Source organism: Pleurodeles waltl, chromosome 9, assembly GCF_031143425.1.
Source record: "Pleurodeles waltl isolate 20211129_DDA chromosome 9, aPleWal1.hap1.20221129, whole genome shotgun sequence".
Classification (NCBI taxonomy): Eukaryota; Metazoa; Chordata; class Amphibia; order Caudata; family Salamandridae; genus Pleurodeles; species Pleurodeles waltl.
Window position 1 is genome coordinate 758,558,631 of NC_090448.1, and position 72,089 is coordinate 758,630,719.

Sequence of the window (72,089 nt, forward strand, 5' to 3'; positions counted from 1 at the left end):
TCCTCATCACCCTAGCTTGAGTCCACCATTTCAGCAACCTTAGGGTTACAGGCCTGACCTCCTGTAGCTGAGCAACTTTGGGGTTATTTTGCATTTCACTTCGAAGTGTTATGTTCCTTGATGTTGTTCAATTCAGCAAACTTAAAATTCACTAAGTCTCTGCAGCCAAATGCCCTCTCCAACATGAGTGAGGATTTGGGAATTTGATTTGACCATGTCATGCTCCTTCCTGGTTCACTTATCCAGAGAAACTTCCTGAATATGGTGTCTAAGATTAGAGAACAAAGCAGTATCATTTCACATCCCAAATAAGGTAAGAAGCTAGCCAGTCTACCTACATATTGACCTGCAAATATAATCTGATTATAATATTGTCATCAAAATATTGTGGGCCCCATCCACAACTATATTTTGTAGTATATAAAGTAGTGCTACAGACGTATTACTTACTATATTATGCAGTTGACAAACCTAAATGTGTAAATCTGTACCTCTCTACTATCTTTTCTAGGGGAAGATACTAAGATATGAAAGTTTTCCTTTTAGATGTAAATATGGAAGGGACCATTGGAACTTGCTGGAAAAAAATGGCATACTCACTACAAAATTTGAGGGCTTGTAGGGAGGGATTAGGGAGGGATTTAGGGAGAGACATGCATCAACCCACAAAAGATTTAGCTTATTGCTGTTCACAAACTGCACTTCTAAAGTTAAAACAGCTGAAAAGACACAAAACAGTACTAAATATCCTCCAGTTCATAGCTGGATTAAGTCCAGCACCACAGATGGCCAACCACTGATACTGCAACATCCACCCATAGAAGATAATGGAGATAGAAACCTAAACAAAACCCCACAGAAAATAACAGTAAATTAAATGACATTAACTAAACTAATCAAAATATAAAGAAATGTAATTGAATGTTTAAAAAAATATCAAAAAATCTATAATTTATTATTTTATTTTAAAATACTTTATTAACATTTTTAAAAATTAATGTACTACTGTAAGCACCTTTTATAGGACGGCAACCTCTGTCCATCTAGTAATTGGAGCAATTGAGGAATAGCCCATCCCAGATTTTCACTGTGGGTTGCACTAACATTGTCTCTATCTAGAGGTTCAAATGGAGTATTGAAGTAGCCGGCCACTATTACATGGTGAGTGTTCAAGCACTGATGAAGATGGTTTTCCAAGATTCGCAGTGTGCTCGAAGAGACCCCCACCCTTGGTTCCTTGGATGTATACATTATAAACTATTACCCTTAAGCAGGATCTACTAGTCATTTCAATGGCCAGGACGTCTGGCGAGACCATGGGTAATTGAGACACATGACAGTGTAAGGACAGTCTGACCCACGTTACAAGGTCTCCCAAAGCCCTGCTTCTATGACTCGGGATTGCTTGGGGCATAAAAATTCAAGTAGCCAGGTTGATAGATCAGATGAAGAGCCCAGGTTTCCTGGAAGAGACAAATGCTGTGCTTTTCCACAAAGGAGGACCAATAGGGCAGATCCAGTTTGGACCGAAGGCCCACCAAATTTCATAAAACGAGCTGTGACTTTCCAGTGTGGAAATTTGGCGTTGTCTCACCGGAAAATCCAAGAGACTCACTCATGAACGTCAATTTAGCAAAATGCCAGGGGAAGCAGAACTGGTATCATACAGCCTTTGACCTTCATTTTCACTCACACACACAAGCTTACACATACACACATTTACACTTACACACATTCTCTCAAATAAGCACACACTCACCCTCAAGCATGCACACAACATACATTGAAAAGCACTTTTTTTTACTTACCTTTGTTGCCAGGGAAGGCCATATTTCAGCTAATTATTATCCCTTTTTATTACACTAACAGTGAATAATGAGACCATATTCACTGTAAGTGTACTAAAAAAATTGAGAGACAACAGAGAGTGGAGCTCTAACTGATCTACATAAGGACGAAATGTCACAGTGTTCCTGACACTGAGTTTGCCATCTCTGAGGCCAGAGGTCGCAAAGGCAGTGCCAGTGGTCACAAAGAGCAAGCCAGGGTTCACAACTGCGACCCCTAAATGATGTCCATGGACTCACTCCCTATTGTTGGTGTTGGAAAGGGGCCAAAAGATGGACAAGAAGTTGAAAGAGCTAAAGTGCTAGAAATAGTTGCGGTTGAGCTCCCGAAATGTGTCCTTAAAATAGGGGGTGAATCGGGTAACCAGATCATGGCCAGGGCAGGCAAAGACTTGGGCCAATGGTAGCTTGAATTAGATGGTTTTGACAGTCAGCCAAATTCTCTGAGCGATGGAATTCTAGAGTCTATTCTTATGTGGTGGGAAGCATCAGAAGAGTGATTTGGCCTAGTAAATTTAAACTGAATAGAGGAGTACAAATCTTGGCTTCAAGTGCTATCGAGTTACGCGCCAGATCTATATCTCTGAGAGCCAATTGTATCAAGTTGTGGCCCAAATTATAACCTCGTAATCTTTTAGCACTTATAATGTCATCATGAAATACCTAACATGTCAGATCCTGTGGATCACTTTATTTATAAGGGATTCTTCCTCTTCGTTACTGACATGCAAACTCAGCTTTAGAACGTTCACCATCATTATTGCGCCAGAGTGACCATACCTACTATTACTTTTAGGTTCCAAGTATATACAATTGATAGAGCAAGTGCCTCTAGAACTTTGAGAGCTATCAAAATTACACAGGTCGTAAGGTTTGCGTAACCTACATGCTTTAGATGTACCAGAGCTCTGAGTGGCAAAAGGAACAACCCTAGGGGCATAAGCCTATGCACATGGGAAAAGGAACCTTGTGAGAAAATAGGGCCCCAAAGCTTTTTGCACTCATTTCTCACTTGTTGCTGGCATTTTCCTTTCTCTGATGGTGCTCTGGGCACTGCTAAACAGTCCCAGGCCCTGTGATCTGATTAAAATGACTATGCAAGTTAGGCTAATTAAGATTGGCAGTATCAACCTACTTTAAGTCCTTAATATATGGTAGGGTATGTAGGTTTAGGGACCCCAGTATGGGTAGAGCACCCATAGGTGCACTGCTGAGGTGGCCCAGGTCATTTTAAATGTAGGCCTGCCTTACTGGCTGCTTTTAAATTAAAGTTACATGCAAATACGACTTTAGAATTAAAAGTACTTCTAAAGTCTTCAACTACCTTATTTTTACATATATGCCACCCCAAAGGTGTGCCCTAAGTGCTTCCAGGGTTGGGTGCAGTGTAACTATAAGCAGTGACTTTATAAAAGATGTTTAATATGCCCTGGTGAGGTAAAATAGCCACATTTGTTTTCCCTCATTGTAGAGCATAGGCTCCATAGTCTAAAATAGGGAGACTTTATTTTAAATAATAAAGGCTCAAAAGGAGCTAAATATTTCAACAACTTTTCACTGTTGAATTTAATATAACTAGTTCAGCAAAAGAGTTTTAGAACTCTACCTGAAAGCTCCCAACTTCAGCTCTGTAGTGCCCTTCTCTGACTGGTCAGGCTCTGGCAGCCTGGCCAAGCTGCCTTGATGATCTGTGAAGTGGCCTAGGCTGCAAACAAAGGAAGTGCATGCAGGAGGAGATCTGCCTCAGCAGATGGTGAAACAGGATGGGGGGAGAGCATCCAAACTAGTCTTCAAAGGAGGGAAGGGCTTTTGGAGAAGCTCTGGAAACCTCCTCCATTTCCTGCAAATCCAGGAGCCAGATGCCCCACTGATTAGATTATGAGAGGGCTGGAGAGGGATACCTCAAGGGAACTTAGCCACACCAGTGGATAGACTCAGCCAGACCCAACCTCCAAAATTCAGATTCTGCCATTTTGGATTTTTAAAGTATGTTGCTCCCTGGGATTGATTTTTGCCACACTTCCCAGGAAGAGGTAACCCAAGAGGGTGGTGGCCTGCCTGTGATTAGACAGTTGGCCCCCCTGTGTTCCACTCCAAAAGCAAAGATAAATATGGCAGAGCTGCATCAAAACCTCAGATCCCTACAAGGAACAACGACAGAAGAAGAAGGACTGCCCTGATGGGCCCCTGACCTGCACCTGGACACTGCACTCTGAAGGACTGCACCAGCTGCAAACTTGTGCTTCACCACTAAAAAGACTTTGCCTGTCTTCAACTGGTTCAAGAAGGGACTCCCTGTTTGCTACAGGTGAAAAATAGCTAACCAGAGTACCCTGCATCAAAACCTGAAGGAACTGACAAACTGAACAGTGGCTAGTGGTCATTTATGGATTTGAACCAGGTGCATTCTGGGAGTTGGAGTCCTAACCCCTCAAGGAACAACTCAGAGCTTCTGGAAACTTTGGGTGAGTTGTGGACTCCTTAACAGCTGCTAAGACCTTCCGGAAGAAGATCCTGAAGTTTGGAGAAGTTTGGAGAACTTTTGAAAAGTGACTGATCCTGACATTCAGACATTGTGAGTAAAGCCAGCTTACCTCAACCATGACCCAGCGTGACTTGCAGGTTTGTCCCCCTGAAAAGATCTCGAGCCCCAGACTTCCAGGATTTCACCGGGGAGCTCCTGGAAAGGAAATCCGATGACGTTCACTTGAAATCGGCTTGCTGAGGAGGGTCGTCCGAAGTAAGGGAGAAAAAGCTCTGAAAAGGTGACAAAATCCAAACGTAAAAACTTGACCAGGACTTCCCACGCAGCCTATCCGAGGAAGGCTCCAGGGATGTCGGATCCAAATTCAACTTTGGCCCTGATGAAGGTTTCCCTCTTGAAAAATCTTCTAAGTCCGAAGATAGAATTCTTCACCGAGGTCTCCTGCAACACATATCCAAAAAGGGCTCTCGGGTGGTCGGATCGGATTGGTGACTGTCCCGGTGAGAAGAATCTTAAAGTAAAAGACTAAGGCCCTCATTTTGACCCTGGTGGTCTTCTGACCGCAGAACTGCCACCAGGCTGACAGTGCCACATCACCGACCCGGCAGTCCACAGAAGACTGCCGGCGGTATTAGGAGCCGGCTTTCCACCGTGGTTATTGCAGTGGTAGCACCGCAACTGAAGCCATGGCGGAAAGCCTACCAGTGACAGGGAATTTCTTCCCTGTCACCGGTTGACGACTCCCCCCCCCTGCAAGCACTAGAATCCACCCTCCAGCCACAGCGCCACCCCTCTCCTGTCCCCCAACCCCATTCCAGACACAGCTCCCCCCTCCCCGCATACATGAAAACAGACACCCACACGCACCATGCATACACCCATTCACCTATATTTGCATACACGCATTCACTTACACACATCTATAAACACATTCACTCCAACATTCAGATACACATGCAACCATGCATACACACACCCATCCAAACATGCATACTCACATGCAGACAAACACACATTCACCACAACACTTGCATGCACACACACATACACACTTGCATTCACTCACTTCAGCATTCAGACACGCATACACACATTTATGTTCACACGCAGACACCACACATTCATACACGCACACACAACACCCCCCTTATGCCCCCTCCCCTGTCGTACGATGACCTTACCTGGTCTGGGGAGAAGGTCGCCGGCAGGGAATTGGAAGGGGTGCTTCCACTGTCGGCAGCGCCCTGCCAGCCGGACACCGCCAAGCCGTATTATTGCCCACAATATGGCGGGTAGAGTCCTACTGGTGGGGCGGGCCGGTGGGGCAACCGCCAGAGGGTCTCCGCCCGCCAGCATGACTACTGCTGGATTTCTGCCAAAAGCGTGGTGGAGATCTGGCAGTACCTGTGATATGGTGGGCGGAAGACCACCAGCACTGGTAGTCCTCTGGCCCGCGGTTTTGGTGGTCTTCTGTGAAGACCGCCAAAGTCATAATGAGGGTCTAAGTCTGAAGGTAAACTTTTGACCGAGGTCTCCCGTTTGCTGTAGCTGAGCAGAGCTCCATCGCGGTCGGCCTCAAGTTTTGACTTTGGCCCGGTCGAGCGTGACCAGATGACCAAATTGGCACTTTTAGTTTCTATGCCCTAGAATAAAATTATTCTTTAAAAATTCATATCTCTGGTTCACCTTATACAGTTTTAATCGTGTTGGTGTCATTTTAAAGATAAAAATATCATCTATTTTTATAAATTGGTGTTGGATTATTATTGTGTTTTACTTATTTACTGTTTTCTGATTTTTAAATGCTTTATACACCTGTCTCCTAAGTCAAGCCTTGTTGCTCGCTGCCAAGTTACCAAGGGTTGAGCAGCTGGGATTAATTTTTTGAGACCTAACTGGACCTATTGGGGGTTAGTGGCCTATGCTAAGTGTAGGTACTTACCTGCCCTTACCAATAATCCAAACCTCCTACAGGCAAGGAAAGCAGGCTCACTTCAGGGGGACCAGACTGCATGTTGGATACTGCTGTGAGAGGCTTAGCTGGAGAAAATGAAGTCTGTGGGGATTGGCATGGTTTCACTTTAGAAGGGGCAGCTTGTGAGGGATGGGTAGGGGGTATAGGAAGAGAAGACATGCCAGAGGTAGGATGTGGGCCACAAGGGATAGAAGGGAACCTGTGACACATAAGAGGTTTGTTCACTGTGGTGGAAAGGGAGGATATAAGTGATCTTAGAACAGCCACCTCGGCCTTCATGTTGGAGACCAGGGAGGCTAGGGATAGCTCATTCATAGTTACAGGCCCTACCCTAGGAGGCACAGGGATGCAGCTCAGAGTGGGATCCTTGTCAGGAGCTGAATGAAGTGGCTGATCAAATGAAGATACCAACAAAAGGGTTAAAGCGATTGCTGCAAGGAAAGCCATCGACCACAGGGCCCTGAGCTGCAGGTGCACAAGAAACTGGGGCGGGCAGAGAACATAGAGCAGCATCTACGGGGAGGAGCAGTTCACCCCCTGCTGCCTGCACCGATTGAACATACCAGGGAACCTTTTCCTCATGGAGTAAACAATAAATAGGCCAGTAAAACAGCTTGTTGTGGCCAATCACAATAAAATGAGATGAAAGTTTGCAGACAGGCTAAAGTGCTAGTGCAGCACCTATAAAAGATGTCAGGGAAGTGGGACAGACCAGCCTCCAACAGGCATGGACGGGCATGCCCTTTGCCTGGGCTTTCGGCCAGGCACATCCCGCACATGTACCGCACTGCAGGATGTCAAGGCTGCATTTAAGCGTGTCGGCATTAAAGGCCCTGTCCCCCAGATGACACAAGGGGCGCAACCACACCTCCAGGTGCATTGCGAGATAAGGTCTTGGATCTGCAGGGCTCCTTAGGAGCACTAGGGGTCACCCCGCAAAGAAGCACAATGTTGTCTTGCGTTGCAGGATGTCAAGGGTGCATTTGAGCACAAAGGCATCAAAGGGTCTACCCCCAGATGACACACGGGCAGCAACCACACGTCCTGGCACTTTTCAAGATAAAGTCTTGGGTCCTTAGGGGTCCTTAGGAGCACTAGGGTTCAGTCCCCCCACAAAGAAGCACCCTGTTGTCCAGTGCAGTGGTATGGCAAGGGCCCTTTTGAGCATCAGTGGTTAAAGGCCCAGCTCCCAGATGACACAAGGGCAGCAACCACGCCTCCTGGTGCATTGTGAGATAAAGCCTTGGGTGTACAGGGGTCCTTAGGAGCAGTAGGGATCAGTCCCAAATAAGCAAAGAAGCACATTGTTGTCCCAAACTGTGGGATGTCAAGAGTGCTTTTAAGCACATCGGTGTCAGGGGCTCCACCCCCCCAGATAACACACAGGCAGCAACCACATGTCCTAGTGTGTTCTAGATAAAGACTTGGGTCCACTGAGGTCCTTAGGAGCACAAGGGGTCAGTCCTCCTGCAAACAAACACAATGTTGTCCTACGCTGTGGGATGTGAAGGGCGCTTTTGAGCGTGCTGGCGTTAAAGGCTGTGCCCCCCAGATTACACACAGACAGCAACCTTCTGGCATGTTGTGGGATAATGTCTTGGGTCCGCAGGGGCCCTTAGGGGCACTAAGGGTCAGTCCCCCGCAAAGAAGCACAATGTTGCTCCTCTCTGTGGGATGTCAAAGGCACTTTTGAGTGTGTTGGATTTAAAGGCCCACCCTTGCCATGCAAAGCTAATAACCCCAGATATTAAAGCACTTATGACATCATTGATAATATCACTGTAACATTATTCTTCAAAAAATGGGCATAGTGGGGGTGAGAGTTACCTTAGGGCACAAGTTAAAGTTATTTGAAATAACTATAACTATAACTGGTGTATTTCTAAGGTTTTGTATGAGTAAATTCAGAACCTAACTATAATGTCCCTGTAACCTTTGGTTTTTAAGTGAATTTCTATGTTTTTTTATTTCTATTTCCTAACTATAATGTCCTTGTAACCTTTGTTTTTTTCAGTGAATTTCTATGTTTTTTTAACATAAAGTAATTTTCATTACTATACATTAATCCAACCAGTGCCGCACACGGACCTTTGGCCATGCCTAGGGCTGGTTGGCCCCAGTGGCCAACCGTCATAACCACCCACCCTTGCGTTGCACACTGCCTTTGGCGGTGCACAGTGGGGTTGGCTGCAGGGCCTGGCCTGCGGCCAGTCCTGCCAGCCAACCACTCTGACCACCCAACCCTGAGAGAGAGAGGGAGAGAGAGAGGGAGCGAGAGAGAGAAAGAAAGTGAGAGATTGAGAGAGAGAGCAATTTAGGCTTTGATGAATTATATAATTGGAATGAGACATATCCGGCCAAATTGAAAAAAAAAAGTTTTTGTCAATTAAAAAGAGTGAGATCACCTTTCAGTATAGATAGTTATATTTGAAAAGAAACTAAAGCAGTAAATGACCACAGACTCACCTAGACTATAACCCTTAACATTTAGGGCCTGATTACGAGTTTGGCGGTCGGAAAACCGGACCGCCAGACTTGTGGTAAAGAGACTGCTGTGGAGCTGGAGGTCTCCCTACCTGCCCTGTTAGAAGTTTTCCACTGGGCTGACTAGTAGAAAACATAGTTTCCGCCGGTCAGCCCAGTGGAAAGAGTGCAGTGGAATTTGACTCAGCTCCACATGGAGGCAAGTCCAATGCCGTCACACAGGGGGCCTCCCTAGCACAGTCAGAATTTGCACTGTCTGCTGAGCAGACAGTGCGCATTCCGACGGTGCTCAGGAGGGGGGGCCCTGCACTGCCCAGGACAATGTTGTGGGCAGTGCAGGCCCCCCCGTTGGCCCCCAGCACTTGTTCTCTGCCAGCCTTTTCATGGCAGTTGAGCGGCCATGAAAAGTCTGGCAGAGAACATGGCTGATCACAACCAAGACCGCCCTGGCTGATCACAATCAAGACCACCATCAGCCCATCGAGATCAGAGATCCTGGTGGAGGCAATGGTCTTTTGATGGTCCAACCGCCAGACTTGTGAAGTGGAGGTCGGACTGCCGCATCGGTCCGACCGCCACCACGAGTCTGGCAGTCTAGAGGCTGCCAGATGCATAATCTGGCCCTTAGGGTGCATGTTTGAGACCTTAATCTCTAGGCAGAGGTGGCTCCTTACTGTGCAGTGTCTAGACTTAGCTATGACATTCAACCAACAGATTTTGAGGGGGAAAAGACTTTAATGTTCCATCGCTAGGAATGAACAGTGAAAACACTCAAAAATAAACAGACCCAGTGCCAAGCTATATGAGTATTTGAACCTTCAGCCTACTCAGTGACAGCACAAGGCCTTGACCATTAGGCCAGAAGTGACTCTGTTGTTGCTCTTCATCCAAATACAACTATAACATTCGTACCAAACATCTTGGTAGTCTGACTCTTTGAAGTCATTGTGTGGAGAGACCATTGTAATAACAATCTCTCTCTCCCTTCCATCCCAATGCATATAACATGCATACAATACTCATGCTGTCATTCATACATTGATAACATCCATGAGGTAGGAGATGTCTGGGGATGACTGCCACCTCACCTAGTTATGTGCCTCCCACACAAGGTGGATCAGGGTACACTCAATACACACACACCACAATGTATCAGATGTATCGGAACTCAACACCTGCCATTGAACACAAATACATGCACATTGACTCCCCCATTGATGCACACTGACTGCACCTACAGGGCTTAGAGTTCATATTCTGACAGACATGGTCACACTCTAGCCTGTGGCGAGGAAATAAATGTCAAAGTAAGGAGAAAAACTGTGCAAATGAGGTACTTATCTGCTCCTCTGGTGCATCCATAGAGCAGTCAATACAGGGGTAGGACCTCAGACACCAGCCTCTCCTGATCCTCTGGTGAGAAGGCTGGGCCCTATCACCTGCTGGTCCTGGCATGATTGCTCCTAGAGGCAGTACACAGCAGCACAGGCAGTGGAGGTCTTGCTGGCAGCAGTGTCAGGAGTCAAGTGAGAGATTTTGCTGAACATAGTAGTCACGTCCGCCATGTAAACGGTAGACACCGCTGGTGGACACAGCCATTGGCCTACGGCTGCCACTGGCATCAAAGTTGGCCCATGACTGTGTCTGTGGGGTTGCAATCGCCTACCGCCATGATGACTTTTGCCACCTGTCACAGGCGGTTCCCAATATCCTGTGGAGTAGGTCAGGCATCCACCATTTAATTTGTTGTATGGTTCCGACAAATGCATCAAACCTCTGAAATATTTGAGTTTTGCATCATTAACTGTATGTCTTTTCCAATCATGTAGCTTCTACTACCCAGACACCATTGTTGTACATTGCTGGGCATACATGACAATTTGCATTGGGGCACAGCCCCGTCCCTCCGACAAAGGTCATTTTAATGCTTGGGACATCAAGTCACAGTCTAAGAGGAATGCTTTGTTGCACAATTGTTGATGACCATTCACATGATGTGTACATATGTATGTCAAAGCAGGGGGTGACATGACTGCTGTGTGATTATCAGTTGTGATGGGTACTGTGTAACATGTCCAAACCCCAATACATGCCTTGTCACTTTTTAACATTGACACACATTCTGTATGGTGCAAGGGACACATTGAATTAGGGCAATTCTCATGTCTTGTCATACCTAGGTACCCAGGGAGAGGAAGGATCAGACAACCTCCTGTCAATCGTGCACTGTCAGACCTTCAGTCCATAGGAAAACGCCACATCATCCAGATCTAGCATCTCAATTGGCTAACAATTGTGGGCCTATGTCGTCTGTTGGAGCCAGATCTGATGCCTGTCATTCGTTATCCAAATAGTATTCCACCCATTGCACAAGTTATGGTGGTTTTGCACCTCCTGGCTACAGGGTCCTTCCAAAATACAGTGGCCCTATCTGCTAAGATGTCCCAGCCTATATTCAGTCTGGTTTTGAAGGATGTACTCTCAGCAATATTGAAACACCCGGACAGCTACATCCGCTTTCCTCAACGTGAGGATTTGACCCGTGTGAAGGCTGACTTTTATGACTTGGCACACATCTGACATGTGGTGGGAGCATTTGATGGTACACATTTTGCCATGGTCCCACCACATGGCAATGAACATTTATACCACAACAGAAAGAGCTACGATTCCATCAATGTCCAAATGATTTGTGTTCACTATCCAGCTACCTTCACCATGCCATCTTCATGTGGGCATTTCAGAGTCATGACATTGGCTGGTATCTGATGCTGTTCTGACATAAGAAGAAGACATGGATTGGTCAAGGTAGTGTTTGTTACGCAACGGGACGGTAATCCGCCTGCGGCTCCCCATTTACCTGCAGTGTCCAACTCTTGCGCGGTGGTGGGGTTGGGCCACAGATCTTGCCGCGCTCGCAGCGTGCTCTGCCTTTGCGTCGCAGGTAACCCCCGCAACGCATATATAATACTTATCTGTTTTCTTCTCTTTTGGCTGTCTGCACTTTTGGTCATGGGGGCCATGCCTTCTTGGTCCCAGAATGCTTTTCTATTCCAGCATGCACTGCTCTTTCCTTTTACTAGTACCTTTCCAAGATGGTGTTTGTTCTATATTGTCCTATGATACTTTCCCAACTTAATATAGCATTTTTCCTTTTCCTATTTGTTCACTTTGTGTTTTGCTGGTATATAAGGGGCTTGAGTTTCTTTCTTTTTTGCGTTGCAACACTCTGGTTTGGTGAACCTCGCTCCTGTTTGTTCCTGCTGTGCTTGCTTTCTGCTTGGTTTTTCTTGCAGCTTCCTGATGCTCCAGTTCTTGGAGTCCTGAGTTCTACTGTGCCTTTTCAGGTTTTCTGGAGCTCCTTTCTGGAAGTTTTTTTCCCTTTTGGTTTTTCCTCTGGAGCTCCTTCTGGAGGGCACGGACTGCTTGAGCTTTCATCTTGCCAGCAGCACCGTGGCTACCAGAAGGGGTCGTCCTTATCTTGGCCAGACCAGGATGTACAAGATCCGAAGCCATACTCCACCTACATCCGACAGAGGTGGTAAGGGAAAGGCGAATTGTGACAGTGTTGGTCACAGATAGGAGTCCTGTGTCAAGGCAGCTTGGACACTGTGTGGATAGAAATCTGAAGTGCAGGAAACACTGATTTGATATGGTGTGCTAGTCCAGTTGTCACATGTGTGTGATCATATGGCCTTGAGATATGTTTTAAGCAATCTATCCATTTTCCTTTAACATTGTGTTGACAATGACCCTATGTGACCTGTATTTAGCTGTAGTTGTGTTTCTTAATTGCAGGCCATAGTGCCTGTGCCACAACACTGACACAGGTTGTATCATACCCACAGATGCCTTGTCATTGTAATCGGATGAACCCATGATCAGGTACTATTGTACTGCCCTCTGTCTGTGCCATGGCTTATGTAATGTTGGCATTCGGTATGTGATACGGCACGAGCTGATGACAACATCCACTAATCTGTTAGCATATTCTACGAGACAAGGTCTGACAAAGCCCTTTCTTCTGTGGTCTGGGGTGGTACTTTGGCATACCTGGCCTGATTCAATATGGTTCAGACATTCTGACTATGACAGTTCAGACATTTTGAAAGCCTATATGACGTACAGTGCAAAAAATGTTTGATGTGACCAGACACTTGTATCATTGTGTTGCTATCAATTCTCAGCATGACACTACCTGTGACATATCCCTGCAACCATTTCCATCTGGTGTCTTCCTCGTGCACATCACAAGGGCTTACATCTCAACAGTTCAACATGTGGAACAGAAACAAGCAGGCAATATTTTTCTGTTTGGTAAGTTTATTTATCTTATATAATACTGCAATATCTAAGAAGATGAAACATGACAGGATGAAAATTGTGGCAAGGAGAGTGAAACATAAAAATAACGCTCCATATTGTCACTAGAATCATTAAAATAGCTCCTACTTAGGCTATGTTAGAGCACAGCATGTTCAGCTCTAGTTCTGCCCTTCAGGCTCCCCTGGAAAGACATCATCCTTTATACCTGAGCAAGAGGCCTGTAGTCTACATAAGCAGCTACAGCAAAGCACTCAGCAAACAGCATACAGTTGCCGTCATCTGGCTGGAATCTCCCTCTAACGTACATGGGTCAAAGTAGTGTTTTTATAATAAAACAGCTGGTGTTCCAAGAAAGGATTCCCATGTAAGAGTGTGTATGTTTCTGTAAACATTAGAGACAGAGCGTACCATGTTTGCCGGCAATACAGTATATCTTACTGCAGGCTTGAGAAAAGCACAAAGTGAAAGAAATGTCTTGTTTAAGAATGCAGTGCTGGCCTAGGCAAAGAACAGCTAGATAGAGAAAATAAAACAAGACTACAAATGAGGCTATTGTTTCAATAATTAAACAAAGCAGAATAAAATATGTCTAGGTTAAAGTGCACAGCGGCAGGACTAGTTTGCTAAAATAACGTGTATGAAGATATAACTCAAATGGCTACACAACAAGGTTATCCTCCTAGGTGTATAAACTTCCAATGGGAATTCACAAACAAGGATATTGGGACAGATGCACATTGGGCTTGTGTTTTGAGTTTGTGAGACAGAGCCTCCTGGCCTTAGCAGTCATGTCCCTCCCTTTACTTCATGCAGTTGTTATATGTCACCCTTCCAATGAATGCACTACATGTGTGAAATCCCAAATAAGGGTATTTTGGCAAGTGTACACTGGACTGGTGTTTGGAGTGACAGTAAGGGAGACTCCTGTGAGTTGCAGCCATGTAACTCCCTGTGTTACACAAACTATACTGATGGTTGCCTCCCAGGTGAGTACACTTCAGTGATGATTTTGTACACAGGGGTATTTTGGGGGAGGACACAGTTTTGTAGTCTTGATTTGGGGGAGCAGTGCCTGCTGTGAGTTGCAATCCTGTCACTCTCACTGCTTCACAATACCTGACCGATGCCAACTACTCCAGTGAGTTCACAACATATGTTCTTTGACATACTGTTGTCTTCAGGGAAGGGGACACTGTTCTGGTGTTTGTAGTGACAGTGGCTGTGCCTCCAGGCCTTATAAGTCTTTCAGTGCTTGTACTACCAACACACTATACAGATTTCAACCTCTCAGGTGAGTACCCTTCAATGGTGAGTCAAGGGATGAGGGTCATTGGAGCAGAGGACACTGTGTTGGCTGAGTGGAGAGACAGTGACAGTGCCTCCTGGCCTTATACGTCCTGTCAGTGCTTGTACTCCCCACACACTATACATATATCAACCTCTCAGGTGAGTACCCTTCAATGGTGAGTACCCTTCAATGCTGAGTTCAGGGACAAGGGTCATTCGAGCAGAGGATGCTGTGGTGGCTGAGTGGACTGACGGTAGTAGTGCCTCCTGGCCTTAGCAGTCCTTTCAGTGCTTGCACTGCCCACACACTATACAGATATAAACCTCTCAGGTGAGTACCCTTCAATGGTGAGAACAGTGACAAGGGTCATTTGGGCAGAGGACACTGCGGTGGCTAAGTGAAGCGGCAGTAGCAGTGCCTCCTAGCCATAGCAGTCCTGCCAGTGCTTGTACTACCCACAAGCTATACAAATGTCATCCTCTCAGGTAGGTACATTTCACTAGGGATTTGCCAAATAAGGAAAATTTGAGTATGATATGGTGTTCTGTTTTTTGTAACTGTAGAACAGTGCCTGCTTGGAATTGCAGAGCTGTTAATCCCTGTACTAAACACAATGTGCACAGCTATTGTTCCCCCAGGTGATTCTAGTTCACATGTGAGATGCCAGACAGTGGTCTATGGACAGGTGGACACTGGGCTGGTGAGTAGGGTGACAGTGAAGGTGGTTAAATGTGAGCAGTGAGCACGCCTGACAATACATTTTTGTGATATTATAGTGTTATGACTTATCCGACTCTACTCCTCCAGGTATTCCTGTCAAGCCCTCAGGATGCAGGATGGCCAAGTCCTTCTCCTCCCAGAATGTGAGTTGTAAAGGAAGAGCAGGTGCCAGTATTCTAGACATGCAGCTGGTGCCTAGATACCATGGAATGGACCTTCCCCCTGAGGTCATTCCACCTCTTCCTGATGTTGTTCCTTGTGCGCATGGTGGGGCCTACAGAATTCACTCTGTTGACTATCCTTTGCCACATTTCCATTTTCCTAGCAATAGTAGTGTGTTGGATCTGAGCTCCAAATACATGTGGCGGTACTCTTCTGATTTTTTCCACATGACCCTTAACTTATCGTCAGTGAAACAGGGATTTTTCTGGGGTCACATGGTGGTGCTAAGGGAATGGATTGAAATTCATAGGTGATGGTGAGTTTGTGAAGTTGGGAAGTGCAAATGTATTTGCTTGGAAAAATTTGTGAAAGGTGTGATATGTGATGTGGGAAAAATTGTAGCGGTGCCTATTCTTATTTTTTCTTTTCTCTATTGTGCACTCTGGCTACAGTGTGTTGCATTGTAGATGGAAAGGATTGTGGTGTGTGAAGGGGTAAGTTTTATGGTGTAATTTGCTGGTGTGTCCAGTGTGGCAATGTGTTTCTAAGAAAGGGGAAGGCATATTCTGTTAAACTATTTCACAGATTTCTCCACCCATGGGAAGCAACAACGCAGCTGGTGTAAGTAACAAGTTTAGTGCAATCTTTGGCATATATACACACACACACACACAAACATGCTGACACACACACAATATCAAAACTTCAAAATAAATTAATTTAGTTTACTATTTTATCTTTTGAGGTTCTATTTTAAATTCCTTCCTGCATTATGTTCTACTGGAGGGTGTTGCATTATCATTGGTTGGCCATGTGTGGTGCTGGACTTAATACGGCTCCTTTTTGGCAGCAGTAATTTACACTCATGAATTTGTCTCATGAATTTGACTCCGCCCCATGAGTCAGCAACTGGAGACCAAAGAGCCTTTTGAGTACCTTTACACTCATAAATGGCCAACAGTCAAAAGTAATAAACGTAATCAAATGTCTAATAATACACTTACAAATGTAACTTACTCACAGTTTTAAGGAACCTTTCTGAATAACCTTGTGTTACTACAAAAATACTGTGGATTAATACATTGAAGGTAAGTACATAATATATTAACTGTTTGTATTATTATATCAAAGATTACATTATTATTTAACATATTTAATTATTGTGTTTTACTATATAGTTTCATATTTTTATTATTCATATAGGTTATTGTAATGTTATCATTTTTAAAATACTATTGTTTACAATTGTTTGGGTTGTTTAGTTTATTGGAGGATTGTTACTTAAAGGCATTTTTAAATATGTACTACATCGTTATTCATCCTTTTACCTATTAATTCTATCTCAATGATTGTAATTGATTAATTTGTTGATTGTTTTATACATTTTGATTGGTATTTATTTTTTTAATTGTTTATTACATTTTGCCGTTATCTGTTAAATTTTATGTTCTGGTTGAGGGTTTATTGGGGCATTGAAAGAATTTATGTTATTAATATATATGTTATTTTTAAAAATGTTTACATTGCTATTCATATGTTTAAATGATTTGTAGTTTGTTGAGTTGTGTATTAAACTTAACATTTGGGATTGTGTTGTTCATACGGTGATTGATGGGTAAATAAAATAGAAACTGACATAAATTGATTAATTTATGAATTATGCTATTTTACAAATTGACAATGAATCAATAGTAAATATTTTTAACTGGGAAATATTATTTCATACAATTAGGACAACATAATGTTTTTATTAGATTTCCTTATTTCGTGAGTATGTTTTGCATCAATGTATTTTGTATTCATTTCATTTTTAGATTTGCTAAATTTTAAAAGGAAAACATTTCTTGTTTTAATTAAATAGAGATGTTTTAATGTCTTTGTGTTTTATGGTAGGTCTGATGTATACTGTTTATTTTTTGGATTTTGTTTCATAATTTTATTCAATATGTTTTATTAATTTATATAATTAAAACATGAAATTACCTTTTTTATTAATTGGATATTTTATTTGTTCTTTTTTAAATATTTTAAAGGGGAAAATATATTATGTGGGTGTAGTGAATATGACACCCCATATATATGCTCCTAGACAGTGATGCTTTGATTAGGGATAGCATGGAAAATCTAACCTCCAATGTATGTACTTTCCCCAGTGTGTGTTAGACTGGAGTTAGAATAGTAAATCCGACCCCCAACCCCCAAGTAAGCACTTCCTGGGATTATTTTATTTGTTTACAGTGATTAATTATATATGTTTATTTTGTTTTTATTACATAATACAAATTAATATGATCTTTTTAAAATTATAATTATCTCCTCCATGTATTTTAATTTATAATTTATTTTTTAAATATATTTATATCATTCTTTGAAGTTAGTTTAAAGTTTAGTGTATTTTTGTTCTTTTAAATTCATGTTATTTTGCTTTTATATTGATATATTTTTATAATTTTATAAAGATATATATAATTATATGTAACGATAAGTCGCTCCCCTGCCATGCACAGTTTTTTCTTCAAATATTTGACTTCTAATATTTCAGTGATATTTTTATTGATGTTATAAAAGTTGTCATGAGTGCTGTAATATCTGAGGTAATTAGCAGTGCATGGAGAGGGCTCAAGTTATAGTTACCTTAGGCCGACAGTTATAGTTACCTGGAAATAACTCTAACCATAACTGCTGAATTTCTCTGGTTTTGTGTGAGTACATTCTGAACCTAACTATAAGGTCCCGGTAACTTTTATATTTTTTCTGTGAATTTTCTATTTTATTTTAACGTAAAGTAATTTTCATTACTGTACGCTAATCCAACTATTGCGGCCAGGCCCTGCGGCCAACCACCTGTCACCACTCAACCCTGCGCTGCGCACAGCCTTTGGCTGTGCGCCGTGGGGATTGGCCACATGGCCTGTCTCTCTGGTGTGAGAATAGGTGGAAGACGGTGTGTCTTGGTATGAGAGTGGCTGTGGGAGTGTCTGTCTGTGTGTGAGTGGGTGTGAAGGTCTATATGGGTGTGAGAGCTTCAGTGAAAGTGTCTGATTGCGCTCTAAAGGATTAAAGATGCATTCACCTCCACGAAGGACATCAGATCATTTTTCAATGTACAACTGCGGCATAAACACATGTGCTTTGCCTTTGCCAATCCCAGAATTAACGATCATTTGTCCTTTCGAGAAGTGGAGCTGCAACTGTGACACCTGGTATGTTTATATTTGTAAGTACTTCATTCTGAAATTTAATTTCTGTGAAATGAGCACCATGGCCAGAACGGAAGACATTGTCACCAACTCGTTAAATTTTTTTTTTGCAAAAGTGCTATTTTGCCCTGGTGCGGCTAAGGGGTCAGGGTGTCCCTACCCAGGCCCCTTTTCTTTTTGTGACAGCCAATCAGAGCTCTGCAGATCTCTGCGCAAGCTCTTATTATTTTCAAAGTGGTCGGGGATCACCGGCACACTTTTTCTGGAACATTTCGTCAAGATTCATCAAACGGTGCCAAAGATATAAGCAAGTCAAAAAATGCTTTTTCTGTGGAAACATGGTCCTCACTATAAATACCTACTGATTGGCTGCCAATAGTTTAACCAGTAAGTGTTGGCAGCCATTTTGAGACTCCACTTCAGCAGAGCCTCAAAAACAAAACTAAAAAAAGGAAAAAGGGGTACGGTATGTTTACCCTAAGCCCCTAGCCTTGGTCCAGGTGTCTCTCAGGGACCGCTCACAGAGTTTACAGGCATTTTTTAAAAATCCACCATGAAATTCACGAATATTCACAAATATCGACGTGAATTAAAAAAATAAACAAGCGTGGTCTCCCTCGCTTGTTTTTAATAATGCTCCTGGGTGGGCAGGTTGCAGGGGCATTCCATAAATATGAAGGACAGAGTATGCGGGCCCCCCTCTCAAGGCTTTGAAAAGCCCCGGGGACCACCAACTCCCTGGGGCAAACTGAATTTTAAAGCGTGCAGCAGTCTTGCACGACACCCTTAAAGCCCTAGGGACTGCCACCTTCCCAGGGCAAATAGAATATGTAAAGTGTGCATGGGGCCACTCGGTCCCCCGCAGTCCCAGCGACCGCTACCTCCATAGGGCAAAGTGAATGCTAAAGTATGCTGGGGGCTCATGTGCCCCCAGCCCCAGGGACCGCCACCACCCCCAGAGCAATGAACTATTAGGTAAGCGGAGGGGCCCACTCGGCCCCCCCTCAGCCACAGCGACCACCACCTCCCCTGGGCAAAGTGAATGTTAAAATGTGCAGGGGGGCCTTGCATTCCCCCCAGCCCCGAGGGCCACCACTTTCCAGGGGCAATGAACTATTATGTATGCAGGGGCCTGCATGGCTCCCTGCAGCCCCAAGGACTGCCATGTCCCTGGGGGCAAAGTAAATGTTAAAGTGTGTGGGGACCTATACGACCCCCAGCCCCAGGGACTGCCACTTCCCCGGGGCAATGAACTATTATGTATGCAGATGGCCAGTGAGGCCTTCTGCAGTTACGGGGACCGCCACCTCTGCGGGACAGTTACCTGTAATGTATGCGGAGGGCACAAGGCCCCCAACTCCCTGGGGACCGCCACCTCGCCAGACCACCCCCTTCTGGGGTCATTTATGGCCCTGGGGACTGCCACCCACAAGGGCAGGCTCCTGCTACCTGCCAAGGTGCCCACCCTCTGGAGGTAGCTGTTTGCTTGGCGGGAGCTGACAGCTCCCCCCAAAGCAAAAGCAAACTTAACTCTACTTTCAGCAAGCGGGAGCTGTCAAACAGCCCCTGCTTGCTGAAAGCAGAGTTTTCATCTCTTTTCATGCATGCTAACAAGCGTGCAGGGAAAGAGATGAAAACATTGCTCCTGAGTGCAGGAGCAATGCTGGCTCCCGCAGGAGATGGGAGATGGTGGGACTGCGGAAGCGTTGAGGCTCCACCTGCGGTCCTCAAGATGTAAAAAAGATAAAAAATATATTTTCAAGGTGAAACTGCAGATCTTCAGTTCCACCTTGAAAGGTTATCTGATGAAGACACTCAAGGAACAATAACATTGACAAAGTTACAGACAGAAAAGGTCCCTGCAGACTTTACCAAGGCATCTGTAGTATAGAAGATGCACAATACATATACTCAAAGAGGTAGCACTTACTAATTAACCAGTAGAAAGTACTCCAGTTGGGTAGACATTCTGCACAAAATGGTGGCTTCTTCTTGGATACATATGCATGGCAGGATTAATTCTGGCATGATGCTCATTTTACAGAAATCAAACCTCAACAGGAAGAACTAATCATCCTAATTTCTTGTGCGTGGTCAAGGCAAAGCAAGTGTTTTTGTGCTGCATTTCTACTTAGAAAATGTATCTGTAATCATTAATGGAGGTGTTTGCATCCTTACTTTTTTTCAAGCACAATATCTCATGTAGTGACTGTGACGAGTGGGTTCTTTCTTGTCAACTGCTGCTGAGACCCAACTACTGCCGTGCACGACCTCTGTTGCGCACGGCCTTAGCTGTGGGTGAGACAGGATTAGGTGGTAATAGGGGGTTGGCCGCAGAGCCTGGCCACAGGCCGGGCCCTGCAGCCAACCTCTGCTGCGCACGGCCGAAGGCAGTGTGTGGCACAGGGTTGGGTGGTTATAGGGGTTTGGCTGCAAGGCCTGGCCGCAGGGTGGAGGTTGAATTAGCGTACAGTAATTCAAATTACTTTAAATGAAAAACAATATAAAAATTCACTGAAAAAAACAAATGATACTAGGCTACTGGGACGGTATAGTTAGGAAACAGAATTTTAGAAAACAGAGATTCACTTAAAAAAACAAAGGTTACACAGAGGTAATAGTTAGGCTCACATTTTAAACATACAAAACCCTAGAAGTTCACCTGTTAGAGTATTTTCAAGCAACTATAACTTGTGGCCTAAGGTAACTATAACTCTTGCACTCACCATGCACTGCTATTTACCCCAGATATTACAGCACTCATGACATCTCTTATAACATCGTTGATAATTTCCCTGTAACATTTGCTGTGAAATTATTCATAAAAAAACTGTGTATGGCAAGTGCGTGAGTTATAGTTCCTTAGGGCACGAGTTATAGTAACTTGAAATAACTCTAACTATAACAGGTACATTTCTATGGTTTTGTACATTTAAAATGAGAGTCTAAGTATAACATCTCTGTAACCTTTGTTTTTAAGTGAATATATACATATATATTCACTTAAAAAAGTAGAGAGATGTATTTTGTCACTGAAAAATGAAAGGTTAAACTATATAACTATAGCATCACTTTAACTTTCACAGCATTTCTATTTTTTAAAATTTGAAGTAAGATCTAATTACCATACCGAACCTCTGCATGTGGCCAACCCCCTGCCGCAAATGGCCTTCAGCTGGCTGTGCACAGCATGGAGTTAACCAACTGTGGCCAAGCCTCACAAGGGTGGCCCAAACCGTCAGTAGGTGGTCAATCCTCCCCACCTGCGTGGCCGGCGGCCAGGCCGTGCACCCACCCTCCAGGTTGTCCTTAGGGCTTGGCCTGGCTTGTGGCCAGGAGTTGTGGCCAACCCCACAAGTGCAGCCAACTGCCCATAGGCAGATAACACTCAACAGGTCCCTACACCACGTTATCTTTTTTTAAACATTTTTTTGTCTGTCTAGTAGGACTCACATTGAAGTACATGAGGACCATGCTGGCTCCCACAAGAGTCCCACAGGACCGTGACAACATTTTGTTTTTATTTTTGTCTCTAGGGATTCTGCAGCTCCCTGCCACAGCAGCTCTGTGCTAGGGTATCCCGATCCTGCACCCTTATGTTTTTTTAGGACTTTGTGACTGGGTCCCCATCTCTTGTAATGGCGGCAGTGACATTTTTCTTCATGTTGCAGCCAACAAATCACAGCTCTTGGTCCCGCTCTCAGCCCCTGGGTCCAGACAGTAAAAATGCTTTATTTTGCCATTTTTTGTTTTTATTGCTGGACTCCTGTGGGAGTCGCTATTGTTTTCAACTTCAATTTCTCTACAACAAATGAACACATTTACACCAGATCAGATATTTACACCAGATTAGAGATTTCAGTGTAAAGATCTAGCTTTCTGCCAAATATGGTAGAATTCTGTACAATCATATTTTTTTCTACATCATTTAACTCTTCCAATGAATATTGCATGGGGGAAGAAATATTCTCACAGATACATCATGTGCAATGTCAATATTTTTGTTTCTCAATGTTTTGTAGCCAGTATTTGTGTACTTTAAAAGTTTGAAAAGTTGATAAATTGGTCATCAATATTATTTCCTCAATATTTTTATGTCACAATATTTTTGAGGTGGATATTCTGGCATCTAACCACGGGGCTGCCATTCACACAGTCCAACACAGCAATGGCGAAGTTACTTCTGCCACGCAGGGACTTTTTATTTAGCAATTTTGTTTTTCATCTTAACCCTTTCTAAACTTGTACGGCCAATCTGGTGAACAATTGTTAAGAGTTTGTGTATGAAAGACAACTTCTTTTCTCTAACTGGATCAGTCTGCCCCAAATTTATTAAAAGCTGGGAGCACTGAAAAGTGGAGCAAGGAATCACCCACCATGGGCCAAGAAGTCAAGCTGCCCAAGAAGTAAAACACACATTTATACCTAATTTCAAAATGTTCTGGAGCTAGTTGTCGCACAATTTCACCATTCTAATGAGCAGAACCAGGAGGGAGAACATGGGAGGAGGAGAAACCGAGAGCAGGAGTCTTCAAAATTATGCACACATGGAAGGTCTTTAGGAGTTTGGAGGACAACCACCTGGCAAACTCCCGACAAGGAGACTATCACAGTGCTGACGGTCTCCCCACTGGCCCCATTACAACTTTCCCACTGAGATGACTAGCAGAAACCAAGGTTTCCACGGGCCAGCCCAGTGAGAAAGGTGTGGCAGCATTGTTCCCGGCTCATAAATGACGCAGGGTGCACCAGCACCCTTGAAATAATGACTGTCTGCTGTGCACAGTCTGTATTTCAAGGGTGCTTTGCAGGGGGGGCATGGCATGCGTATTGGCATTGGCAGTGCAGGGGCCCCATGTGGCCCATTGCTCTTGTTCTCCAACATTCTTTTCATAAGGCTGGTGGAGACCAAGGTTGTAATCAGCATGGCAACGCTAACTTCAGCCACAACCGCAGGATCACAGATCCTGGCAGAGACGACAATCTTTTGGCGTCCGGCCGCCAACCATTTATTAAACGGTCCGACCATCAAAGCTGTGGCAGTGAGGGGTGCCACCCCAAGTATGGCGGTCTAGTGACTGCCAGACTCATAATTTGGCCCATAGACTGAGTTTCCATAAACAGCAATTTTCATACATCATGCTTTCGGATGCCAAATCTGCTCTTCATCTGGGCTATGAGACAGGAAATTTCTGTTAACATGTTGAGTACCATCAAAACAACATACAGGAGTTAGGGGGTCATTCTGACCCCGGCCGGCGGCGGTAGCCGCCGGCCTGGCTGGGACCGCCAGAAGACCGTACCGCGGTCAAAAGACCGCGGCGGTCATTCTGGGTTTCCCACTGGGCTGGCGGGCGACCGCCAAAAGGCCGCCCGCCAGCCCAGTGGGAAACACCCTTCCACGATGAAGCCGGCTCCGAATGGAGCCGGCGGAGTGGAAGGTGTGCGACGGGTGCAGTAGCACCGGTCGCAAATTTCAGTGTCTGCTGAGCAGACACTGAAATTCAAAGTGGGGCCCTCTTACGGGGGGCCCTGCAGTGCCCATGCCATTGGCATGGGCACTGCAGGGGCCCCCAGGGGCCCCCCGACACCCCTCACCGCCATCCTGTTCCTGGCGGTCGAAACCGCCAGGAACAGGATGGCGGTGAGGGGGTCGGAATCCCCATGGCGGCGCAGCAAGCTGCGGCGCCATGGAGGATTCCCATGGGCAGCGTAAAGTCGGCGGTACACCGCCGACTTTCCGTTTCTGGTCGCGGCTGTACCGCCGCGGTCAGAATGCCCAAAGGAGCACCGCCAGCCTGTTGGCGGTGCTCCCGCGGACCCCGGCCCTGGCGTTTTTTACCGCCAGGGTCGGAATGACCCCCTTAGTCTGCTGTCAGTCTTCCCACCTCTTGGTGGAAAAGGGTTCTCTCCACAGGCAGACCCTTCTGTAGACCCTTCCTTGTTTGTTTTTCCAGCCACATTTGCTGAAAAATTGTGCTCCTACCAAGCCTTTTCTCCAAGTCCTGGGGCTGGTGGTGATTACAGGTTGTGATACTGGTGGTGGTGATATTGTTATATCAGCTCATCGTCCCAAAATACTAGATGCTGATTCCTGCATAGGTTAGCTAAGACTACCTTGGTGTCCTTGACTCCCTATTGGCAGTTGTGGCTGGGGATTCAATGCTTACTTTAAGAGGTGATTACTGGCCCAGGCACAATATAACGCAATCATTAGCACCACAATCATTAGCATAACCAATAAAGAGATGTCTCTATTGTACACAATAGTTATTTTCTTTAATGCATGTTTAGAAACATAAGTTGGATCATTCCAAATCACAACAGTAAAAACCTAAAATGCCTAGCAATAATTCTAAGATAGCAAATACCAGTTGTGATATTGTATGCAAATGGTATAGCCACTGGGTTCAAGACTTCAGGGATTTCATACTGTAATTTATTTTCTAGATCTAGATCCAGTACATATGATGAAACAGTGACAGATGGTGCAAGCCCGTTCACCCTCAAAAGACCAGTGTCCCTGAGTTTAGAGAAGCTTAGTTGACTTAGGGCCTTATCACGAGTTTGGCGGTCCGTCCACCGCCATTGTCGCAGGGCCTGGTCTGACCGCTGTCAAGTTGGTGGCCGGGCCCCCAGAGAATGAGTCATGCTGGCCTATAGTGCACAGACGGCCACGGTTCTGCCGGCAATGCCAGGCAGCACAGACTGACGCGGTCACGAGGCAACTGAAACAGGCCGGCGGAGCCTGTGTTGCCGCCAGACACATTATGAGGTTGCACACCGCCAATATGACCATGGTGGTCCAACCATTATGTCTCAGAAGGCATAAACGGGGAGTATAGATAAAGACACAGACATGCAGGCAGCCTTACACGTCAGGTGCTGCCATGGAGCCCATCACGCACATCCTGTCGCTGCTGCTGCTCCTCGACAGTGCACAAAATCCACGCCATCGTGGATGCAACTGACCATAAGTACATACACCTACCTGTGTCATCAATTGTTACAACAGATCGTTGCACCATCGTCCACATGATATGGGGCTCAAGCTACGAGCACCAAGTACATGTACCCAGTCGGAATCATACACAAAGAAGGACACATTCACTGTCGCAATACGGCCCCTTTGGGCAGATCACTCACACTGTACCGCAACACTACACAGAAACACTCATTTGAGCATCTCAGGCACAGGGACAATGAAGGGTACACCACATTGTCTCACACAACACCAAGAACACATCAACATCACATATACAAATGCAACTCACACACTCACATTCCTCACCGGCAATGGACTGCCGTCACATTCAACACACATATGTATGGATGTGGCATGAAAAACAAACAACACTCCCAGTAAACTGCCCTGCAATGGACACACACATCATAGCACAAAGGAAAGGCAATGGCATGCACAATAGACAGAGAGACAAACAGACAAACCTCAGTATGCAAACAGTACCTGTACAACTGGGATGGGTCCATCAGGAGCACTCAGGGAAGGAGGCTGCTCTGGGACACATATCACTTTACACATGCCTTTTAAACAACATATGAACAGGGAATGTCCCTACACGTATCTCAGGGACAAACAATACTAGACCCAAATGACAGGCCTATCTTCACAATGTGGAAGTGCACGTCAACAAAGCACATACAACTCCAACTGCATGGGGCATATCTCTACAAGTACAAGCTGCAAGGTACACACAACTAAATGGACACATGCACAGTCAATTGCAAACAAAGGTAGCACAACTGAACACACTCCATGTCTGCACAAACAAAACTCAAGCTGACACAAAACAGATTAATATATGATCCATATCAGGGGGACAAATATAACACCATGCACGCTCACATTGGACAACACAAGATTAAATACTTACCAGAACAAACAGCACACAATGCCATGACACTACCATTGCACTTATACCCACATATCCATACAGTCAACATAAACCCTTGTCTTGGGGGACATCAGCACAACATAAAGGTAGAAAACGAATTTGAGGATGAATGTATACCTAAAACACAACAACTCTTTGGGTTTATTTCAAAAAGCAAATTCAATTAGTGCACGGCCATTGGCGAGTCTATACATGAGTCCATTATAGCACAGTATTGTACCCATACTAGACTCCTAACTGCCATGAAACCTCCACAGAAAGGGGCATCAAGTGGGCAGGCAGCTACCTCAGGGAACATCCTGGGGGGAGTCAGATTTGGGAGGGGTGGACTGCTTTTTGGGAGGGGTGGGCTTCTTCTTGGGGGGCGAAAAGGTATGGGTGCTTGCAGGGGAAGGCCGGTGGAGGTTGTGGAGATGGAAGGGAGGGGCTAGGAGGTGGGTGAGGGTCTATGGAGTTTGGGACGGGAATGGAGGGAACAGGGGAAAGTGCAAGGTCGAACATAAACAAGTTATTAGGGACACAGGGCGGTCATCAGAAGTGGGTTGGGATTTGGAGGTCGAGGAAGTGGTTGTCTGCTGTGTTGGTGTAGATGTTGTGGGTGCGTACTTCTGGGGGGTATTCTTGTGTTTGGCAGATGTCTGGTTGGTGAGTGAGTGGGTTTTTGTGTCTTGGTGGAGTGGAAGGTGAAGATGCTGGGAATGGAGTAGTAGATGTGTGTGTGTCTGTCAAGGTGTTGACTGCAGGTATGCTGAATGAGGTGGATGACTGTATGTCTGTTGTGATGTCTGCGGGTAATGTGCTTGTGGTGGATGTTGAGGGTCTGTTGGGGTGGTGTCTGCGGGTATGTTGAATGTGGTGGGTGTTTCAGTGACTGTTGGTGTGGTGCCTGTGAGTATGGTGGATGTTGTGTGTGTAATTCTGGGAATAGTGGGGGTGTCTGGGGAAGTGGTGACTGTTGTTGTGTCTGTAGATGGCTATTGTTTGCTTGCATGTCGCTTGTGATCGTGTGTGCTGCTCTTGTGTGTTGATGTAGATGTGTGTGGATCTGTCTGTGTGCTTTGGGTAGGTAGTGGAAGGGGGTATTTGGATTGGTAAGAGGGAGGTGAAGGGGTCAGAAGGTGTGGGGTGACTGGCTGCCATCAGTGAGGAGGCCAGAGCCTGACAAGATCTCTGTAGGCCAGCCATTTCACCATGAATGCCTTCCAGGAATGCATTTGTCTGTTGAAGCTGAGTTACCAATCCCCGGATGGCATTCACAATGGATGACTGACCTACAGAGATACTTCTCAAGAGGTCAATAGCCTCCTCACTGAGGGCAGCAGGGGTAGCAGGGGCTGGGGCGGAGGTGCCTGTGGCAAAGAAGATGCCCACTCTCTTGGCTGAGTGGGCACAGACAACTGGGTGGGGAGAAACAGGGAGGGTGGCAATAGAACCGGAGGTGACAGACAAAGATGGTACGGGGATGCCTGGATGGGTCTGCCACCACTAGGGAGTGTCCACCTGAGAAAGAATCCAATGATGATAAGGATGTCCCAGTCTCCCCCGTGGCACTCCCCTCACCCTCCAGGCCACTGTGTCCCTCTGTGTCGGTGGTGTCTTGACCCGAGGTCCATTGGCCAGATGCTTCCCTAAAAGACTGTGCCCCATCTCCTTAGCTTGCTGGTGCTGATGCTGCAAATACAAAGAGAAATAGGGTCATCACATGTCCATGATCACACTTGAACAACAGTTGTGATTAGCAACATTACCAAGATATCAAGTAGGCCCAGCAACAAACTCCACATAAGTGGCCCATAAATGTACCATACCATATGTGCTAGACTTGGCATCCTTGGCATCCTTGTCATAGTCTTCCCTAATTTTTTGCCTCTGTTTCCCAGATTGCTGATGTGTGCTGGACTCTTTTTTTTCTATTTGTGTTACTATGGGCACTTTACTACAGCTCTCCAGTGCTAAAGTCCAAGTGCTCCTATGTAACATGTATGTGTAATTGGCTTTCCATGATTGGCAGATTTTATTTACTGGTAATTTCCTAGTAGAATGCACCAGAGGTACCCAGGGTCTGTAAATCAAATGCTATTAGTGGGCCTGCAGCACTGGTTGTGCCACCCACATTAGTAGCTCTGTAAACATGGCTCAGACCTTCCACAGCAGTGTCTGTGTGTGCAGTTTTAAACTGCCAATTCGACTTGGCAAGTGTCCCCTCTTACCAGGCCTAAACCGTCCTTTTATATACATGTAAGGCACCCCTAAGGTAGGCCCTAGGTAGCCCCATGGGCAGGGTGCAGCGTATGTTTAAGGTAGGACATATACTAATGTGTTTTATTTGTCTTGACAGTGGAATATTGCCAAATTCGTTTTTCACTGTTGCAAGGCCTATCTCTCTCATAGGTTAACATGGGGATGGTCTTCAAATATTAATAAAGCGCAGATTCCCTTTGGGAGTAAAAGGACATATGAATTTTGGGGTCTCTGAACTCACAATTTAAAAATACATCTTTTAGTGAAGTTGATTTTGAGATTGTGTGTTTGAAAATGCCACTTTTTGAAAGTAGGCATTTTCTTGCTTAAACCATTCTGTGACTCTGCCTGTTTGTGGATTCCCTGTCTGGGTTAGTTTGACAGCTGGGCTGTATTCACCTCTTTCTAGATAGTGACACAAAGGGAGTTGGGGTGTAGCCTACATAGCTGTGCTAGGAGAGGAGTGGTCACTCCCATCTGAAAGGGCTGTGCCTGCCCTCACACAATGCAGTCTCCAGCCCCCTGGCGTGTTTCTGGGGCCTGGCCTGGGCAAGTCAGGATCTCACAAAAAAAGAGACTTTCCTTTGAAGTAGGCCTACTTTAGAGGCAGGAAGGGGTATAAGAAGAGCACCTAAAACACCTGAAAATTAGATCACTTCTGGAATCAAGAGGAACCTCTGCCAAGAAGAAGAGCTGAAGAGCTGAGGAGAAGTGCTGCCCTGCCTGTGACTGTGCAATGTGGAGCTATCCTGCAGTTGCTGCTTCTGCCTGTGAAAGGGGACAAAGACTAGACTTTGTTGTACATTCCTGCTTGTGAAGAATCCCCAAGGGCTTGAACTGAGCTTGCCTCCTGTTGTTGAAATCTCAGGACCATCAAAGACTTCCCCTGCCAGCACCTGGACTCTCTGCTGAGACTCCTGCCCTGCCAAGTGGTGCCCTATCCAGTTCCTGGGCCCTTGAAAGGTGAAGCTGGCAGATAAAGACTGAAAATCCATGCACAGACCACTGTGCGGGAACATTTTTGTCGCACCTTGTGTGACGCGGCTGATAAACGACACGCCGCGGCTTCGCAGCTGAAATCAACGCTCCACCTGCATTGCGGCTTAAAGATCGATGCAACGCGACTGAAGAAACGACACGCAACACCCGCTAACGGAGGCTGATAACGATGCAAACCCCATGCAGTGCGGTTTTGTGATACCATGCAACTAGATTTTCAATGCAACACCGCTGGGCACGGAAAAACAACACAAAGCCTGCCCTGACCTGAGGTGCCTGTCCGGATCGACGCATCACTCTCTTGCGGCATAGAAGAAAAGATGCACACCGACCCGACCGGAGGAGGACCGACATACTGTCTCGCTTACGAGTGAGAAATCGACACATCGCTGGCCTTTTTCGACATACACTCACCCATGCGTCATTATTTTGACGCGACCCAGGTACTTTTGTGAAATAACAGCATTCTCACTGTTTTCTAAGGATTAAGGGCCACATGTACAAATATTTGGATTTGCGATTTCCCAATTGCGGTTCCATGCAAATCGCAATTAAGGAATCGCAAATCCAAATGTAAAATACTTCACTGAGTTTCTTTTGCGATTCCTGGTGGGTCGCAAATAGACCTGCCTCATTAATATTAATGAGGTAGGTCCCTTTTGCGACCCACCGGGAATCGCAAAACTCACAAAGATGGTGGCCTGCTGGTGCCTGCAGACCATCATGTCTGTGATTGCTTTTGAATAAAGCAATCTTTTTTTTTTAACTCAGCCCGTTTTCCTTAAAGGAAAAAAGGATGCATTTAAAAAGAAAGAAAATGAAATGTTTCAGTTTCATTTTTGAAGAGCAGGCAGAGATCCGTGGGACCACTTCCTGCTCTTCAAAAACGTTTTCGCATGCATTCACATAGGGGAAGGTGTCCCTTGGGGGTAGGGGCCCCTACCCCTTCGCAAATGGATTAGCACCAATTTAAAATTGATGCTAGCTGCGATTTTATTGCGCATTCACGGTAACTAAACAATCATACATACCCATTAGATTTGGTATTAGGAAGGGACACTCTGAACACGCCCCTTCCTAATACCGAATAGCAAAACTCAAATTGCGATTCGGTAACGAGTTACCGAATCTCAGTTTGTGCCTTGTACATCTCAAAAATAATTTTTCTAGTGGCAAACAGGCCGATTCGCATGTGGCCCTTATACTCTTATTCTTTGAAAATTCATAACTTGACTTGTGTATGTTGGAGTTTTGTCATTTTGGTCTTGTTTTGTTTAAATAAACATTCCCTATTTTTCTAAACCTGTGTTATGTCATTTTGTAGTGTTTTCACTGAATTACTGTGTGTGTTGGTACAAATACTTTACACGTTGTTTCAGAAGTTAAGCCTGACTGCCTGCTCGTGCCAAGGTACAAGGGGGTGAGCGGGGGTTAACTGAGTGTGATTCTCCTTTACCCTGACTAGCATGAGGGTCCTTGCTTGGACAGGGGGTAACATGACTGAAAACCAAAGACCCCATTCCTCACAATGTGCATGCATGCCAGGTGAACTGTCAACAGTTGCCCACAGGAAATTCATGATCTCAGACAACTACAATTGCATGGCTGAAGTTGTGCGATCACAATACCCATTCAACAAGTAGGAGACACCATCTCTCTCAAACCTTTGCCTCATGAAGCAGACCTCAGATACCTGTTGGCATACAATGGTAGGCCAATGCCAAACACATTTACACAGATCCCACACAAGGTCATGCACACATCTATTTGTCACATACACAAAGACCCAATTATGAGAAATGATGATACAAAATCGTGACATGTTGATGAGCAAAGTACAATAGCCTGGAGAAGGTGACATGGAAATACCCATGTCACACTGGAAAAATGTCAACAATGCACACTTCACCAATTGATATTTGTCCCAATAGAGTCTTGCAGGTAGTATAAATGTTGCTTAGATAGGCCACACATGTGGCATTGAAATGGACACTGTAAACATCATGTGCAATATGTCAGGAAGAAATGTCCCCAAAATCCTCAACACAATGAATCAGCAAGCCCCAGGTTAATCACCACTGATGTCTGGCATCCCTTATAATGACATAATCAGAGCGCATCAGTAGACACCGTTAGTCCATTGGATGTTGCAGAGGCCCAGAGATTTGCAAGTACTTGTTGAAGGCTCTCAACATGTTGCCCAATTGGAAGCTATATCATTGTCTCTATTATGGTCATGTAAACCCAGATGTCTCTCTGTGGATGAATGCTTGTACCCAAGCACATGTGATTTCAACATAACTGCAGTCACTCCATTATGCTGGCCAGCAGTCAGGGCACAAACCTTACCTATAAGACATGTGCAGTGCCCTTTTCCACGTGATGCCACATCAAGGGCATAGATATCCACATTGTGATTCTAAACTATAGTCCTACCTGTCGTGTCCCTCATTGCTACTGCAGATGTACATGCCAAATGACATGATATGATGGGTGAGGTGTCTATATGCACAACATGAAATGTACACCCATTGTAAATATACTATTCCACAAACTGTTTGACATGCACATATATGTTAGGGACTACAGACATCATCCCATCAACATAGGCAGACCATGCATGAAACAGCAGCTTATAAATGTTTTTCAAAAGAGAAAGGGACACATGCTGACATTTGGGCACAAGGAATGTTTGCAACAGTGATGGCACAATAATCCTGTCACCAAGGTAAAGTATTGACCTATAGCTGCATCCACAGAACATTGTACGCTCTGTCACATGTATGTTGGATATCTTCGCATTACAGACTGCAGTGAGGTAGCAGCATCCATCACACGCTGAGGACAACTAGCTTCTGGGTGGTAGATGCCTATATCCACATTTACCTAGACATATGGCTGAGGGCAGTGATCAATCATCTACTTACCTTTGGCCTGTAACATTTAGGAGTAGTGGTCTGTTGCACAGAAATTACACACACTACAACAAAAAAGAGTCGTTGTTTGATCAATGTACCCAGCCATATGTTGTCCCTGCAGAGCAAGTGGTTTGTGATTCTACCCAGTTGTGCCCTAGGTCCCTGGGTCGTTCTACAAGGCACATCAGTGTGCATCACATGGCATGTCTACACAAACAGCCACTCATCTACTGTGTGACACATGGTTCATCCCTACTTGTCAGAGGGAGAATTTAGAACCTAACTCATTTACTTGACAATGCGGCAGACAGGAACATGCCCTGCACTCACCAACTTGAGGCTGCTCTGCTGCCCTCAAACACCCATCAAGCTCCGGATAGGCCATTGCCAGAATCCGGGCCATTGGGAGGGTCATCTCCAGCTGGACCTTAGCAATCATCCGGGCCCAGCTTCTCAGGCCGTCCCAACTTTTCCTGCAGTGGGCGCTTTGCTGGCTGTGGACCCCTGGGGTCCACACCTTCTTGCCCATAATTCCTTTTTGATGAGCGTTGACCTGCACGGATACAAAAGAGAACTCAAGTGATCAAGATCACAAGTTTCATCACAAATGGCCGAGTCACATACATGTAAGTAACATCAAGCTAGGACTTTCAAATCTGTCAATACTCCCCAAGTGTGACAGATACAATCCAATAAGTACAGGGACATGACTCCAGACATAAATTCTCCATCTGCAGACTAACACACTACCCTGCTCTGGCCCTACAATGACTAAGCAATCTTACTGACATCATGTAGCCCATGCTCTAGCAACCTGACTGTGTTGTGAGCCACTATGAAACACATCACACCTATGTGGCTTCTGAAGGGATAAACTCCTTAGGCATGAACGGACCAAAATAGTCACACTTTTTAAGAATGACTCTATGCATACAGTCCGTACAGGCAACCTCCAGAGTACGAACTCAAACATTACACATGGGTAATGAGAGGACTGTCATGGTGGGTACAGAATGTGTCTTTCCCGTCCACGGTTGGACATGTGCTATGACAAATGAAGACTCATGCCACTTAAGGGGATGGGGGTTCTGTATGTACCTGTTCCACAGAACACTCCTTTGGACATATGTGTCCATCCTATAGAGATGGCATCCAACAAACAAAGGCATACGTCGTACAGTTTCTACTATGTGACGACGCTACTGAGTCACATATCATGGCTTCCCTGAAAACAACACACTGCCTGCACTGTTGGACTGTCATTTATGCAATAAGTCTGTACAGGACACATATGACCTGTGTGAAGTTGACAACAGGACTGTGGAAGTAAGGGGCCTGTCATGAGTTAAAGACTACATTGACAATGATGCTAAGTGCACATATGGACTAGATTAATAACTTACCTCTGTACTCATTCCTAATCTAAAACAAAGGAATGAGGCATTCTGGGCACGATTTGCCACCGGAGCCTCATATTGGCCACATGACAGAATCTGCTAGGTTACAGGGAGTGGGCACAGTGCCACACTTGCATAGACACAGTGTCACTACCCCAGCGTAGACTAGGACCCACACTGGGAGATACATTTGACATGCCCTGGTCTCTGCAGGCTGAGCATACAGAACCTATACGACACTCCATTCTCAGCAATTCCATGCATGACCGTACATTATGTAGCCATCAGCAATTTGGCATGTGGTGTGTGTGGCAACCTGAAGGGCAGAGTGAGTCATGATATGCCTTCCAAACAACAGTTTAGCAAGGGCAGATGTGTTACAAATTCTCTGTGGCACCATATACATTGCTCACATTACTCTCAACTGACTCATACAGCATGCATACTCAGCTCATGCTGTCATGCACATACATGTTGTCAGACATTTACAACAATCTTAAGGAAAGAGATGTCAGCGGATGGCAGTAATGTCTCCTCACCTAGTTATGTGCAGTCAACACAAGGAGGATCTAGGAACCTAAAAAATTAACACAACACAATGTGACTTAACTTTACATATTGCACTGGCCACCAATACCTGCACATTGGACATCCCCTTGATGCCACACAGACTACAACAATAGGCATATGAGTAGTCACAACCAGGCACACATGGCCACATTCTAGCCTGTGAGGAGGGAAAAGTTGGTGAAGTGCAGAGAACACTGCGCACATGAGGTACTTCCCTGCACCTCTGGTGCACCACAGAGCTGTTCATACAGGGGTAGGACCTCATTTACTAGCCTTTCCAGCTCATCTGGAGAGAAGGCAGAGGCCCTATCACCTGCTGGATGTGGCATGATTGCTTGCAGAGGCAGTGCACAGCAGCTCAGGTAGTGGAGGTCTTGCTTGCAGCAACGTCAGGAGCCAAGTGAGTGAATTTGCAGAACATGACGGTCACGTCCACCATGTACGTGGTCATCAACTTTGGCCGACACAGGGGCGTGGCCACGCGAAGGATGATGGCGCACGCTTGATTCTGGAGCTCCGGAGGGGCCTGCAATTTATCCACAAATACCGAACGTAGCCTCGGGGTATCCCGCAATCACAGAGCAGGGGAGCCTGAGGAGACAGAGGGGAGCCACAGAGCCCGTTCCGGATGCTGATGTGCTGATCCGGAAGGAGTCGGAGACTCCGGAACTGGAGGCCGGATCAGCCCTAAAAAAGCTGGGGACTTGCGTGCAGGCGCGTGACCTGCTGAGAACGGGCCCCCTACGCGGGTGAAATCGGAGGTTGTAACGGCTGGCCGAAAACGGCAGCGGAGGACCGGAGAGCTGCTCCGATGCGCAGCTCGAGCTTGAGGTGAGCTGGGGGCGCGCCGTGGCTGGGGACACGGCCCAGACTCGGCGCTGGCGGCGAGGGGAGCCGGCGGACCCTGGGTCGAGGGGCGGCCGGTGCCCATAATACAGATTGGAGCTGGATTACGGAGCCCCTGCGCGCTGCCCCCTTAGCTTTGAAAAGCTCTGGGGAAAAGAAGGAAAAAAAAATAATAGCAGATGACGAGGAGGAATATCAGGAGAGCCCTCCCCAGAAAAATAAAATAATTTAAAATAAAGCAATCAAGACTGCTGAATAAAGTGTAAAGAGGGGGAGGGAGGCGAGGCCCCACCCCCGCCCCCCCCCAAAAAAAAAAAACAGCGACCCGACTGGGGTCCCCCCAAACAAAGTCAAGTGGAACAGAACCCTGCGCTGAGGGAGGGTGAACGCAGGAAATACGGACCTCTGTTGAGCCCTGGTGAACGTGAACGACCGACTGGTGGGGGGAATCCGGGACACCCCAAGAGCCCAAGGGACCTCCTGAGCGCAAGAAGCGACATCTCAGCAGTCCATGAAGGCACAGACCGAGGGACACAACCCAATCCGGGCTGGATCAGGAGGGGAGGACCCGGACAGAAGAGCGAGCATAACAATAGCCGCCCTGGTCCGCGCGGCGCGCCCCCCTGAACACCTAATGTCACCCAAAAATCACCACAAAAGTAAAACCATGGACAGTACAACACCAGCTGAATGCAGGGGAGGGGAGCCACAGGACCCTCCACAACCCACGGTACAGGACACCTTAGACAAGATCTTGGGTGCAATAGAAGATACAAAATCCACGCTACAGCGCAACATCAATCAGGTCGCAGTTGAAGTCGGACTACTGAGGGCAGACCACCACAGATTGGTGGACAGAGTAAAGGAAACAGAGAACACTTTGGCCGAAATTGCACCACAACAAAAAGACCTAAAAGCTGAGGTGACGTACCTTGTGGACAGGGTTGCACGTCTGGAGCAAAGAGCAGAGGATGCAGAAGGAAGAAGCCGCAGGAACAACGTGCGAGTGGTGGGATTGCCGGAGGGGGCTGAGGGTGCAAATATGATGAAATTCCTGGAGGAATGGTTGTGCACAGTCGTGGCGCCAGGCTGCCTGACCCCCTTCTACACTCTGGAGCGAGCGCACCGGGTGCCCTCGAGACCCCGGGCCCCGGGCCGGCCTCCTCGCGTGGTAATAGCCAGACTATTACACTACAGAGACAGAGACATCCTCCTACAAAGAGCCAGAGAAGTGGGCCCCTTTAAGGTGGCGAACGGGGAGGTGACATTGTTTCCGGACTTCACATTGGACGTCCAGACCAAACAAGCTTCATTCCTGGCAGTTAAGAGGGCCTTAAGGGATGAGGGAATCCAATACTCGCTTCTCTTCCCGGCCAAACTGAAAGTGGCAATAGACGGTAAAACTACATTCTTTCAGACCCCCGAGGGGGCGTGGGAATGGCTGGAGGCTCGGGGGGGCCCAGGTGGGACGACATGCGAGTGGGAGCCCGAGTGGGGGTGGAGCCCGTCGAGGCTCGGGAAAACGGCGAAACGGGGGCCGTCTTCGCTTGGCGCCAACCAAGTCACAGAAGGAGATGGGGAAAAAGGAAGCTATAGAGGCAGCTGCTTCTATGAGCAGAGAAGAGTCACCTCTGGAGGGCTCAGGTGGAGAGTCAGATGACACAGTGGTGTCTTCCGTGGGGGGATCGGCCTGCTCGGTGATACTCCTGAGGGTGACCCCGCAGACGGCGGACAAACTTTGATATTGGAGTACATAACGGAACCCCGAGGCGAGGAAGGAATGCGATTACGAGGCCCCTCTGGGTATGGCCCCCCCAACCAGAATCTCGTTTTTCCGACAGACTGGCGAGACCTAGAGTTAAATGTTTGATTGAGTTGCACGGTTGCACAATTTTTTGGGCAGCCCTCCGTTTGAAAGGCGCCCTGGGGAAGGGGAGTTGAGTTACATATTTGTTTGGTTTGGTGGCGCACTATGGGAGGTGGCTTGTCTGGGTTAGTTATCTAGTCACCCAGGGGACGCCGACCATTGGGGCGGGCCGGGAAAGCAATGGTGCGACTGTCCCTCCGTCATGGCAGAGTATAACCTAATGACATGGAATGTGCGAGGGATGGGAACGCCAAACAAGAGACATAAAATACTGTCCTACCTAAAAAGGAGGGGTATTCAAGTGGCGTTGCTACAAGAGACCCATTTGGCAAAAGGCGAAGTGGAAAAGCTAAGGCGCAGATGGAGAGGACAGGTGTTCGCCACGGAATACTCAGCGTTTTCCAGGGGGGTGCTGATCTGGATACGTGCTGGGGTCCCCTTTGAAGTAGAATCCACCAACGTTGATCCCGAGGGCAGGTTTGTGGTTTTTAGAGGGAAGATTACACGGAATACCGATTGTCCTGAGCTGTATATACGCCCCTAATCAGGATCAGGTTCCTTTCCTGACACGGTTATCAGGCCAACTCACGCGGGAGCGGGTGGGAGGTCTCTTGATTGGTGGGGATTTCAATAGTGTACTGGATACAGACCTGGACCGCTCTACCCCACCACTGTCCGGAGCAATGACATGTAAAGTAGCCCAAAGACTAAGGGAATGGCTAGACACATGGGGACTACTAGACATATGGCGTGAGCAGCACCCTGCTGAAAAAGATTATTCATACTATTCAGGACTCCATCGAGTACGCACTAGAATAGACAGAGTGGTCTGCACAGCAACGATAATGCAAGGAATGGTCCTCTCTGAGTATTTGGGACGTACGCTGTCTGATCACAACCCCCTACTAGTGACCTGGAGAATGAAGGAGGATAGGCCCCCCATCCCGATGTGGAGGCTGGCTCCTGGAGCCTTGGAGGACCAGACATATAGAGACGAACTTCGCATGTACCTAGCTGACCATATTAAAATTAATAAAGGATCCACTGATTCTAGATCCATAGAGTGGGAGACTCTTAAAGTAACAACAAGGGGGTATTGTATGGGACAGACAATCGGGGTAAGACGTACACTTGAACGGGAATTGACTAGACTAGAGAAGGAAATGCATGAAGGGGAACGGAGACAGGGAATAGACGAACAGGAAAAGGAGAGGTATGCCCAGGCAAGGAGAGCCCACTCCCAGGCTGAGGAACAACTCCGTTGCCACAGTATGAAAAAATACCTGGCCTCACTACACTCAGAGGAGGGTAGATCAGGTAAAATGCTGGCGTGGCTGGCAAGGCCTGGAGGGGAGGGTGAGCCTATCAGAAGGGTGATAGCCATGGACGGAGAGAGAAGACATAGCCCGGGCGCCATAAATGACGCCTTCAAAGAGTACTATACTCACCTATATAGGAAACCCGGTGAACTGAATGTCCCCGCCCTTGATATATTTTTACAACGACTCCCCCTGCCAACGCTGACAAATGAGGAGCGAGAGGGACTGGGAGCCCCGGTGACAGTAGAGGAGGTGTGTGATGCTATATCGCAACTAGCACCCGGGAAGACCCCAGGGACGGACGGCCTACCCATGGACTTTTACAAGAAGTACGGTACCTTATTGGCCCCCGATTGGTGGAAATGTATACTGAGGCGTTGAGCCGAGGCGAGTTGCCGGCCACGCTGAGAGAAGCACTGGTGATCCCCCTACCCAAAACTAAGTCCAACGAGGTGTTGCTTGCTGACTTTCGCCCTCTGTCAATGCTGAACAACGATTTCAAAATACACAGCAAAGTCATGGCCAACCGTTTGCTCGACTACTTACCCACGCTGATACATGAGGACCAGAACGGGTTTGTCCCGAACCGGAGCACATCCCTCAATCTAAGGCGCCTATTCGCTATCTTACATATGCCCAGGGAAGTGAAACCTGTGGCGGGTGTGTTGCTTGCTCTAGATTTCGAAAAGGCTTTTGACTCGATCAGGTGGGATTACTTGAGAGCAGTGATGAGGCAAATGGGGTTGGGGGAGGGTTGGGTAAAATGGGTGTATCTGCTATATGCATCCCCCATGGCTAGGGTAAGGACAGGCAGGACGGTGTCCGACACCTACCCAATACACAGGGGCACCAGGCAGGGATGCCCACTGTCGCCTCTACTATTCGCCATGGCCATCGAGCCACTGGCGGCCCAGCTGCGAAGAGACGGTGCGGGTAAAGGGATACAATGGGGGCAGGTAGAACATACAGTTTCCCTCTATGCAGATGATATACTTATCTACCTCAAGGATGGAGAGACGGGACTCCCCTGGGCTCTGGAGGCTTTGGAGCATTTCGGGACCCTGTCGGGGCTGCGACTCAATAGAGGCAAAACATATGTCTTCCCTTTGCTGACGAACTGTGACCGCCCCGTCTCGTGCCCGATGGATGTGGGCTGGGCGCCGAGGACCTTTAAGTACCTGGGCATACAGGTGTTCCATGAGATGGGGGACCTACGTGACGGTAATCTTGGAAGGGCGCTCCGATCTCTACGTGCCTCTGTGAGATTCTGGCGTTCCCTGAGGCTAACCATAATGGCGAGAGCCTCACTAACTAAAATGATAATACTGTCCCGCCTACTCTATTACTTTGCAAACTTACCACTACTGATCCCAACGACGTGGTTCCGCGAACTTAATACACTGATCAGGGAACTCATATGGGACGACGGCTGCAGGTGCACGGCACTCTCGACACTCTGTAGACCAACGCACTTGGGGGGTCTGGGAGTCCCTGAGCTCTTCAGAGGGGGGGTGATGAGGTCCTTCACGGAACTAACAGAAGCGGGAGTCCCAATGGGAAAGTTCCTCCAGCATCGGAAACTAATACACACACTTAAAGAACATTGGGGGACGATTAATGCAGAACCCCCCACACACAGAGTGTTACATCTCCTATTGGTATCTGGGCGGGAATGCCATTTAATTGCTAAAATTTATAGGGCCCAAAATGAGGAAGCACTGGATGCACTGCAGCCCCAGAGAGAAAGATGGGAAAGGACGGTGGGCAGGGAATTAACGGACACGGAATGGGGCAGGGCTCTAGCATACCCCCGGACGGTCTCTCGAAACACCCGGTTGAGATACATACAGTACAATTATATTCATAGAACATATCTTACCCCGCACCGACTGACACTAATTTACGGTGGAACCCCAAAGACATGCCCCAGATGTGAGGACGTAAGCGCAGACTTTGATCTCATGGTGTGGAACTGCCCAGAACTCCAGCAGGGATGGGTTGCAGCGCTAGCGGACCTAGCACGAGAATTGGAAATAGAGCTGACTCTATCCCCAACTATATGCTTACTGGGTGTGAAATTGGGTGTCCCACTCGGGAAGGTGAAGGGGCGCTTTCTGGACCTTGTACTGGCTCTTTATAAGAGACGGATCATGCAGGGCTGGAAGTCCCCCGAACTACAAGTGCTTAAAAGCGAGGAAGCGAGGGGCCTGCGCCAAATCCCTATTGCTCCGGCTTGGGAAGAAATATTATTAGAATGGGACAATTGGACAAGAGAAGGAGGGGAGCTAGGGGTAGGACCAGAATAACCAGTGATATGGGACATGAAGCAACAGGGCGAGTTGGAGGTAACGCTAGAGGTGAAAGGGATTGGGAGGAAGGTCGGGGACCACATGGGATGGAAAAGCGAAGGAAACAGGCGAGCGTAACACTGCGCAATAGGGAATAGACAGACCCGTCCCAAGGCACAGTTATCCAAGACCGAGTGGGTAGAGACGAGGGATTTGGGGTGGCACCGGCCCGACCTCTATGGGAAAAAACAAAAAAAACAAAAAAACAAAAAAAAGAGGAAAAAAGAACTCATCCCAGCAATGGAGGGCACCGTCTCACAATAGAGCCACCACGTTAAAATAATAGGGTTTGTTAGTTAAAACTGTTAAATAGACACAAGAGTAAACTAGGTTTCCAGCACACACACGGGAAGAGTGAAAATCTAAGAATCACAAGCGTATCAAGCATACCGGGACTGGTATGCTGCAAGTTACAAATGTGAATTTAATGCAAACCAGTTAATGGCACGAAATGTATTGCAGATGTAAAACAGTGAAAAGTTAATAAAATATATATTTTTTTTTAAAAACTAAAAAAAAAACTTTGCCCGACACAGCCATTGACCCGCGCCCACCACTAGCAACAACATTAGCCTACGGCTGTGTCCGCTGCGGTTGCATCAGCCTACCACCATGACGACTTCTACCAGTGGTCGCGGGTGGTTCCTAATGTCCAGTTGAGTAGGTCAGGCAGCTGCCATTTTAGAGGCCTGAAATGTTGTACTGGGCTTCACAAACTGTGCCACACCTCCAAAAATGTTGTTTTGAGCTGCTCACAAACATGCTTTGAGGTTATATCTAGAAACCACGAGTGCTTCAAGCACCCATGGCTCAACAACGAGTTCGGAACAACAAACTTGTTGGTATCACTAATGCCTTTACCACGAATGCCCTTACAACGATTTTTTGTTGTGAAGGCATTCCTGGTAAAGGCATTAGTGATCAGCATGCACGGTTCCAGCATGCTTCCCCCTAGCCCCCACCCCTAAAAATTACTGCAACCCCCCCACCCCCAAAATTACCACAACCCAACCCCCCTCCCCTAAAACCTAAAGCACCCCAACCCCCAACCCACCCCTAAAACCTAAACCCTGACCTCCCTTACCCCCCTAAACCCTAATCACCCCAAGCCCCCACCCCATCCCCAAAAACTAAAATACCCCGAGTCCCCACCCCCGCCCTTAAAACCTAAAGCACCCCAACCCACCCCGAAAACCGAAACCCTGCCCCCCTGCCCCCCTAAACCCTAATCAACCCAAGCCCCCCACCCCATCCCCAAAAAAACAGCCCCAGTCCCAGCCCAACTTACCTCCTCCTTGACCACATCGACTCCCTTCTTCTGTGCCTTAACCACGCATGTACGTGGTTCACACATGCGTGGTTAAGGCACCAAAACCAGGAAGTCTTGGAAAACGAAACCGTTGTTTCGTTTTTGTTTTCCACTACTTCGTGGTTTAGGAGTTGTTGTTTCGGGTGATTCCCATGCTTCTCCTCTCTTGTCATGCAGGTCCTATTAATCAAACACTACTGTAGTATGTTGCAGGGCACAGATGGCATTTAGCAGTGGGTAGGGCCGGTGTCACCGCACAGGGTGTTGACTTTGGGAGGGCGAACTGTGTTTGCAACTATATTGTAGTTTTAAAAGCCCCTGCTGAGTTTGGTGTTTTCTCTAGTGGAAGTTTTAAGGTAGCACAGTGGGTTAATATACCTCCTGCAAATAACATGTACCATGTAGATCACAAAGTGCATATGACACATCTGGGTCAGTGGGTTAATGCTTTTGTCAGAGAGGTCCTTTTGCAACTCATAGTTTCTAAGTTAAAATCCTAATATAGAACAGTATGCAATTATCAGTCAACAAAGAACTGCATCCATTTCTCAAAGGATAGATAAGAGCATTATCATTTTTCCCCAGTCTTTCTTTATCCGAATGTTGCGAAAAATAGTTAATTTGGGTATAAATCAGTTCTTATTATTAGAGAGAGCCCCCAACCATGGTGTTACGTTTAAAATTCATTGTTTGGGATTCTCCAGACTAAGCTCTCCTACACTATACAGCCTACCTGTACGAATGACATTTAACTCCTACATCTTTTAGTGCTCTCTCTCATGTAACATTTCTTATACACTGATTTGCAAACTTATGACTGATTGTCTCTGTGTAATGTGTGTGTAATGTAAGGTGCTCTAACACCTTACACTGAAATGAGTGGCGCTACAAAACTAATTAAATGCACCAGAGAGAGAGTAGTTATGGAGACTTGAGGGGCACTGTTAAAGGGTGGTAGTGAGGGAATCCGTGGTATAGGTGGTCATTGGGGAGCGCCAACAAATGTCGCACAGGGTGCCGTCAGCACTAAGTCCGGCCCTGACAGTGGGGCACAGACTCCCTCATCGACTGTCATTTTGACGATCAGGCTATCCAGTCACATTTCGAGGGGCAATTGTGTTGCCCATCTTTGAGTTTGATCTAGGTACAAGTTGTGTACACATGTATGGAAAACCATGGGGGTCACATGTGACTCTTGTGTTATTTGCAGCTGTGATGTGTATTGGGTGCCATGTCTATCCCTTCTGAAATGCCTTGACACATGATATCATTGACATGCATCATGTACGTTGATGTGGACACAATGCCTAATGTTAGAAATCATAGCGGTCATTACAACATTGGCGGTAAAAGCCACTTACTACCGTTCAGAAGACCGCCAACAAACCGTGGCGGAATTCCGCCACAGCTATATGACCCACAGCACGGAATCCGTCAATATACAGACACCCACACAAGTCTGCCACACCAAAGGTCAGTGATAAACTGGCGAAAACAAAACCTCCACCGTCACGCCAACAGAAATACGCCCACACTATCACGACCCACGAATCCACGCGGCGGTCTTTCAGCCGCAGTATTCCATTGGCGGTACACACCGCTGCGCTCAAAATAAACACACATCTCCAAAACACCACCACATTGGACAATTCGAAATACACACACCTGATACACATACACACACCACTCCCACACACCCAATAAAAAATAAAACACACACCCACATCACCCACAAACCCCTACGACCACAGTTACCGAGAGAAGGCCAGAGAGAGACACCACCATCAACAATACTAGCATCCACAGGCACACACCATCACCCATATAACTTCCACGCACCTCACACAACACACAACTTCATATCAGCACACTTATCACCCCACACACCAACCCACACATAACCCACACCACCCCATGGCACGGCAAAGACACCACAGGTTCTCGGAGGAGGAGCTCAGGGTCATGGTGGAGGAAATCGTCCGGGGAGAGCCACAGCTATTCGGATCACAGGTGCAGCACACCTCCATTGCAAGGAAGATGGAGCTATGGCGAAGAATAGTGGACAAGGTCAACGCAGTGGGATAACACCCAAGAAATCGTAATGACATCAGGAAGAGGTGGAACGACCTACGGGGGAAGGTGCGTTCCGTGGTCTCAAGACACCACCTTGCGGTTCAGTGGACTGTTGGCGGATACCCACCTCCTCCCCCACAACTAACAACATGTGAGGAGCAGCTCTTGGCAATTCTGCATCCTGAGGGCCTCGCAGGAGTAGGTGGAGGAATGGACTCTGGTAAGTCAAATCTTAACTATTACATCCCCCACCCTACCTGCCATCACATACCCCCACCCTCACCCTCACCCCCATCACTCCAACTCCTCACAAATGTCCCAACATCACAAACCACCCATCCCAACACCAAGCCCTGCATGCAACAACAAAGCATGGACACCCATCACTAAAGCATGTCCACTGCACATACCCATACACCCCCCTAAAACATCATCACAGAAGGTCCCACACAGGAATGCAAGCACTGGTGTACACGGTCACCCACCCATTGCACACCATGCCACACACAGATGTAATAAACATCCTTTTATACCCCTGCAGGACCCCTACCCAACATCACCGGACAGGAGGGTCCACACATGTCTACACCACCAACAGAAGAGGCCCACAGTGATGACAGCACCTCTGTCCAACTGGATCTAGATGACCAGCCCGGCCCATCGGGGACCTCGGGACAGTCGGTTCCCATCACACAGTCACAGGCCACTACAGAGCTTCCCCCCTCTGGAAACACCAGCACCGCACCCACCCAGCGGGCCCATACCTCCGTCCCCAGGACACGTCAATCAGCAGTGTGTCCACCACTACAGGGAACCCAGGCTAACCCACCACCCCAACAACAACAGGGACCTGGGGGCAGTGGCAGTGGGCACACGGTCCAGGGGACGGAGGCCCAGGAACACAGGGGAACTGGGAGAGCTGCTGTGCGACAGGGGGAGGAGAGGCCAAGGGAACCCACTCTCCACGAGGCCCTCTCCAACATCATGGGAGCCTACCACCACTCCCAGGAGACGATGGCAATGGTACTGGCCAAGTTTTAAGAGACCCTGCGCCTGCAGGAGGAACAGTATTTGGGCTTCAGGGAGGAACTCAGAGCCATCAATTCCACCCTGGGCACCATCATAGGGGTACTGAAGGAAGTACTCAACACCATGAGGGACACTGTGGCACTACAAGGGGCCCCTGACACTAGCTTGGACAATGAACTGCCCACCACCTCCGCCGGCGCTAGTGGACAGGATGCACCGCCACAGGACCACCACACCAGCACCCCACCCCCTGCAGAGGGAGAACCACCTCGCAAACGGTCCCTGAGATCCAGGACAAAGACAGAGAACGATGCCAAGACCCCCGCCAAGAAATGAGACCACCCTGAATGTCATCCTTCTGTCCCACTTTGTCACCCTGTCCATCCTTAAACTGCCTCAGCTCCACTTCCTATGCCCATTTGGGCAATGCACCTGTGAGACTAATAGACTGGACTCTGCCATGGACACCCTTAAAGCATAAAACAATCTGGAGTCAGTCTGTGATTTCGGAATAGTGTATTAGCAATTACTGTGGCAAAAAGCTCTTTCATTTGTAATGTTAACATACCTATGTCACACAGCTGTAGTCCATGATGAATAAAAGCAGAAGTCACACCTTGGGACACACATCTGTGAAAGCGTAAGGGAAAGTGACAACTCAGTGACCATACACTGGGTGAAAACGACAGACAGTAGAGAGGTAGTAGTGTTAAAGTACATGTAGTAGGCAGGTTTGTATTCTTACCTGTGTCTCACTGGAAATATTGCTGGATCACTGAGTCCCTGTTGTCCATGTCTTCTTCTTCTGCTTCCTCGTATTCACTGTCCACAGGCTCCACAGCTGCAACCACACCGCCATCTGGACCATCTTCCTGCAGAAAAGGCACCTGTCGTCGCAAAGCTAAGTTGTGAAGCATACAGCAGGCCACGATGATCTGGCACACCTTCTTTGGTGAATATAATAGGGATCCACCTGTCATATGGAGGCACCTGAACCTGGCCTTCAGGAGGCGGAAGGTCTGCTCGATTATCCGCTGTGTACGCCCATGTGCCTCATTGTAGCGTTCCTCTGCCCTTGTCCTGGGATTCCTTACAGGGGTCAGTAGCCATGACAGGTTGGGGTAACCAAAGTCACCTGCAAATATCGAGGGACAACTGTTAGACACACACTAACCTTTAGGGATATCCCCAGACCCAGACAACCATTCCCACTGTCTTGCTTCCAGGTGCTCACCTAATAGCCACACACGGTGCCTCTGGAGTTCACCCATCACATAAGGGATGCTGCTATTCTGCAGGATGTAGGCGTCATGCACTGAGCCAGGGAACTTGGCATTCACATGGGAGATGTACTGGTCTGCCAAACATACCATCTGTACATGCATGTAATGGTAACTCTTCCGGTTTCTGTACACCTGTTCACTCCAGCGGGGGGGACAAAAGCCACATGGTTCCCATCAATGGCACCTATGATGTTGGGGATATGTCCCAGGGCATACAAATCACCTTTCACTGTAGGCAAATCCTCCACCTGAGGGAAAACGATGTAGCTCCGCATGTGTTTCAGCAGGGCAGACAACACTCTGGACAACATGTTGGAAAACATAGGCTGGGACATCCCTGATGCTATGGCCACTGTTGTTTGAAATGACCCACTTGCAAGGAAATGGAGAACTGACAGCACCTGCACTTGAGGGGGGATTCCTCTGGGATGGCGGATAGCTGACATCAGGTCTGGCTCCAGCTGGGTACACAGTTCCTGGATTGTGGCACGGTCAAGCCTGTAGGTGATGATCACATGTCTTTCCTCCATTGTCGACAGGTCCACCAACGGTCGGTACACCGGAGGATGCCGCCATCTCCTCACATGTCCCACCGGACGGTGCCTATGAAGGACAACAGCGAGCAGAGAGTCAACCAACTCAGAGGTACGTACCCACAGCTTCCACAGAACACGAATCTTAATCCAAAAAGTGGCCAGTATGTGTGTTGAGTCTAGGCCCAGGTATGTGTGGCGCAGTTAAAAATGAAGCCATGTGGGCCCCTGAAGTGGCACCTGCCTGACCTGTAAATTGGGACAATGGGATGTGAGATAACTGCGCTGGCTTTGTACACCGTCGCAGTAGGCGGTCAAACACCGCGGCGCAATGCTGCATTGGTTAACATTGCACCCTATGGGTCCCAGGAGCCAATAACGATGTACGCCGGCGGTGACGGTACGCACCACCGCGAACGTGACCGCCATTTTCTATCTGTTCAATCACTCGATACCTGATCTTCGACAGGAGAGGACCTACACTGCAAGTGCTGCTGTGACCTCGGTCTGGAAGAGACTATGGCTTGAGTGTCTGGGAAAAGGGCCCCTGCCTTCACATCGGAGGAGTTGGAGAAACTGGTGGACGGGGTCCTCCCCAGTACACACTACTCTACGGTCCTCCAGACAAACAGGTAAGTACACTGGGAGCATGCTGTATGGGCTATGCCTGTGTGGAGTGGGGTTGATGTAAGGGGGGGAGATTGCGGCGTGCATGAAACGACGGTGAGTGCATGTGCCACATGGCAAGGGTAGGGATGGGGGCCAATGACTGTGACGGTGCAGTTGGTAATAAGTTTCTCTTCCACATGTACAATTCATGTATGTCAGCGCCCACCAGAAAAAAAATATTTGGCGTGCCATCGCCAAGGACGTCCGGACCCTGGGAGTCTACCACAGACAGAGCACCCACTGCCGGAAAAGATGGGGGGACATTCGCCGCTGGAGCAAGAAAACGGCGGAGGCTCAGCTGGGGATGGCCTCCCAACGTGGGAGGGGTGCCGGTCGCACCATGACCCCCCTGATGTTCCGGATCCTGGTGGTGGCATACCCGGAGTTGGATGGGCGCTTGAGGGCATCACAGCAGCCACAAGGGGGTGAGCACACTCTCATCCTGCTGATTTTGCGCGCAGTGGAGGTGTCTGTGTGGGGGAGGTGGGCTGTGTTTTCCCTAGGCCAGGGCAAATTCCGTAGACAAGGTCCCTCCGTAAGGCAGGCCATGTGGCACCCCACCCCACCACTGTAGAGTGCCAAGTACACCTAATCAAGCCCCTGTGTCATCCATGTGTGCAGATGTCATCCATAGCTTAGTAGGCCATTTCCCAGGAATTGAACAGTGGAGCCCAAGAGCGTGGCGTAGTGCAGGGGGCTTCTGTGTCTGTCGTGTCCGCCAACGGTAGCGGTAATGCATGCACTCAACATGTCTTTCTTCTGTCCCCCCCCCCTTTTTGTGGTCTCCCTGTTCTTGTGTGCAATAGCATCATCAGGCGGAGGAGCAGTGGCACCGGAGCACGAGGGGGCTGCATCCCACATGGCCATGGAAGGACACACTACGGACTCAGATTTCACCAGTGGGACTGACGGCGAGGGGAGCTCCGCGGAGGGGACAGGAGCTGAGACCAGCGACACGGACTCGTCCTCTGATGGGAGATCCCTTGCGGTGGCGGCAACATCTGTGCCCCCCCATCTACAGGTACAGCCGCCACCCCCCCCTACCAGCACTGCCCTTCCAGCAGCCCCTCAGCCTTTGCCCTGTGCCAACTCACATAGGGCATCACCTTCGCCCCAGGCACCTCAGCCCCTGCCCCAGTCACCCCTGCTGCCCTCAGTGAGGAGACCATTGACCGCCTCAGGTCCCTCACTGTTGGGCAGTCTACCATTTTGAATGCCATCCAGGGTGTCGAAAGGCAGTTGCAACAAACCAATGCATTCCTGGAGGGCATTCATTCTGGTCAGGCGGCCCTTCAGCAAGCTTTTCAGACTCTGGCCTCAGCACTGATGGCAGCCATTTTCCCTGTGTCTAGCCTCCCCCTCCAACTTCCTCCACCCAGACCCAATCCCCTGTACCCCAGCCTATCACAAGCACACCTACAGACCAGCATGCACACACGTCAACATACAAGGGAAGCTCAGGCAAACATAAGCACCACACATCCCACAGGCACTCACGCAAGCATCACACACATGCAGACATCGCAACATCCACTGCCTCCCCTGTGGCCCTCTTCTCCTCGTCTCCCTCCTCCCTCCCAGTCTCGTCTCCACTCACACCTGCATGCACTACATCTACAGCCACTACTTCCATCACCAGCACACCCACCACCACATCCCGCTCACGTGCAGTCACTACCCCCACTACCATTCACACATCCCTTGTGTCCTCTCCCAGTGTGTCTGTGACGCCACCTCCCAAGGTACACAAACGCAGGCACACACCCACCCAACAGCCATCCACCTCACGACAGCCTCCAACGCATGCACCTTCACCCAAAGTCACCAAACCTACACCTCCTACAACCACAACCTCTTTCTCCACTCCCAAACCCCCTCCAGCTACCCGTCCCAGTGTCTCCCAAAAACTTTTCCTGTCCAACCTTGACCTCTTTCCCACACCTCCCCCACCCCGTCTGTCTCCTAGTTGCCGAACTAGCACCTCAGCCACAACATCTCCGGGACCAGTGGTGCCTGTAGTCACCGGAATCTGGAGTGCACCGGCCACCTGGGCAGCCAGTGTGGCACGGAGCCACAGCACGGACAGTCCCCCACCTGTCAAGCATCAAAAGTTGGCCAGTGCCAAGCGGGAGAGGGGGAAGACTCCAGGCACCAAAGCCATTCCCAGGGGTCCCGGTGGGAGTGTGGAGTCAGCTCCGACACCTTCCAAGGTGGGGAAGGGCCACAAGAAACCAGGAAAGTCTGGGAAGAGCAGCACGGCAGAGGAGACCGCCATCATCCCCCTGCCCAGGAAGCCACAGCCATCATCCCCGCTGCCCAGGAGGCCACAGCCGTCATCCCCGCTGGCCAGGAGGCCACAGCCGTCATCCCCGCTGCCCAGGAGGCCACCACCATCATCCCCGCTGGGCCAGAGAGGACCGCCAGCACAAGCCCTGCTGGGCTAGAGAGGACGGCCAGCACAAGCCCTGCTGGGACAGAGAGGACCGCAAGCACAAGCCCCGCTGGGACAGAGAGGAACGCCAGCACAAGCCCTGCTGGTCTAGAGAGGACCACCAGCACAAGCCCCACTGGGACAGAGAGGACCGCAAGCACAAGCCCCGCTGGGATAGAGAGCACCGCCAGCGCAAGCCCCGCTGGGCTAGAGAGGACCACCAGTACAAGCCCCGCTGGGCTAGAGAGGACAGCCAGCACAAGCCCCGCTGGGCCAGAGCGGACCGCCAGCGCAAGCCCCGCTGGGACAGAGAGGACCACCAGCACAAGCCCCGCTGGGACAGAGAGGACCGCAAGCACAAGCCCCGCTGGGACAGAGAGGACCGTCAGCTCAAGCCCCGCTGGGCTAGAGAGGACCACCAGTACAAGCCCCGCTGGGCTAGAGAGGACCGCCAGCACAAGCCCCGCTGGGCCAGAGAGGACCGCCAGCGCAAGCCCCGCTGGGCTAGAGAGGACCACCAGTAAAAGCCCCGCTGGGCTAGAGAGGACCGCCAGCACAAGCCCCACTGGGCCAGAGAGGACCGCCAGCGCAAGCCCCGCTGGGACAGAGAGGACCACCAGCACAAGCCCCACTGGGCTAGAGAGGACCGCCAGCACAAGCCCCGCTGGGCCAGAGAGGACCGCCAGCACAAGCCCCACTGGGACAGAGAGGACCCCCGCGCAAGCCCCGCTGGGACAGAGAGGACCGCCAGCAGCTGAGTCACTGCAAAGGAGCCCGCCACTCCAAGCACCGCTGAACAGGGCACCACCGCTCCAAGCACCGCTGAACAGTGCACCGCCGCTCCAAGCACCGCTGAACAGGGCACCGCCGCTCTAAGCACCACTGAACAGGGCACCGCCAATACAAGCATCACTGAACAGGGCACCGCTGCCTCAGGCACCGCTGGCCCATGAGCCCCAAGGGCACTGACGCTACTGAGTTCGTCACGAGCAGGATGAAGCACTCTGGGCACAATGCCCCCTCCAGAACCAGTGGAGAGATACATCCACTACCTCTGTCCTTAGCAGGATGAAGCACTCTGGGCACAATGCCCCCTCCAAAACCAGTGGAGAGATACATCCACTACCCCTGTCCTTAGCAGGATGAAGCACTCTGGGCACAATGTCCCCTCCAGAACCAGTGGAGACTGTTATCCACTTGAGAGACTGTGGCTTTGCACTCCCCAGGATTGCACAGTGGGCAACCCACCCACTGTAGAGACTTGAGAGACTGTGGCTTTGCACTCCCCAGGATGGAACAGTGGGCAACCCACCAACTGTAGAAACTTGAGAGACTGTGGCTTTGCACTCCCCAGGATTGCACAGTGGGCAACGCACTCACTGTAGAGACTTGAGAGACTGTGGCTTTGCACTCCCCAGGATGGAACAGTGGGCAACCCACCCACTGTAGAGATTTGAGAGACTGTGGCTTTGCACTCCCCAGGATGGAACAGTGGGCAACCCACCCACTGTAGAGCCTTGAGAGACTGTTTCTTTGCACTCCCAGGATGGAACAGTGGGCAATCCACCCACTGTAGATACTTGAGAGAATGTGGCTTTGCACTCCCCAGGATTGAACAGTGGGCATGGGGCCTCCTTGTGGATTTGGCGTTGTGCACTCAACAGGCTGAGGTGCCCCCCCTTTCCCTCCACTGAGGTGCCTGTTTTCTTGCTCTCTGATGCCCCTGCAGTGTTCTCTCCGTCATGGTCGGGGATCTTGTGTGGGCCTCGCCCATACCGTGTGGGCCCAGTGTTCCACGGACTTAATTGGAGCACTACCTGGACTACTATGCTTGGTGTATATTTTGTTTATTGTGTATATATATATATTTTTGGCTACTTGATTTTAATATATTACAATGGTTACACTCATTTCCTTTGGTCTTTGCATTCTTCCGGGGGGGTTGGGAGGTGTAACTATCATGTATAAATATGTATTTGTGTGTGTGTTGTTGTGGGTGAGGGTGGGGGTGGGGGTGTTGCGTGTGTGTGTCCCTGTTTTTTCCCTCCCCCCTCCCCTGTGTCGTAGGTGCAGTATTCACTGTTGTCTTAGCTGCCGGCGTTCATGCTCCTGGAAGAGGAGCAAGAAGATGAGGGCTGGAAAAATGTGCAGCTCTGGTTCCATGGCGTCCGGATTCCACGTGGGGTGTGTAGAGGTGAGCGTTTTCCCTTCAAAGTCCTGTTTCCGCCGTGTTTTTGTCCGCGGTGAATCCGCACCGGAAAAGGTGGCGGATTGGTAGGTTGTGATACTGTAGGCGGTACATTGACTTCCGCCTGTCTGTTGGCAGTGACCGCCAAGCTATTTGTCTGTACCGCCGTGGCGGTCTGAGTATTAAAGTGGCTGTCTTTGTTGGCGGTTTCCGCCACGGTCGTAATTCCGATTTTTTAACCGCCGGCCTATTGGCGGTCTTACCGCCACTTTATCACCGACCGCCAGGGTTGTAATGACCACCATTGTGGGCTATGTACTTGGCCTAAGATCTAGAATAGCTGAGTATATGAAAAAGGCCACCAAAGACCTTCAGGCAAGCCAAGAGTTGCAAAAATAATGGCATGATCAGAAGGCTGTCCTGACTGAGTACCACCCAGGACAGAAGGTGTGGGTACTGGAGCCTGTGGCACCAAGAGCACTCCAAGACAAATGGAGTGGCCCACATCGGATAGTGGAGAAAAAGGGTGAGGTCATCTATTTAGTGGACCTAGGCACTCGCAGAAGTCCTCTAAGAGTACTTCATGTGAACCGCCTGAAACCCTACTACGTTAGGGTAGACTTAACCCTACTTGTGGCCAATATTGAGGGACAGGAAGAAGAGAGTGACCCTCTCCCTGATCTCGTCTTCAACACTTCAGCTGATGGCTCAGTGGAAGGAGTAGTTCTTGCAGACTGCCTTGAAGAAGAGCAAAAGGAGGACTGCAGGAACCTCCTAGGCCTGTTTTCTGAGCTGTTTTCTCTGACACCTGGTCATGCCACTTGGTGTGAACAAACCATAGATACTGGAGAAAATTTACCTGTCAAAATAAAGATTTATAGACAGCCTGACCATGTAAGGGACTGCATTAAATCAGAAGTTCAGAAAATGTTGAACTTAGGAGTGATTGAGAACTCATATAGCCCCTGGGCCAGCCCAGTGGTGCTAGTACCCAAGCCTCATTCTCAGAATGGAAAAAATGAGATGATGTTTTGTGTAGATTACAGAGGGCTCAATACAGTCACAAAGACTGATGCTCACACTATACCCAGGGCAGAAGAGCTGATAGATACACTGGCATTTGCCAAGTATGTAAGCACTTTTGACTTGACTGCAGGGTAATGGCAGATCAAGCTATCAGAAGATGCAAAACCTAAACCTGCATTCTCTACCATTGGAGTGCATTATCAATTTACAGTTATGCCCTTTTGTTTAAAGTATGCACCTGCCACTTTCCAGAGGCTGGTGAATACAGTCCTCCAAGGTCTGGAAGCTTTCAGTGCAGCATATCTAGGTGATATCGCTGTATTCAGCTCCACCTGGGATGACCACCTGGTCCACCTATAGAAGGTTTTAGAGGCCCTGCAAAAGGCAGGCCCCACTATCAAGGCTTCAAAGTGTCAGATAGGGCAGGGGAAGGTTGTTTATCCTGGACACCTAATTGGTGGGGAACAGATTGAACCACTACAGGGGAAGATCCAGACTATTTTAGACTGGTCTCCCCCTAATACTCAGACCCAGGTCAGAGCCTTTCTTTGTCTCACTGGGAACTACAGGAGGTTTATTAAGCCTTATGGCTCCATTGTTGCCCCTCTTAATTACCTCACTTCCAAGAAAATGCCAAAGAATGTATTATGGACAGCCAGCTGTCAGAAAGCTTTTGAGGAGCTTAAGCAGATATGTACTGCACCTGTCCTAAAAAGTCCAAACTATTCTAAGATGTTTATTGTCCAGACAGATGCTTCAGAGGTAGGGGTTAGGGCAAGGTTATCACAACTAAATTTAGAGGGCCAGGATCAACCTGTTGCTCTGATTAGTAGAAGATTGACCCCTAGAGAAAAGCAATGGTCAGCCATTGAGAGGGAGGCCCTTGCTGTGGTCTGGCCTCTGAAGAAGCTAAGAACCTCCTTATTTGAGTTCATTTCATAGTTCAGACAGACCACAAAGTTCTCTTATGGTTAAATTAAATGAATGAAAGGTGAAAACCCTAAATTGTTGAAGAAGTCCATTTCCCTACAGGGGATGGACTTTACAGTGGAGCGTAGACCTGGGATTAACCACTCCAATGCAGATGGACTCTCTGGATATTTCCACTTAGACAATGAAGACTCATCTGGGCAAGGTTAGCCTTATTATCCCTCATTTGGTAGGGGTAGGAGGGGGGTTGTATAGGAAAGTACCCTCTTTTTGGCATGTTGCCCCCAATTTCTGCCTGATGTCAGTGTGTTTGACTGTGTCACATGCTTGATTCAACAAGTGGAACGATGAGTCCCAGACTGCTTTTGGACTCAGGAGGTGGCCATTTCCTGCACCAGCTGCCCCTACTCACCTTGCTAGCAAGCACTGTAAAGCGCCACGGGGACACCGCAGCGCGGGACGCTCTTGATTCAACGAGGGGGACTACGAGTCCCAAACTGCTTTTGCCCCCAGGAAGTGGCCATTTCCTGCACCAGCTGCCCAGCTGTAAAGCACCATGGGGACACCGCAGCGCAAGACGTGCTTTATTCACCAAGGGGGACTACGAGTCCCAGATTGCTTTTGGCCCCAGGAGGCGGCCATTTCCTGCACCAGCTGCCCCTACTCACCTCTCTAGCAAGTGCTAGAAAATGCCAGGGGGACACCGCAGCGCGGGACGCACCCAGGCAGAGCCTGGGCCAAGGGCGGGCCGATCCATGCCCGTCGGAGCCAGAAGGAGGCTGGGCTGGGCCAGTCCCCTAACACCTATCACCATGTAAGCTTTGCTGGTGTTTTATCTTTTACTGCTGTATTACTGGGTGTTTGTAACTTAGTCTGTACCCCTGTTCCCACCAAACCTAATTAGGTTTGGCAACCACTGAGGATCCCAGGACTGATCGAGGGCTGACATCATGGTGAAGCAGAAGGCAAATGATGGCCCTCAGGGCACAGGGGACATCCAGCAGAGAACTGTACCTTAGCAGAAATTGATGAACTAATTGAGGAAGTCGAAGGGTTACTTGCAAATACTGATAAACGCCCAGATAAGGCGACCAAAGGGCCGGGTCAAAAAAATGTGGTAAAAGAACAGTCCTATAAGAGCATTAGACTGTTCCTCACGCAATTTAACAATGAAAGTGCTATACTCCCTAAGACCAATTGTAGGGAAACTACCACTCAGCTCCCCCCTGCACCCAAAATAACACCTATGGAACAACCTAATTTAGCCCAAAATATTCCCACTGATGTCAAAGAAATATTATTATCTCCGTCAATACCAAGCATAGATTGTTCAAATAGATACGAGATACTTGGTACCCTGTCAATAGAACCTACTGGCTCAGGGACCCCGTTCACATACAATACTCCACCTACCCTAGGCAGTAACACCATAGGCGAACAACTACATTCCCTTAATAGTGAAATGGTAAGCCTATAAGAGTGTATGGGGCGACTAGCAAAAGACTTAGACACTAAATTCTATGAGCTCAATGTACTGACAAGGGTAATAAATAACACACTAGAAGAACTATGTAAAAGATCAGACCCATGCAGGGTTCAACACTATATTGCCTCAAGACCACCCTCCCATGTGACTGCAATTACTAGTACTAACGAGCCTAGCCAGAAAAGAGCAGGAACGATTCCGCCTAGCTCTACGACTTAGAAGGACAGCCAACATCAAGATCATTGTGTAAATGTAGTGTCTGACGCACAGTCAAATACCTTGAAAAGCTATAGAGCAGGATCTCAAATTAGACAGGCTGCCACATAAGGAGGAAGAACTCCAAATGCTACTCGCGGGAAGATACACAACATCTTTATGTTCAATGTCCCCAAACGAACAACTGATAAAAGGGAAACGCAAGAAATGCTTATGAACAAAGCAATACATTGGATAAGACATACGAAAGGCTGTATGTCTGTTATTGAGAAGACATTGTTTCTGCAAATCGCCTAAATAACAACAGCATCTGTGACACAATTAGACTGGGGCTAAGGTAAAAAAATCTAGTGGAAGGCCTAATAGCCCTTGACCAAAGATTCCGAACCACCCCACTCTCACAAATAACCCTCAAACTACACGACCCAAATTGGAACAGGCCATCGTCAAGTGCCACAAACTGTGCGTTCACATCTTCCCACTGGATAAATCCATCCTGGTCGGGCCACGAAGCTGACCTGAATGAGATTGACTGACTAAAGGGAAATAGAAGGAAGTAAGAGCCCCTCATTTGAAGTCTAGATGACGAATGGGTCCGCATAGAAGGGACAACCCTGATAGGGTCAGCTGACACTCCTGAGAATACCAAGTGGGAACCCTAACTATGTGGGGGGGGCATAACTAGGGAACAAGCCACTGAGGATCTAGTGTAAAGACAATCAAATAAAACTACTGTCCTGGAACATAGCTGGACTAAGAGCTAAACTCTTAGAGTAGGGCCTTGGGACGATTACAGGCCTGGCTTCGCTTGGACCTGTTCCCTGCGTTTAAAGTAATTCCATCTGAGAGCAGAGATCTATTAGGCCTTGAAATCAGATATTGCACCTACTGTTAGACCAAAACTTTAGCTATTGTGAATATTTACCTAGCAATTAACGCTTGCTTGAAAAAATCCGTAGTATTACATTAAGGTTTGTGCAGACAGTACTGTTCATCTCTAGACACGCACTTGTGAGCCAGGGAGTAGTACTAAACCTGAGATAAATTGGCGGCATTTCCAGCAAACCGTAGAAATGTTTGTTGTTCTTTGGTCTCTACTGATGAAGGGCACTAACCCAGAAACACATGTCTAGAAATGAACATTACTGTCTGCACTAACTTTAGTGTAATACTACAGATTTTTCCAAGCAAGCGTTAATTGTTCAAACTGCATGTACCAGAATCAAGGGGCAAACTCTACTGGAATGTTAGGCAGTGTGCTCCCAATCGGACTTCATGTTTAAAAGGCTCCCTCGAGCAATGGAGCTGACGAGCTCTGGAGACGCACTTGTGAGCCGGGGAGTGGTAATAAACCTGAGATGATATCGGCGGCATTTCCAGCAACCCCAGATATGTTTGTTGTTTTTTAGTATCTACTGATGATTGGCACTAACCCAGAAACACGTGTCTAGAGTTGAACAGTACTGTCTGCACTAACTTTGGTGTAATTCTCCAGATTTTGTCAAGCAAACGTTAATGGTTCAAACTGCATGTACCAGGATGCAAGGGGGGAACTCGACTGGAATGTTAGGCAGTGTGCTCCCAATCGGACTTCATGTTTAAAAGGCTCCCTCGAGCCATTGATCTGGCGAGCTTTGGAGATGCACCCGTTAGCCGGGGAGTGGTACTAAACCTGAGACGATATCTGCGCCATTTCCTGCAACCCCAGATATCCAGATATGTTTGTTGTTCTTTGGTCTCTGCTGATGAAGGGCACTAACCCAGAAACACATGTCTAGAGATGAACAGTACCGTCTGCACTAACTTTAGTGTAATACTACAGATTTTTTCAAGCAAGCGTTAATTGTTCAAACTGCATGTACCAGGATGCAAGGGGGGAACTCGACTGGAATGTTAGGCAGTGTGCTCCCAATCGGATTTCATGTTTAAAAAGATTCCTCAAGCCATTGATCTGGCGAGCTCTGGAGACGCACCTGTGAGCCGGGAGTGGTACTAAACCTGAGACGATATCGGCGGCATTTCCTGCAACCCCAGATATCCAGATATGTTTGTTGTTCTTTGGTCTCTACTGATGAAGGGCACTAACCCTGAAACACGTGTCTAGATATGAGCATTACTGTCTGCACTAACTTTAGTGTAATACTACAGATTTTTTCAAGCAAGCGTTAATTGTTCAAACTGCATGTACCAGGATGCAAGGGGCGAACTCAACTGGAATGTTAGGCAGTGTGCTCCCAATCGGACTTCATGTTTAAAAGGCTCCCTTGAGCCATTGAGCTAACGAGCTCTAGAGATGCACCTGTGAGCCGGGGAGTGGTACTAAACCTGAGACGATATCGGCGGCATTTCCAGCAACCCCAGATATGTTTGTTGTTCTTTGGTCTCTACTGATGAAGGGCACTAACCCAGAAACACGTGTCTAGAGATGAACATTACTGTCTGCACTAACTTTAGTGTATTACTACAGATTTTTTCAAGCAAGTGTTAATTGTTCAAACGCCATGTACCAGGATGCAAGGGGTGAACTTGAATGGAATGTTAGGCAGTGTGCTCCCAATCGGACTTCATGTTTAAAAGGCTCCCTCGAGCCATTGATCTGGCAAGCTCTGGAGACGCACCTGTTAGCCGGGGAGTGGTACTAAACCTGAGACGATATCGGTGGCATTTCCTGCAACCCCAGATATCCAGATATGTTTGTTGTTCTTTGGTCTCTGCTGATGAAGGGCAGTAACCCAGAAACACATGTCTAGAGATGAACAGTACTGTCTGCACTAACTTTAGTGTAATACTACAGATTTTTTCAAGCAAGCGTTAATTGTTGAAACTGCATGTACCAGGATGCAAGGGGGGAACTCGGCTGGAATGTTAGGCAATGTGCTCCCAATAGGACTTCATGTTTAAAAGGCTATCTCGATCCATTGAGCTGACGAGGTCTGGAGACGCACCTGTGAGCCGCGGAGGGGTACTAAACCTGAGACGATATCGGTGGCATTTCCAGCAACCCCAGATATGTTTGTTGTCTTTGGTTTCTACTGATGAAGGGCACTAACCCTGAAACACGTGTCTAGAGATGAACATTACTGTCTGCACTAACTTTAGTGTATTACTACAGATTTTGTTCAAGCAAGCGTTAATTGTTCAAACTGCATGTACCAGGTTGCAAGGGGCGAACTGGACTGGAATGTTAGGCAGTGTGCTCCCAATCGGACTTCATGTTTAAAAGGCTCCCTCGAGCCATTGAGCTGATGAGCTCTGGAGACGCACCTGTGAGCCGGGGAGTGGTACCAAACCTGAGACGATATCGGCAGCATTTCCAGCAACCCCAGATTTGTTTGTTGTTCTTTGGTCTCTACTGATGAAGGGCACTAACCCAGAAACACGTGTCTAGAAATGAGCATTACTGTCTGCACTAACTTTAGTGTAATACTACAGATTTTTTCAAGCAAGCGTTAATTGTTCAAACTGCATGTACCAGGATGCAAGGGGCGAACTCAACTGGAATGTTAGGCAGTGTGCTCCCAATCGGACTTCATGTTTAAAAGGCTCCCTTGAGCCATTGAGCTAACGAGCTCTGGAGACGCACCTGTGAGCCGGGGAGTGGTACTAAACCTGAGACGATATCTGCGGCATTTCCAGCAACCCCAGATATGTTTGTTGTTCTTTGGTCTCTACTGATGAAGGGCACTAACCCAGAAACACGTGCCTAGAGATGAAGAGTGCTGTCTGCACTAACTTTAGTGTAATACTACAGATTTTTTCAAGCAAGCGTTAATTGTTCAAACTGCATGTACCAGGATGCAAGGGGCGAACAAGGCAGTGTGCTCCCAATCGGACTTCAGGCATTCCAGGTGACCTCTATATTTCCCAGTCTGAGGTCTGGGCTCCGTACCTCAACACAATGAGCAATGCTATATTCAAGGGGGAGGGGATTCCGCCATCTTGGTAAGGAGCAATCATAATCCCCATATATAAAAAGGGTAATTGAGACAAACCATCTTACTACAGACCCATAAGCCTCATAGACACAAGCCAGAAAATATTCTGTAGGCAGGTGTTGATGGGGCTCCAGTCCTGGCTCAATGATAATGCAATCCTCGAACAGGTGTCAGTACAGTGGACCACATCTTCCGCTTTATGACATGATGTTGGAAATACATCACATTGAAGTGTGACCATCTATATATAGCTTTTTTAGACCTTGGAGCGGCTTATGACCTGGTTCCAAGGGACAAACTCTGGGAGGTATTAGAAGCATATGGGACAACAAAGGACCTTGTATGGTTACTGAGAACATTACAAAAGGATATGTGCGCCAGGGTTAGGTGGAACGGGGGTGATCTTATGCCTAAAATCCCCATTAGTGGGGGAGTTAGACAAGGATGTGTCCTTGTCCCAACCTTGTTTAGTCTCAATATAAACAGAACAGTGAAGTGGTTAGCAAAATGTCGACATGATGCACCTAAACTTGAGTACCCACCCCAATTCTCATGTTTGCAGATGATACCCTCTTAATATCAAGAATACCAATGGGCCTCCAGCAAGAGCTGGACTCCTTCACTGGTTTCTGCATACAAAGAGGCCTAGAGCTCAATTTGTCAAAGTTCAAACCCACGCCGATCCTTTAAAGGCAAAATGAAATTAGGCAAGGAAAGGCTGGAACAAGTTGAAAACTTTGACTACCTTGTGGTAAGGCTCTCTGAAAAAATGGGATGGAAGGCCCAACTGGAGAAATATAAGACCACACTCTATTGCATATCAATGACCATAGCTAGAAAATATAAGGCAATAGATGGGGGTCCATTATCGCCAGCATTAGAAGTATATAAAGCCATAGTTGCGCCCGGCTCTATATATGGGGCGGAAATATGGCGATATTCGAAAACTACTGCATTCCAGCAAATGGAAAACAAGTTTTTTAGGGCCCTCTTTAGTCTCCCTCAAAGTATACCACTTCTACCCTTGAGGTATGTTCTAGGCATGAATAACATTAAACAAATATTCTCCTTGAAACCCCTTCTATACAGGATTAGGGTCTGGTCAACTGGGGATCTTTCCCCATATAGGGCTTTCCTTGCAGAACTAGTAGCTCTTGATCCACAAACGTGAACGCCTTGGTTAAAACATGTTAGAAACTTCAGTAAACTACTTAATATGGGCGAATTGTGAGAAGACCCCGGCTCAATCACAATAAGTGTTAGCCAGAAACTGAAATAAGGATACTGGCAGTACATAACTACAAGAACCTGGAATACTCAAAAGGAAATGAGTATATAGGCTCTTTTCTTACTGCACAAATGCATACCACATTTTGAACCTTACCTGGACAGACTAATTCCTGCCCAGGCGAAGCGGCTCTATGTCCTATTCAGATATGGGATGCTACCATTGAGATCCTATACTGTAAAGTGGGATAAGGCCACAAGCATGTCTGCCCAGTGCTCCTATTGCTCTTACAAAAGTGAGACTGAAGAGCACTTTTTCTTTTTTTGTCCACTGTATGAGCGACCCCGGAAAAAATGGTTACAGCCCTCATGTAGAGATATCGGTGCAACGCATTACTGAGAGATTATGAGGCTCATGAAAACTGAAACCCTGAGAAGTAATTACATTTGCGGTTTCCAGGTTCATGGACTGGGCATGGAAACTTTGATTAAAAATGGATAGTTCATCCTGCGTCCTGCAAAAGTGAATCCTGCAATGTCCATTGCATAGTTATTTAAATTATTGTACACACTTTGTAATCTATTGATATGTTTTAAAATATAAAGGCTCAAGTGAACTTTATAATATTTTAGCACTTTAAGATCTAAAAAGCTGAAGCCTAGGTGTACAGAAAAGTGTGAACTCATATACCGACAAGGTATAGAGGGTGTGGAATTGGAAGGTTTTATGAGAATGTTTCCCTTTTAGATCATAGTTGTTTAGACCAATCTTTTTTAACTTGAAACTTATTGTTGCATTTTAAAATGCAAGGGATCATATACTGCATTACAATATAGCACTTAAGAACTATTGTCCCTTGAGCCTAGGAGACTAGCAGAGAGTAAACACGTATACTTGCAAACAGAGGGCTTGGAATTAGAAGGCCTCATGAGAATGCTTTAAAAGCATTACCATTAAGTCCATTGTCCATCTATGAAAACTATGATCATCTAATCTGTGAAATCCATACATGTATTTAAAAAAAAAGTGACTATATGAATTTTAGCATACAGCACTTTCAAGATCTATTGTCACTCGAGCCTATGAGTATAGTAGAGAGAGATAACACATATCCATAAAGAATAAATGGCCACGGAACTAGAAGGCTTTGTGAGAAAGATCTTAGGGCCAGATGTAGGAAGGCTTTTGCGCCTCGCAAATGACGAAAAACGCCGTTTGCGAGGCGCAAAAGCCCTTACGCGATGCAGAAACACATTTACCGACTCTCAAAAGGTGTTTCAGACTCGCAAATAGGAAGGGGTGTTCCCTTCCTATTTGGAGTCGCACCGCGATGAAGAGTTGATTTAAGACCGCGAAAGCGGTCACAAATCAACTCGCAGTTACCATCCACTTGAAGTGGATGGTAACTCATTCGCAAATGGGAAGGGGTCCCCATGGGACCCCTTCCCCTTTGTGAATGCTCACAAAAATATTTTTTCAGAGCAGGCAGTGGCCCTATGGACCACTGCCTACTCTGAAAAAAACTGAAACTAAAAGGTTTCGGTATTTTTTCTATTTGCAGCTCGTTTTCCTTTAAGAAGAGACACCTTTCTGCATCGCGAATTGCGAGTTGCAATTTGCGAGTCGCTCTGACTCGCAAATTGCAAGTCGCAATTTGTCACGTACCTACATCTGGCCCTAAGACTATAGCTATCAAGTCTATTGCACAAATTGTGGAAAATACTGCTGTGCTCCAAAGTGTATGGGAACATATGAATTGGAAGGTTCTATGTGCTATGAGCTATACAGTTCACTGTTTTATATTGTTAATATATTAATGTTTTATGATCTATTGCTTTTATGGCCTACGGCCGAAATAAAGTATTTATTGATTGATTGACTGTGCCACTGGAGTCCTGCTGACCAGGACCCCAGTGCTTATGCTCTCTCTCCTCTAAAATGTGTCACTACATACTGGTAACCCAGTATTTAATCCCAAATTGGCATACTGGTCACCCCTTATAAGTCCTTAGTATATGGTACTTAGGTACCCAGGGCATTTGGGGTACCAGGGATCCCTATGGGCTGCAGCACTACTTTTGCCACCCATAGGGAGCCCATGAAAAGGCTTCTACAGGACTGCTGTTGCAGCCTGTGCAAAATGGTGCGTGCACCATTTCACAGCCATTTACACTGCACCAGGTCACTTATAAGTCACCTACATGTCAGGCCTTCCAACCCTGAAGGCTGGGTGCAAAGTACCTGTGTGTGGGGGCACCCCTGCACTAGCAGAGGTGGCCCACACATCCAGGACCATTTTCCCTGACATCGTGAGTGCAGGGATGCCATCTTACACGTGCACTGGACATAGGTTAATACCTATGTCCAGCTTCACAATGGTAACTCCGAATATGGCAATGTAAGGTGTCTAACAACTAGGAATTGTACCCCAATACTGATTCTAGTATTGGTTGTACAATCCCATGCACTCTGGGAGCTCTGTAGTGGACCCCCACTACTGCCATACCAGCCTTCTGTGATATTCCAGGCAGCCCCAGCTGCTGTCACCTCACAGACAGGTATCTGCCCTCCTGTTGCTTGAGCAGCTCAAGCACTGGAAGGCAGAACAAAGGATTTCCTTTGGGAGAGGGGTGTTACACCCTCTCCCTTTGGACATAGGTGTTACAGGCCTCTGGAAATGCTTTGAAGGGCATAGGTGGTGGCCTCTTGCATATTCCAGTCTACACCAGTCCAGGGACCTCCAAGCCCCTGCTCTGGCACAAAACTGGACAAAGGAAAAGGAGTGACCACTCCCCTGTCCATTCCCAGCCCAAGAGTATTTCCCAGAGCTCCTCCAGAGTGTCCCTGGGTTGTGCCATCTTGGATTACAAGGTGGTGGGGAACTCTGGGAGCATCTGAGTGGCCAGTGCCAGCAGGTGACGTCAGATCCCTTCCCTAATAGGTGCCTACCTGTGTAGATGACAAATCCCCCTTTTAGGGCTATTGAGGGACTCTCCCCTGGGTGTTTCCTCAAATTCGGATTGCAAGACTCCAGCAGGAATCCTCTGCATCCTTTACTTCGTATTCTACCGACGAAACCACAGCAGAACCCTCCAGGCACTCTACAAACTGCAACAAAGAAGCAAAGGTGACTTCTGCAACATTGCATCTTCAGCTCCTGCCAGCAACTACAACTGTTTCAAGGTTGTGCATCCTCCAAGGACTGCCTGTCTTCAGCCTGCACCAGAAGAACCGAAGGAACCTCCTGTGGAGTGATAGACTCACTTGTCTACTTCAGCAGGCACCCCTCTGCAGCGATGACCAGTGGCATGAGTCCCCTCTTCTGACAATGTGCGTGGATCCAGTAACACTGGTGGTGGACTAAAGAGACCCTGACAGTCCCAAGGTCCAGCTGTCCAACTTTGGTGAAGGTGAGGGCTTACCTTTCCACGCACAACAGTACACCCGAGCACCATGTGACTTGCAGTTGCCAAGGCTTGTGTGCAAGCTTCCACAAAGTTCTTCGTGCACAGCACAGCTTATTCCCCCAGCACTTCATCCTACGATGCACAGCTTCCTCAGTCGTTCTCCAGTGGCCTGGGATCCCTTTGTGTCCTGCTGCATGGGCATCCATTTGTGCCTTTTTATCCCCATGCTGTGGGACTCCTGTGTGTGCTGCCTGGTCTTATGAGGGCTCTCTGATTTTTTGAGAACCCCATCTGTCTCCCCCTCCTGGGTCAAGGCCACCAGGTCCCTCCTGGTCCCGGGCAGCCCCATTTTTTGCTAACTGCGAGCTTTGCGTGTACCAAGGCTTGCTGCCGGAATCCAGCTACACAAACCAGACTGCAATCACCCATCCGGCATGGGGCATCTTTTGAACCTACCAGGAACCCGCATCTGTCTTTCTGGGTGCATAGCTGACTTTGGGGGTCAGGCCGCCAGGGCCACCGACCACGGGAGCACCGCCAACAGGCTGGCGGTGCTCCCACGAGCATTCTGACCGCGGCGGTTCAGCCGCGGTCAGAAGCGGAAAGTCGGCGGTCTCCCGCTGACTTTCCGCTGCTCGGGATGGCGGTAGGGGGTGCCGCGGGGCCCCTGGGGGCCCCTGCAGTGCCCATGCCTATGGCATGGGCACTGCAGGGGCCCCCGTAAGAGGGCCCCGCAAAGTATTTCAGTGTCTGCCATGCAGACACTGAAATACGCGACGGGTGCAAACTGCACCCGTCGCACCCCTGCAACTACTCCGGCTCAATTCTGAGCCGGCGTCCTCGTTGCAGGGGCATTTCCTCTGGGCCGGCGGGCGCTCTTTTGGAGAGCGCCCGCCGGCCCAGAGGGAATGTTAGAATGGCCGCCGCGGTCTTGTGACCGCGGTGCGGTCATTTGGCGGCGGAACCTTGGCGGACGGCCTCCGCCGTCCGCCAAGGTTAAAACCAGGCCCTTTGTCTTCTCACCAGCGGTTCTTCTTTTGCACCTTCATCCGGGTTAGCAGTGGCTCCTGTTCTCCCTGGACTCTTCAGTGCTTCTTGGACTTGGTCTCCTTCTTCCACAGGCCTTCAGGTCCAGGAATCCATTGTTTGTGTCTTGCAGTCTCTTCTGGTTCTTGCATAATCTTTTATCACAACTTCTTGTGTGTTCTAGGAAACTTACTGTGATTGACTCCTGTTTTCCCAGGCTCTGGGGTGAGTTCTAGTACTTACCTTTGGTGTTTTCTTACACTCCCAGCGCCCCTCTACACACTACACTTGCCTACGTGGAAAACCGACTTTCGCATCACACTATTTAGTATATTGTTTGTGTTCCCCCTAGGCCCATTGCAACCTATTGTGATTTTCTCTATTTGCACTGTTTTCCAACTGTTTTTACAGTTATTTCTGCATTCTAGTGTATATACTGTGTATATTACTTACCTCCTAAGGGAGTATAGTCTCTAAGGTATTTTTGGCATTGTGTCACTAAAAATAAAGTACCTTTATTTTTGTAACATTGCCTATTTTCTTTCATGTTTGCGAGTACTGTGTGACTACAGTGGTACTGCAAGAGCTTTGCAGGTCTCCTAGATAAGCCTTGGCTGCTCAGCCACAGTTACCCCTAGCCTGGCTTCTAGACACTGACTACATTTCACTAATAAGGGATAATCAGACCTGGTATAAGGTGTAAGTACCTAAGGTACCCACTACAAACCAGGCCAGCCTCCTACACATAGGGGGTCATTCTGACCTCGGCGGTAAAAGGCGCCTACAGCCGGTCAGAAATCCTCCATAATCCCGCCGCGCTCGCGGAAACCCGCCACGGTCATTCTGACCCGCAGAAGGCAAACCTCCGAAAATCCGACCGCCACAACAGACCGCCAGACCAGCGGTCGGCGGAAAGGTGAAGGTGACCAAACCTCCACCGCCACGCCAACAGAAATACGCCCATGCCATTACGACCCACGAATCCACGCGGCGGTCATTCAAACGCGGTATTCCATTGGAGGGACACACCGCCGCGGTCAGAATACACACAAACGAACAAAACTCAGCCAGATTGGACGATTTGAATCCCACACACCTGATACACATACACACACCACTCCCACACACACAATACAATATAAAACACACACCCACATCACCCACAAACCCCTACGCTTAAAAATTCGTAAAGAAGACAAGAGCGAGACACCAGCATCCCAAACATAACAGCCACAGCCACTCAACACCATCACCCACACACTATCCACACACAAAACAACACACACCACCACACTCAACTCACTTAAATACACATACTCCACCCCACACATCATACACACCACCCCATGGCACCCCAAAGACAACCCCGCTTCACAGACGAAGAACTCAGGGTCATGGTGGAGGAAATCGTTCGGGTAGAGCCCCAGCTGTTCGGCACACAGATACAATACACCAGCATTGCCCGGAGGACGGAGCTATGGCAGAGGATTGTCGACAGGGTGAACGCAGTGGGACAGCACCCCAGAAATCGGGAAGACATCAGGAAGCGATGGAACGACCTACGGGGGAAGGTGCGTTCCATGGTATCCAGGCACAACATCGCCGTGCTGAAGACTGGCGGAGGACCCCCACCTCAACCCCCACAATTCACATCATGGGAGGAGGAAGTCTTGAACATCCTGCATCCTGACGGCCTCGCAGGAGTCGGCGGAGGAATGGATACTGGTAAGTTGAAGCTTCAATACTGCTTCCCCCCCACCTGCATGCCAAATTATACCCCAACCCTCACCCCCATCCTCGAACCCCACCCTCACCCCCACCCCCATCCTCACCCCCACCCTCACCCCCACCACCATCCTCACCCCCACCACCATCCTCACCCCCACCCCCAGCACACCTATTCCCCGCCAATGTCTCACCATCACAACCCACACATCCCAAAACCTAGGCCTGCATGCGTCCACTAAGCATGGACACCCATCACCAAAGCATGCCCAATGCATATACACATCCCCCCCACAAGCCACCCTCACCAAAGCCCCCACACACGAATGCCAGCACTTGGGGACACGAGAACCCACAGATACACCCATATGCCACTCATTGAAACTATAACCATACCTCTATACCCCTGCAGGACCCGACCGTCAACACACCGCGGCGGAGGGGCCAGAATTAACCACACCCCCCACCCAAGAGGCCGTCAGCGATGACAGCAGCTCTGTCGACCTGGACACCGATGACCAGCCCGGACCATCGGGGACCTCTGGACAGTCGGTTCCCCTCACACAGGCCCAGGCCACTACAGACCCTAACCCCCCTGGGAACACCAGCACAGCTCCCACCCAGCGGGCCCATGCCTCTGTCTCCAGGGCGCGTCAATCTGCGGTGTGTCTACCACTACAGGGCACCCAGGATAACCCACCACCCCAACAACAACAGGGACCTGGGGGCAGTGGTAGTGGGCACACCGGCCAGGGGGCAGAGGCCCAGGGAAACAGGGGAACTCGGAGGGCAGCTGTGCGACAAGGGGGGGAGGAGAGGCCCAGGGAACCCACTCTCCACAAGGTCCTCACCACCATCATGGGAGCATACAACCGCTCCCAGGAGACGATGGCGACGGTACTGGCCCGGTTCCAGGAGATCCAGGCACTGCAGGAGGAACACTATCGGGGGTACAGGGAGGACATCAGAGCCATCAACACCACCCTGGTTACCATGGTAGGGCTGCTGCAGGACCTCGTAAACACCAGGGCGGACACTGAACAACACCCAAGGGCCCCTGCCACTAGCCTGGACCAAGAACAGCCAACCACCTCCGCCGGCGCTAGTGGACAGGAGGCCCCCGCACAGCAGCAGCTCACCAGACCCCCACCTCCTGCAGGAGAAGAACCACCCCGCAAGAGGGCCCTGAGATCTCGCAAGAAGACAGAGTAGGATGTCAAGACCCCCGCCAGCAATGGATACCACCTGATGTCATCCCACTGTCCCACATTGTCACCCTGTCCATCCTTGAACTGCCCATGCTCCATCTCTCCACAGGCCTCTGGACAATGCACCTGTGTGACTGTTACTCTGGACTCTGCCATGGACATTCCTTCACCATAGCCCCCACCCACTTGAAACCACCCATCCCATTTTGAGCACTTAAATAAACACCTATTTTGCACCAAAATATCAGGAGTCTGGCTGTGATTTCAATAGATTGTAATTGACATTACAGTGCAAATATGTCCTTGTACATGGTGAAGTCAACAAACAGCTGCCACAAAGCTGTAGTCCATGGGGAAACGAAGCACAGGACTCGTAGTGGGGACCCCAGATCTGAAATAGGGAGGGAAAAGCCAAAACTCAGTCATCATACACTGGGGCAAATAGACAGGCAGCAGAGATGCTGGAGAGTAGTTAGCATTTACGAAATTATCTTTGAAATGTTACCTGTGTCCTATTGGAAGTACTGTTCAATGATTCTGTCCCTGTTGTCTGTTTCAGCCCCGTCGTCTTCCTCCTCGTCACTCTCCTCAGGTTCCACCGCTGCCACAACACCACCGTCTCGACCATCCTCCTGCAGGAAAGGCACCTGGCGGCGCAAAGCCAGGTTGTGAAGCATGCAGCAGGCCACGATGATGTGACACACCTTCTTAGGTGAGTACATTAGGGATCCACCTGTCATATGCAGGCACCTAAACCTGGCCTTTAGGAGGCCAAAGGTGCGTTCGATCACCCTCCTAGTACGCCCATGGGCCTCATTGTACCGTTCCTCTGCCCTGGTCCGGGGATTCCTTACTGGGGTCAGTAGCCACGACAGGTTGGGGTACCCAGAGTCCCCCACTAGCCATACACGGTGTCTCTGTAGCTGTTCCATCACGTAAGGGATGCTGCTATTCCTGAGGATGTAGGCGTCATGCACTGACCCTGGGAATTTGGCATTTACATGCGAGATGTACTGGTCAGCCAAACACACCACCTGGATGTTCATTGAATGGTAATTTTTTCTGTTCCTGTACACCTGCTCCCTGTCTCTTGGGGGAACCAAAGCCACATGGGTCCCATCAATGGCACCAATTACGTTGGGAATATGTCCAAGGGCGTAGAAATCACCCTTCACTGTAGCCAATTCGCCCACCTCAGGGAAAATGATGTAGCTCCTCACGGATTTCATCAGGGCAGACAACACTCTGGATAGCACCTTCGAAAACATGGGCTGAGACATCCCAGAAGCAATTCCCACGGTTGCCTGAAATGACCCACTTGCCAAGAAATGGAGTACTGACATGACCTGCACCAGAGGGGGAATCCCTGTGGGTTGGCGGATGGGGGACATCAGGTCGGGCTCCAGCCGGGCACACAGTTCATGGATAGTGGCACGGTTAAGACGGTAGGTCAGGATAATGTGGCGTTCTTCCATTGTCGACAGGTCCACCAGCGGTCGGTACACGGGAGGATTCATCCGTCTCCTCGCCCAACCCAGCGGACGGTGCCTAGGAAGGACAACATGGAGCACACAGTCAAGCAACCCACAGGTACGTACTCACAGCTAGCACAGTAAACGCTTCTCTATGCAGTGAATGGCGTGTCTGAGTGGCTATGCAAGGCCTAGGCCTGTGTGACGCAGTTGAAATTGAGCCATGTGGGCCCTGGAAATGGCGGCTGCCTGACCTGTGAAGTGTGACAATGGGATGTGAGGTCAATGCGCTGGCGTGGCCCACCGCGGCGGGCGGCGGGCCAAGACCGCGGCGCCAAGCCGCATTGGTTAACATTGAAGCCTATGGGTTTCAGGAGCCAATGGCGAAGGGCGCCGGAGGTGGCGGGACGCACCGCCGCGGTACGCACCGCCGCGGACGTGACCGCCATTTTCTATCTACTTATCCACTTGCGACTTGAACTTTCACAGGAGAGGACCTATACTGCAAGTGTTGCTGTGACCTCGGTCTGGAAGGGACAATGGCTGCTGCACCTGGGGACAGGGCCCCTGCCTTCACTGGAGAGGAGTTGGAGAAACTTGTGGATGGGGTCCTCCCCCAGTATGCGCTACTCTACGGTCCTCCAGACCAACAAGTGAGTTTAATTCTATCTGGATTTGGGGCCGCTGGCTTGGGGGCCTGGCGGGGGGCCTGGCGGGGATGGGGGGCATGTTGGGTCTGGCGGGGGGCATGGCGGTGGGCCTGGCGGGGATGGGGGGGCATGTTGGGTCTGGCGGGGGGCATGGCGGGGATGGGGGACATGTTGGGCATGGCGGGGGCCTGGCGGGGATGGGGTGCATGTTGGGCATGGCGGGGGGCCTGGCGGGGATGGGGGGCATGTTGGGCATGGCGGGGGGCCTGGCGGGGATGGGGGGCATGTTGGGTCTGGCGGGGGGCATGGCGGGGGGCCTGGCGGGGATGGGGGGCATGTTGGGTCTGGCGGGGGGCATGGCGGGGGGCCTGGCGGGGATGGGGAGCGTTGGGCCACTGGAAAGGAAAATGCTGAGTAACTTGAACGTGGTATTTCTCCCTCCCTGTACGTGTCACATAGGTCCGCGCCCATGAGAAGATCGGGATTTGGCGTGCCATCGCCAAGGAAGTCCGGGCCCTGGGGGTCCACCATCGACGGGGCACCCACTGCCGCAAGAGGTGGGAGGACATCCGCCGCGGGACCAAGAAGACCGCCGAGTCTCTGCTGGGGATGGCCTCCCAACGTAGGCGGGGTGCCTGCCGTCAACTGAGCCCCCTGATGTTCCGGATCCTGGCGGTGGCCTACCCTGATTTGGATGGGCGCGTGAGGGCAGCACAGCAGACACAAGGGGGTGAGTACAAGCATTATCTACTCTGTTGTCGCGCAGTGGAGGTGTCTGGGTGGGGGAGGAGGGCTGGGGGTCCCCCTAGGCTAGGGCGATATCTGTAGGCTGGGCACCCCCGTAAGCCCCTGTGTCCCCAGCCACCACCCTCAGTAGTTTGTCAGTACAGCCATCCCTGGGCCGTGTCATCCATGGGTGCAGTTGTCAACTCTAGGCGTGTAGGGCATGTTCCACGGAATGCGTAGCGGACCCCAAGTGCGCAACTTAGTGCAGGGGGCATCTGTGTCTGTCATGTCCGCTAACTGTACCGGAGATCCATGTACTCAATATCCCTTTATTTCTCTCTCCCCCCCCCTTTTTGTTTGTCTTTCTGTGCTTGTGTGCATCAGCATCATCAGGCGGAGGAGAAGTGGCATCGGGGCAGGAGGGAGCTGCATCTCACATGGCCCAGGAGGGCCATGCCACAGAGTCAGACTGGACCAGTGAGACGGAGGGCGAGGGGAGCTCCACGACGGGGACGACTGGAGCCTGCAGCGACACGGACACGTCCTCGGAAGGGGGCTCCCTTGCGGGGGTGGCACCATCCGTGCCCCCCGCCATTACAGGTACAGCCGCCACCCAGCGCACCATCTCCGC